Genomic DNA, 71,548 nt, shown 5'->3' with positions numbered 1-71,548 from the left:
CCTGTTTCAGTGGAAACTATTATGAACATTATCAGCCTGCATGTCGCTCAAGGGAAAGAGCCATAAGCAGTATGTATCTCTACATGTGAAAAAGAAAGGGGTCAGATTTCAACTCTTGACTCACTGGGCACAGGTCAAATTTCAAAGGACAGGAATAAATAGAGTATTTCTTCCATCCATCCCAGTGTCCAGGAGAAGCAACTGCAGGGTGAGGTCCCTAGAGCACAGCCCTTAGAGAGGAGACTCTGCTGGGAATGTAGATAAGCATCAACAGGACAGCTTTCTCCATAAGCTTTGAGTTCTTCTGTGCGCCACTTGACCCCTTAATTCTGGCCAGGATGAATAAGGTCCAGCACAGGGGCAGGCCATACACTGCACTCAGGAAGAGGAGGTTGACTTCTGGGTATGGTGGTCATCACCATGCAGGCCACCCCCTTAAAGCAGAACATTTATCTTTGGCTCTGGTGTGCTCTACCTTGGGCTTAGTAACTGCCTTGTCCCATGGAAGCACAGCTGTTCACACAGGGACAACTAACATCTGAAGATCAGGATTAAGATTTTGCAAAACCAAGAGAACTTGACTGCAAGTGAGTGAAGGGACCAGAGCACAGTGTGGGAGGACTTATAATATCTTACCCCCAACCACTAGAATTCATCAGCTCCAGCTCGTGCTATATTGCTACCCTCCCGCCTCCAGCAACCTACAGAAATCCAACTGTCAGTGATAATACAGGTGACTAGTACCTTGCCAGGCAGGACAAGGCAAAGCTTTCTGGCATACATAATCAGCCATATTAGTCTGAAGGCAAGAAGAAAGCAGAGTCAATATTCACCTCATAGACTAACCAAAGTATGTATTTATATAGCACAAGCTTCACAAAGGCTTCTGATATACAATGGCCCTGGGAATGTTATATAGACAGACAGACAGACAGACAGACAGACAGACAGACTTGGTCTATAAGGTGCAAATCTACCCTGCGTCCTAGCATGCCAGAGACAATGAAAGACCTTTTGACCACAGATGCAACTAGAACTTCCAGGCTGGGTGAGTAGGACGGGGGAGTGTCATGCCTCTTTACTTTAAATAGTAATATATTTCTTTGCTAATAGTTACATCCACATGAGGCACTTAGAAATAATTATCTCTCTACTTATAGGTAATTAAGGCCTCTCTTATCCTTGAGCTAAGTTGCATCACAACTTGTTCTACTTGCGTTAAGCTGAGCTGGAAATTACACACTTTTAACCGTAGTGTGGCAATGGAGAGATGACTCACTTTATATTAAACACAGGGCCCTTGTCTCAGGAAATAAGAAGCTTGTGGCGTATGGAATGCCACAATCAAAGCAAAATAAGGCTTGATCACAACTGTTGTACGGAAAGGCATCTACTGGCTTCTTTGCTGAAAACAGGTGGGAAATGGTTCCACTTCTGGGGCCAATTTCTGATGCTGTGCCACTGCTGCAACTCTGTTCTCCATAGAAGAAAACTGCCTCCTTTGTTTAAATACTGCACTGGCCTTAACTATTGCATGTAATATGTATTGGCCACTGGCTACAGTCCTCTTCTGCAGTGACAAGAGCCCTGCCCTTCCCCAAGGCTAAAGCCTCCTGCACTCTGCATCTCTGTCTAATGTGAAAACATTGCCCTACCCTTCATAGGTCTCTTGGCTGAAGCCTCCTCCTCTTTGCCTTCCTCCTCCCTCCTCCCACACCAGTGTTCATGATTCCCTCCCATCAATCCACCCAAAAGACTGCTGGAAAAGCCACTTCCTCCATGTTTAATCCCTGGACCTGGCTTCCCCAAAGGCCCTGCCCACCCCGCTCTTGACTGACTCGCCATTCAGGATGACATCAAGCTCCTACCAGCTCAACAGGAGATAGCTTTATAGTTCAGGCCACTGAGACAGAAGAAAGGGCCTAAGAACATGCAGGTGGTCTGAAGACAGCACAAGATCTCCTGACTTCTAGGCCAGAGCTCTGTCCACTGGGCCACACAGTCTTAACACCTTCTCTCTCTTCACTGTGCTTGAACCTCATAAATAAATGCTTTCTAGTGTCCTGGCCTCCTCCGTGACTCCAGCCACTGAGTTCTCACCCATGCCCTGCCAGGCCCTCACCCTCTCCTCTACTAACAACATTGCAGCCAGCAGGCCTGAATCCAGACCCCTGCACAAAAAGAGCTGCAAGGGACCTAGGTGATCTGCTAGGTCTCAGCCTCTTGCCATGTTCTACAAGCCCCGGGGCCATTGGCCAAACTTCCAGTGGCACCGTCCACCCATGGACACCTGTAAAAATCACACAACAAGCCTTAAAAAAAAATCATGAGATGGGCCTAGAAGTCTAAAATTGAAAGTCACAATAGAGGTCGGGTTCTTGTACTGGCCATGTGGTTCTTGAACCATAAGGGGGTGCCAGCCAGTTCAAGCCTTTCTCCAGAACTGTGAGAGGGAGCAACCTGCTGTTGTTTCAGTGTTTCAGTGAAAGCTGGGCATCTCCAGTAAATCACAGGACTCTGGCCCTGGGGGCTTTAAAGGAAAACACCACGAGCCATGAGATGGGCAATGAGGTCACAGGCCCAAGCCTGATCTTCTCTGTGTTCCTCTCTGCTCCCCCCTTGGGACTAGTTTTTAAGCTCCATAGAGGGCCTGGGAGGCAGATACAGGAAAATACTCTCCACGTTCAAGAGCCTTCCCTCCTTAATGGTAGCTTTCTATCCTTCCCTCCCTATTCCTCCCAACTCTCCTGCCTGCATGTTACCCACCTCTGGCCTCACAGCTCCACTGTTCAAGTGTGCCCTGCTTCTGGATTCTGCTTTCACAAGACATGGCCATACATTAAAGGTCTTCTGTGCTGCGGCTGGGTGGCTGACTACATGCTCCAAGCCCCTACCTTTCTCCCCTGGAAACGCAGATTGTGCTTAGCTGGTGTGCTGCGATGGGAACATTGATTTAAATAGTTGGGAGAGGACCTGAAAATATCATCAAAAATATTCATATTAAGGAGCTGAAACAGCAGCAACTTCAGGAAGAAACCTCCGTGGTACCTAGCACTGCACCCCCAACACACTTTGCCAAGACTTTGTGTCAGACAGCAGTAAGGGGGCCCCGACTACTCCCTCACCCCAGGATACTGTGTTCAATTTGGGGGGAGGGGGGATTGAGGCCCCCATGGCAGGGAGGGAGGGAGTTGGGCAGGGCTGGGGCTGGGGCTGCTGCCCAGCCAGGGTGTGTGTGGGGCTTGAGGCCTGGGGCCACAGTGTATGGCCTCAAGGCCCTGGTGGGGAGCAGGAGGTGCCATGGGCGACTCATCCAGGGGCGGGGGGCTGAGGTTGGTTCCTTACTGCTGCACGTGCTCCCAGAGGGGCAGGGGGGATACCCATGCCCCCCAAATTTATGTGCAGGGTGGGGACAGGCGCAGGCTGCCCACTATGGACTTGGGCTCCCTGCCCTGCTGAACTCTCCTAGGGCCTCTGCAGCCCAGTGGGTCTGACCTGGCATGGCAGAGCAGAGTGGGGCTGAGCGGGGAAGCTCCTTGCTGCTGCGAGCCCCACACTGCCCTGGTGAGATGTCTCCTGTCCATGCAGTAGCAGTGGTGTGGCACCACAGGGTTGTGCCCCTCACTACTGCCGTGCAGGCAGGATATGCCTTGCCAGAGCAGCGCGGATCTTGCAGCAGTGCGGAGCTTCCCCACACAGCCCAACTCTGCCCTTCCATGCCCTGTCCTGCCTGCTGGGCTGCAGAGGCTACAGGGGTGGGGAACAAGGTGGAAAGACTGAGCACACAGCAGGAAGCCTGTATCTGCCCCCACCCCACGCACAGATCTGGGGCCATGTGTCCCCCCTGACTCCCCAGGAGTGTGTGCAGCTGTGGGGAGCTGTCTCTACCCTCCACCCAAGCCACAGCAGTCAGGCAGCAGGGGGATACAAGGGGGGAACCGGGTTCCATGCTCCACTACGCTGCAGCAGCCGCCTGCTGTGGGTGGCAGCTTGGGCTTGGGTGCTGCTGTGGGGGAGCAGGGGGCTGCAGACCCAGGACCCTGGCAGCTGGGAGCCCCCTCTGGTAGGGCGGTGGGCTGGGGGTGGGGAAGTGAGGGGCACCAGCAGGGCTGGGCAGCTGCGAGTGGGAGTGAGGGGCACCAGCAGGGCCAGGGGAGCTGCGAGTGGGAGTGAGGGGCACCAGCAGGGCCAGGGGAGCTGCGAGTGGGAGTGAGGGGCACCAGCAGGGCCAGGGGGCTGTGGGTGGGAAGTGAGGGGCCTGTACCTGTGTTCTGTGAGCTAAGGGGGCAGGGGGAACTCTGATTTTCCATGATAAAAAACCCAAAATCAAATACCAAATTTATAAGTATTAACAATGTATTTTATTATAGTGATTGAGGCACTGGTAGGCTTCCAAATTGCTTTAAAATGGTAAATATATCAAGAAAACATTGTGTTCAACTGATATTTATATATATATAATGGCCTTTCATTTTAATCATGGATTTTGGGGTTTTAATCAGAATTTGCAATTTTATATCAGAGAATTTGCTATTTTTATCAGGGAAAACCAGGATCCCTGATGATCACTCATCAGACATATGGTACCAAGAGTAAAATGAGCTATAAAAATTCCCGGAGTGTGAGAACACAGCAGTTAAAACTGCAATGGGGTGAAATGCTCTGGAAATATGAAGGCTGACTAGGAAAGGTTTAGAAGACTTCCTTCTGAGTCTGTAGAAAGGCAAAAGAAAGACAGTCATAAGGCAGTTTTATTTTTTTACCATAGCTGGGTCTCGACATTTTAGTAGTTTTCAAGTTAACCCAGATGGAGATGGCCAATGCTAAATCTGCATTACAGAAAAGTGTGGAGAATGGCATTCCATATAAAAATGATCTATACAAGAGAGACTTGTAAACAGAGAACCCAAAAGAAAGTGAAAACCTAGAAACGTTTGCATATGATTTAACAGTGAAGAGCCACTCCTGCAATTATGATCCCAAGTCTTTGGAACTTGATTGAGATCTGGGACAAAAAATTCTCAGAGGGATTCCTGGACCACCTAGAATTCATCTTTGACAATGGAATTTGAATTTGCTGATCGTAAGAAGTCAGGTGGTCAAGAATGGAGCTTTTGTAGAGTGTTCTGACACTGCAGACATAGAAAATAATGAAATCGATAAGAAGAAAATAGACCTGAAGCAACAAGGCACAGCAAAAAAGCAAGTTAGACTCCACACAAACCAGCATATGAAGCTGTATGTGCCATGTCAGATCAAACAAGCCAAAGCAATGCCTAATGTTTGGATGAAGATGCAAAAATTGCAATAGGTTGCAGTAAGTCTGCAAGCCTCAGTTGGGAGTGCCCAGTATGGGCATAGTGGATGCCATCCTTGCTCTTAGCTCAGGGGACTGGCAACACTGCAACATGATGAACAGATGATCAGCCTGGAAGTGAATGGGACATTTATCCATTGTAGGTTGAAGGCAGGTGTATAAGCTAATGTGGTACCAGAAATAATATTAGCACTGAAAGAAAAGCAGGGTAAATAAAATATAGAGAGAGAACATAAGCTTTTATGAACTCAAATTCACTTCATCAGATGAAGTTATCTCAAATTCACAAAAGCTTGTGCTCTCCTTCTTACTTAGTTAGTCTACAGAGTGTACATCTACCCTGCCTTCTGCCTGACTTCAGACTAACACAACTACCATAACTGCCTCTCCCTGTAAGAAAAGCCACAGGCAGAAGGCAGCAAACAGATGAAACTCAGGGCCTTGTGTAAGCTACGCAAATGTTCATCACTTTCGTGATAGCTTGGAGTTTGGAACAGTCACACCTTAAGGCTAAAAACCTTCTCTGACTGTCTCCCACCTGCACAGCTGTGACTTGTCACTAGAGGCCTGGTAAGCAGGGCTGGTGATCCAGGACAGGCTCCTATCCCTGCTTTATGGGAAGGGGTGAGAGAGATGGGGGACACACACACGTAAGTGCCAATGTCACTTGCCTCTCCCCCTCCCCGCCCCAAGTTTGGTCTGCACACAGGCAGCATGCTGGTGGCTCGCTGTGACAAGGCTGTGCCTTCCCCTCATCTTCCTGCCCCGCAACCCCCCCTTGACATGGTGCTGTTGGAGGAAACCAGGAGGGCACTGCAGTGCAGTGCCCTCATGCCAGGCAGCGATGTAGCTATCAGCACCTTGCTGGGCCAGACAGCAGAGCCAGATTTCCACCCCCCATGCAGCACCCTCCACATCCTCAGTGCCACCTCATGCAGATTTCCTCTCTCTCTTGTACTAGGCCATGCTCTGCCCACCCCGCAGCAACTTCCTGGTACACTGTGTCATGGAACGGGGTCCTAGGAGCGGCCGTGATCTCTCCAGACGCCCCCTACCGCGCCAAGTCTGAGATAAAGCACCCTCATTCTCGCCCGCCACGTCTTTGATGTTAAGTATAAGGGAGGCTACCTTTTTGTCCCCTTGGACACAGTGCTCTGGTGTATCCTGGCCCCTGTTCTGTATTGACTGACGTGGTGCACCCCAGCCTTATGGGCTATGCGTGGCTCCTACCACCCCGTACCACGCCCCAAGCCTCACAGGTGTACCGGACATCGTATGGTCGATCCCTTGCCGCGCCCTTACAGGCGCCCCCTGGCTTGTCTTGCAATTGCCCGCACCCTCACGGGCTCTCTGGGCTTGTCTCGCACTGGCCCAAGCCCTCACGGGCTCTCTGGCCTCTTTCACAATGGCCTGCACCCTCAGGGATGCTCTCTGGCTCGCCTTAGGGCCTGCACCCCACAGGCATTGCCTGGCTTCTCTCACAGTTGCCCCACACCCTCATGGACGTTCCCTGGCCTCTCTTTTCTCGCAGTTGCCCATGCTCCCTGCAGATGCTCCCCGGCCTCTCTTGCGGTTGCCTGTGCTCTCACCGATGCGCGCTAGGGCCTTCTCTCACGACCATGCCCGCTCTGGGGCCTTCTCTCGATTGGGGCTCAGGTGGCTGTAGCCGTGCCTGGCCCCGAACCCCACTCCTTGGGTCTCAAAGCGAGTGCCCTCCGGGCTTCTCGCCTGCACCTGCCCTTGGGCTTCTCACAATTGGGGCTCAGGTGGCCATAGCCGTGCCTGGCCCCCAAATTCCCTCCTTGGGTCTACAAGTTCCTGCGGGGCTCAGGCAGCCTTGGCCTTACCTGGCCCCCAATCCTCTGTGCCCCTTCTCAGGGCTGGGGTCAGTGCACCCCTGAATGACACACTCTGTCTGGCACCGGGGTCTTCACACTACCATGGAGCCCCTATGAGGCCTCCTCCAACCCCTAATAGCCTCACCCGGTCCTCCGGCCTTATAAAACTACAAACAGAAAACTCAAGCCCCTGGGCTACAGTGTAAACTCTAAGCCATCTGGCTAACCATCATTCATCTCCCTACCAGGGCTTCCTCCACCCAGTATCCTTGAACAAAAGCTGTTCAGGCCATCAGGCTTCCCTACTCTGCTTACTCCAGCAGAGCTCCATCTTCCTTGGCTGCAAGTGGGGAACTGCCTCTGTGGCCTCAGCCTGGATTGTATTTATATAGGTCAGGTCCTGCCCCCTTCCAGTCATCTGACCAACTGTGGTTGCCCCGGCAACCAGCACCTGTACCTCTTTGTAGGAGCAGGGCACTGAAGTGCCCTGCGACACACTGGTTCCTGCTTTTCATGCCTCCCTCACTCCCTGTCATCCCTAATCTGCCTCAAACTATCACCATCTTCAGCTGTGCACAGAAACACTACATGGGGGACAGCCACCGCATCCTGGGATATTGGAGGAGTGGCCATACCTGTGAGGAGTGGCCATACCTTAATGGAACAGGAGCTATGTAGTGCAGATCAGAGATAATCCTGCCCTGGAGTGGCATAACTTCTGAGCCACATAACGAGCACTTTAAGCCAATTAAAGGTGTTAACATGCCACCAGTCCAGGAGTTGAGCGCTCCAGCAGCTGCCTAAAATTACAGTGTAACAAGGCCTTCAGTGTTCAAAAAGGTAAATTTATCCCCATTAAGGGAGTGAGTGGAATTTACAAGTAATGACTAAAACATACACAATTTGTAATGCATCAGGAGCAAAAGTATCCATTACTGGGTACACTCTGCCCTATCTTCTGCCTGACTTCAGACTCAGACTAACTCAGAGAGGTGGTTAGCTGTGTGAAATGTGTCAAGCTGATGCCCAAAGGGGATTAAATGTGATAGGGCATGTATAGATGCAAAGGAGGTTTACTTCACCCTCTTAGATGATATTAAGATGATCAGGGGGAAAGAATAGAAGGGTAAAATGAGAGCCTCTAGGCTGCTTTGGAAAGAGCCAGGAGTGCCGGGCTAGCACTAAAACAAAAATTCTGTGCAATACGAACAACATACCAGGGAGAAAAGTTAATGGCAAATTGCCCAAGGAGATCTTAGGATAGCTGATGCTATCACCATCTTGCCTGTCCCAAGAGACAAGGAAGATTCCTTGGAATGAGCTCTGCAGCTAATTCTGTGGCTAATCTACTACCCAAACCAGCATCTGGAGGATACTGTCATGCAAAATTGTCCGATGGCATGAGACGCAAGGCTTATTATGCCATTGAAGGCAACCAAAAGAATGGAGGTTTGAGTTGTGAGTCATTACAACAGTAATACAAAGTTAAGCAATCTACAGATGCCTCAGAGGAGGATAATAGAGCAATCCTCACATAGCACAGTGGCCCAAACTAGAGACCAGTGGCTAATGCTTTACATATGATAACAAAAACTGAATGCCAGTGGAGTCAGATAAGGAAGGAGATTTTCATTGTAAGATATAGATATAAAATATTCATGAATTTATGGAAGGTCTGACATGGCTGAAACTGAACATGAATCACTGAGCATCATTGACACAAAGAGCTGGAAACAGCCCCAAGAAACAGTGATTATTTTTTTTCACATGCAAGTGTACAATTTGTACATTGAATACAATCTGGGAGAGATGCAGTGGTTGCAGAGAGAGCACATGACAAAAGTTCAGTGGAACAACATCCAGAGCTGAAGTCCATATGTATCAATTTGATTAACAGACAGACAAACAAATAAAACAAGACAAGAAAACCAAACTGATCTCAGAGAAAATGTGGATTGTGATTGCTAGAACTAAAATTGAGACTGAGAGCCTGCAAAAAGCAAAGGAAACTATTAGTGCAGGATGGGTGGGACAGCATAAATTATTCCTAGTTTCCATTGTTAATTTAAGGGTAAGCTTCAGAAGTAGATGAGATGTTGTTTAACGACACTAGGCAATGTTTCCTAAATCCATTAGGGACTGAAAAATGCAAAAGAAGGGCCAGAGATAGTTTATATTGGTCTCAAATGGAAAGTGACATTGAGAGAACAGTGAAAGTCTGTCACATATGCTAAAATCATGAGCCACGTCAAACAAAAGAGCCACACTGGTGGCACAGAAAAAAAAAAGCTCCCCTCCACCCCCTGACCAAAGTAGGAATAGATTTGCTTAAACTGGCTAGAAAAAGCTATCTGCTTGTCCTGGACCATTATTCTCACTTCCCCAAGGTAGCATCACTTACAGACACCACAGCCAATAAGTGATCATGTGTATCAAACCCATTTTCACTTCATTTTGTGGACCTGACAAAATTCATTTCTGATACTGGGCCACAGTTTAGTGGTGATGATGTTAAACAGTCTGTAATGAGCTTTGAGCTTAGACATGTCAGGTCAGGTCCCCATTATCTCCATTCCAACAGCTTGGTGGAAAACAATGTCAAAATAAGAAAGCACCCATTGGATGAGGCTGCAAAATCAAATTTGTATAATCCATACTTAGCGCTATTAAATTACAGAATGGCACCAAGAAAACATGAGTCACCACCTGCTGACATTAAGTTTGATAGAATATGGAAAGCAAGAAAGCCTGCACTGTTAGAAACCGGTGTCAGAATCTTGGGGGATATGCAGAGGTATAGAGAGACAGATGTACCAAACAAAATTCGCTATGATTTGAGGATCCTAGGGACTGCCACCACTTCATTGAAAATGACACTGCATACCTACAGTAGAAAGCAGTGGCTACAGACAGCAATAGGTTCATACAGTGCTGCCCTGTGGTCATGTGAGGTCGTACACATGGCTGATCAGTTAGGGCACTTGCACACGTGACAACGTCGCCATGTAATTGTGACAAAAATCCCTCTTTGTGTAGCTTAATGGTGTCACATTTTACACGTGCACAAACTTTGGGTGTCTCAAATGATTTCTCATCATAACAAACTAAACCACATCCCGAGGTAGTTTAGTTTGACACATAACAAACTGCACCATTGCGGCCAAAAATCTGGCACGTGTACATAGTAATTCACTGAATTATGTATACTGAGCCCTTTGTCCACCACATGTCTCTATAGTTTTTGTATAGTGAGCCCCCTTGCCCACCAGGTGCTGCTACAATTTGCAGGTATTTTGGAGTGTAATTTGCAGGTATTTGTGTGTAAAGAATGTTTGAGCACACCAGGTGTAGCTGCAGAGCCTGACATGGACCAATCTTCTGCTGGCCTCTTTGTCTTAGTTCATTAAATAAATAATTTAAAAAATATATTTTGTGTTAGTCATCTCCAGTTGCACTGTACTGACAGCCAGGGTGTGTTGGGGGGTTAAAGACTGGGGTGGTTGAACTACGCCAGGCATCCAGGAGCACAATAGCATTCAGAAAAATTGCATTATCAATTTCTACAAGTCTACAAGCCCCACCTTTTTATATGAGATGCCCTCAGTGGTAAAACAATGTAGGCGCTCAGCAGAACACTTAAATGGCCAAACCCCAAATTCAGGGTCAGGTGACTATTGCAGGTGTCAGGTCCCCACACGCCATTTCTTAATAGGCTCCATTATCACCTCTACAGCTAGGCACCAGAACCCAAAAGTAAAATCAAACTCCCAGTGTTCCAGGTCTCACAGCACCCCTTTTTACATGAGATGCCCTCAGCAGCAAAACAATGTGGACATTCAGCAGAACACTTAAACAGCTGCACTCTGAATTCAGGGCTGGGTGGCTACTGTGGGTGTCAGGTCCCCATGCCCCATTTCTCAATAGATCCCATTAACACATCCAAAACTATGCCAGGCATCTTGGCATCTTTGCAGCAACAGGGGAGGTAATCCCTGGCTCTGTTGAGTGTGTTCTGCTCTGAGCATTTAACACCTCATAAGATTTTAATGAATGGGTCCCCAAAATTCACTGGGTGTTCTCCTTTGAGAAACACAGGGTAGCAGTTTTAGGTTTAACAGCCTAGAACCTTATACACACTGACCCAGAGGACATCCAGCCATCCAGCACAGCCATAAATTCCAGGCGAGCAAGGAGCTCAGGTCTGCCATCCCATTCTCCATCACCATGTGCCCCCTGCTATTTTTGTCTTGCTTTCCCATATACCCTTCTTCACTCCCATACACATTATCATGGTGGTGATGCTCCCACCACCCACTATGGTCATGCTTCAGTCACCCACTGTGGTCATGCTTTTGACCCTCCTCTCCCCACAACCCCACCACCCAATAGCCACACTGTTGGGAGTAGGAACCAGACGTAGAAGTGTAACCAGTGGCAAGTTTTCCATTGGGGGAGGGTTTGGGGATATGATAATAGGGGAAACCATGAAAATATTGGTTAAGGGACTGACAGGGCAGCAGTTATGCCCTGCCATAAGAGACTAAAAGACAAGCAGATGCTGCAGAGAGGGGAGTCTCTGCATGCTACGATACTTGCCAAGACAGGGTATGAAGCTCCAAACTCTAATTACTGGTGCTGGCTGTGGAAGGGTAAAGCACCAGACTGGACATTATGCCAACAGGCTCATCAAACAGCTGAGAGAGTTAAATGCCAGGTAGAGCAGGCATGTTTTTCCCCCAGAGAGGGTATGCCAGCAGGGTGAGTCTTTTGTGACTGCAAGGAGGCACAGTGTTCACCTGACCACACTGAGATGGTGATGAGTAGAAGAGTGAGGATTTGATTCACTTGGTACAACGCTGCAAGGGTCCCTCAGCACCCAAGGAGGTTTCTTAGTGTTGAGTGAAGGTACTTCAGGAGGATTATCTGAAGGAGGGAAGAAAACAGGGGATAGATAAAGGTCAACCCTGTGACAAAGGGATTCCCTTTGGGTATGGAGACAATTGAAGGGCCAGAGGCACCAGGGACATTGATAGGTGACTGACAGTGTGAGCTGATGCCTTGAGAGCCCAACCATCCATGAGCTAGGGCATGAACTACTTGCCTAGGACAAACCTGGAGTACTCTGGGAAATAGAAGGGAATAAGCAATATTGCGACTGATATTGTGATTAGTGAGCAATGATGTGATTGTAAAAGCCCTTTGGAAGGGTACACCCTATCATCGGGTATGCCTGACATTTCAGGCACCAAAGACCTCAGTCTAGTTAGAATATCTGATTAAGAATGTAAACAAGGTCCTTGATGAAGAAGGCACCTGGAACATCTGGAGTGGTAAGGGCAGGGTACAAGAACAGAGGAACTCTGCAAAGAGGTTAAATGGCCAGCTAAGTTGCAGTAAGATCCAGCTGATCTACCTCCCTAGTTTTACATCTTCCTTTTTGTTTTTTGAGGTTTTTTTACAACAAGGCATGGCAGGGAAGTCCAGAAAGGGGTCTAGGCAGATTGACTGCAACACACAAACATCAGAAGCAAGGTTTTAGAGCTATCATTTTATTATTGCTTTCCAGTTTTGGGATAGGGGAGTGGGTATTCAGAAGTGTTTCAGTCAGGTTCCACCATTTGTTGGCTTTGTTATTTATTTATATTTTAATTGAATTTTTATTTCTGTAAGGTTCTATGTTTTCAATCAATGTAAGCAGTGCTTTAGTGATCTGTCTGCACTTTGCCCAGGCAGGTACTACAGGGCCGGGGCAAAGTGGTGTATTTCCTTTGGCCTGGTCACCCCAAGAGCTTTCTGCGTATCTCTGGCTTCATGTCCCCCCAATACAATCCTGGGGCACTTTTACTTCAAACCAAAAAGCGGGATTCTGTGAAGCCACTCATGCACCTAAAAGCAGAGCCAATTTATGAATAACGGGTGCTCACTGTCCCATAACCAGCATATTCCTAAAATGCACAGAGAGCCTTCAGGGTCAGGCGGAGGCCCCCTCCTGAGCTTAACCCAGCCTGGCCCCAACATGATGCTTGTTAACCTCTCATTCTGGCACTAAAACTTGCAACAGTTGCAGAGCATGTCTGCTCTTCAAACTTTGCCCAGGCAGTACAGGGTTGGGGAGGTATGGGGAACTTTCCTTGGACAGGTCACCTCAAGACCTATAAATTGAGTGCACAGCTCTGTAGGGGGTACCCCTTATTGATCTTCTCCTGGCCTCTGTATCTTTACTTTCCCAACTCCAAGCAATCACTCTGCCACTGAGCAAAGAAACTGAAGGCCCCTGGAAGCCATCTTCTCTGCTGCAAGGCAAACTCAGGTGGTGTCAGAAGAGGTCATATACGCAATCATGTCCCAGTGCAGCATGGACCATAAGGAGCACTGGCTCTGAATGCAAGTCCAGTAACTCAAGGGAACCCACTGGAAATGCAGGTATAAGAGGCCAGGATGAACGGCTTCCTATCCTTCCAGCATAGTACATGGAAGTTGGAAGAAGGAGTGCAGGTTGCTGGAGTGAAGAGCGTGGAGATGACACCAGGATGCCAGTCTGTGTGCACATGGCTGGGCTGCCAGCTTCCATTGCAGCTCTGCTGCAAATAGTTCTATTAATAAAGAGCCAGCTTAGTTTTAGAGCATGAGGCCAGATTCTCTTCCACCTATTGGGCAGCTGAGTAGACCAAGGCACCTAAGAATATTCTATTCCACCCTGCTTGAGTCCATCAAAATCCATTAATGTATCTATTTCTGCAAAACAGTATCTTCTTACCCTTAAGAATGAGTCATAAAAAGCAGTGAGGAGGAGGATGACCCACCTACCTTTTGTATTAACAGTTATTCAGGGATTCAAACACTCCTCTTAATTCAAGTAGAATAGAATCTGGCGCATAGAGTCCTTTTGTGTTATTACACAGCTCATAGTACAAGAAACACAATGACAGCAGTCACCTTAGTGACACCCACAGCAAGAAGGAGAGTGCATCTAATAGGCAAACAAAGCAACGCCCAGAAACAGCTAACATGCAGTGTGGAGGGACAGAGCCTACCTCAAATGCTGGATTTCCTAATCAAAAAACCTTTCCATAAGCCTGAAAAAAAGAAATGAGTCTAGACAGAGTTGACCATGGAAGATAAAGATCCAAAATGAAAATAGAGCTTTTTCATTACCTCCTTGGAAGAAAAGGGTAAAGTAAATGAGTAAGATGCTGGTTTCAGGAATAATGCCTAAAAAACTACAACAGCTTATGAAGGTGTTTGAGAAATACTATGAACCCGGCTATAATGAGGCTATAGAAAGATAGCATCGCTTTTATCTGAAGCCAAGCAGCAGTATACATAATTTTGTTACAGAGCTGAGAACTCTGACAGCCACATGTAACTCTGGAGAGGTTAAAAGATTCCCTTTTTAAGGATGGAATCATTTGCGGGTCACACCATTCTGGCTTCAGCAAAGACTGAAGACAGAAACTAACCTAACCCTAGAGAAATGCCTCCAAAGAGCAAGGGCAACTGAAATGCACAGAGAAGGGAGCCAACAACAATAGCCATTAGTACAGATTTAATATTCATGCTAATGGAAACTAAGGAACAAGTCAGAGACAGACCAACCAAGAACTCAGGCATCCTGGTATTCTTCATATAGGGCTGTGCAAAGCAGCACCATTCTGTTTCGACTTCCATTTCAATGGGACAGTGTTTCATTTCAAATTTCATTTCATTTTGTTTTGAAAGCACTGTTCTGTTTCGTCAAAATTGTTTCTCTGTTTTGATGCTGTTTCAACCTTTAGCCCATAAGCTATAATGGGGAAACTGCCTATAACTTTGTCATTTCTAGCCCAATTCAGATTAAACTTGCAGGGATGGTAACCCCTTCTGAAGGCAGAAGATAGGTGCAGAGGTTTCTGGGAAACTGCATCTCAAAGTGCTGACAAGCAAAACTGTCACTTGCCAGCAACAGCAGCCTACTGGGTTTTTTCAGCAGGCAAATCGGGGGCCCCCAGAGAGAAGTACAGCAAAGCCCCACAGCCCTCCCAGGGGTTTGGGCCCATGATCTGCTTGCCGGATCACAGAAGGCTTCTCCTGCCACCTGGGACAGGCAGCAGCACCAATCTTCCTGATGCTGGGTGCAAGCTGCACCCAGTGCCAGTCACAGGCAGCAGAAGCAGCCTTCTCTCATCTCGCAGCAGATTGGGGGCCTGCACCCCCGGTAGGACTGTGGGGCTCTGCCAGACTCATCCAGGGGTACAGGCAGGCCCACAATCTGCCTGCCAGATCACAAGAGGCTGCTGCTACTGTCTGGGACTGGCACTGGGCACAGCCTGCACCCAGCGCTGTGAAGATTGGTGCCTCCCAGAAGTGATGGGGGCTTTGCCAGAATCCTCCTGGGGGAACAGCTCCTGGACCTGCACGGGATGATGGGAGGCATGCCCCATGTCCAGCTGCTTAGTTACCTGGTCATAAACATCATCTACCTAGGCTTCAGCAAGGCCTTTGATACTATTTCCCATGAAATTCTCTCAACCAAGTTGGAGGGTACTGGCCTAGACCAGGCTACAGTGAGATGGGTTAGCAACTGGCTCAGCCACCAGTCCCAGTGAGTTGTAATTGATGGGGTGGCCTCATCCTGGAGGGCCGTCTCCAGTGGTGTCCCTCAGGGATCAGTGCTTGGGTCCATGCTCTTTAACATATTTAACAAACAAAAAACCCTGAACTCACTAGCACCTGCCTGGTGGGGGGGGGGGGGGTGATCCCCACTGCTCTGCACCATGTGGGGGGCTTTTCCATGAGCCCCCAGAAGCCCCAAGGCTGTTGCAGCAGCTGGTGAGTCTTTTTTTTTTTCAAAGGGACAGAAGCACGGGTGGGTGGGGCAGCCGTTGGGGGGGGGGGGGGCTGGAAGAGTGGGTGGTGGTTGGGGGCTCATGGCAGCATGGGCCAGTGGGGGCAGCAGGGATTGCCTCCCTCCCACCTGACAGCACCCGGTGAGTAGGGTTGGGACAGTGGGTAGGGGTCAGGGGGTGCTCAGGTAGCTGGGGGAGCAGGCAGAGGATGGGGCCTGGTAGGGGTCTTTTCTGAATCAATTCAGAGAGCTTCAAATCAATTCAGACCTTTTAATTGGTCCCTTGATTCAATTCGGATTCAGAGATCCAGCCAATAAATCAGGCCCAATCTCTTCCAAATTGATTCAGCACCCAAAGCTTCATACAGCCCTACTTGTTAGCACCATGACCAAAAAAGACTTGGGGGCATGATTGACCACAAGATGAATATGAGCCTCCAATGTGATACCATAAACAAAACTCTGGCTTGCATCTACCGAAGCATCTTAAGCAAGACCCAGGATGTCATCCTCTAGCTGTACTTGGCCTTGGTGAGACTGCAGCTGGAGTACTGCACCCAATTCTGGGCTCCACAATTTAGGAAAGACATGGAGAAGCTTGAAAGAGTCCAGAGGAGAGCTATGCGTATGATCAGAGGGCAAGAGAGCAGGCCTTATGAAGAGAGGCTGAGCACCATGGGACTTTTCAGACTGGAGAAGCACAGGCTCTGGGGTGACTTGGTGGCAGCCTATAAGTACATTAGGGGTATGCATCAGGATCTGGGGGAACACCTGTTCACCAGAGCACCTGAGGGGATGACAAGGTTCAGTGGTCACAAACTCCTGCAAGACCGTTTTAGACATAAGGAAAAACTTCTTAATTGTCCAAGCATTTAGTGCCCTGGGCAACCATGTCTGGGAACTTAAAGGTGGAGACTTGCCTCCAGGCCCTGAGTTGGTCCTGGTAGAAATCTGGCAACTCTTTCACCAGAAAGAGTCAGGTGGAGGCTGGGTGCAGTCTTGCAACTACACCTGGTTGTGTGAATTGTGTGAGAACTTGGCTCTCCACTGGTACCTCAATGGCAGCTGCAATCAATCTGTGAGTGAGCATTCCTCCTTCTGGAGTCTACCTTAGAACCAAATGATCCCCTCCTGCTTCCTGGCACCAAGGGATGAGAGCATCTAAAAATTATAACCCCATGAGAATTCAAGGTGTTTATTTTTTCCATCTGCAAATCCAGTCTACTGGAGCCACTGTAGAGTTTTGCCATTGTTTCTTTGGTGTCTCATTGGAAATCCCCTGGGCAAATCATCTCAGAACCAGAGGGGCAGAATGTCCCAGTGGCTTGGGACCAGCCTATGATTTGGTAGGTCAGGGTTCAGTTTTCTGCTCTGCCACAACCTTTGAGCATGACCCTGGACAAGCTGCTTAGTTGCTCTGTGCCTCAGTTTCCCAACTATACAATAGGGAATAACAACACTGCCTGCCTCAAGGAGATGCATGAGAGTAAATACATTAAAAATGTGAGTTGCTCAGATACTATGATGAATAGGAGGTGGGGTGGGAGGGTGTCATACCTGAGATACAAACAAGCTAAATATTGTCTTATAAGGGGGATACAAATATCTTCATTAGAGGCTTCTGTAGCTCCCTTGGGCACATCCACACATACAAGCACATGCACTTGCAGCAGCTCAAATAGAAGTTGTGCAAATTTGAGCCAGGGCTTTTTACATCAACACACATGCCCAGACATGTACTTTGGTGTGGGACAAATTGTGCCACTTGAGGCAAAATAACCCTGCATGGCTCCTCCTGGATCTGCAGCCAGGAGGAGCTACAGCCCAGGGGCAGCACCTGTGCTGTCCCCAGCAGTATAAAAAGCTGCCCTGTCAGGTAGCTCAGGGCTACTCACTCTGAGGTGCTTCTGGGGCCTAGCCAATTGGTACCTGGGGACACTGCCCCTTGTGCCAGCTGGACTGCTAAGCCAGCCCTGAGAGTTCCTTGCACCCTTTACCCACTACAGCAGTTTGGCAGTGGGGGCTCCTGCCTCGCTGTGACCCCCTGTGCACCTGCCAGACCCAGATGGGGACTGCACAGCCAGTAGAGGCATTTGTCCCTCTGGGCCAGCTGCCAGTGGGCTGTGATTGCAAAGTTGGCCTTTGTGTGGCACTACTGCCATGTGTGCCCCCTGCCTAGACATCTGGCTAGCTATCGCCTGGAAGATGTTCTGGGTGTGGTGGCCTGCTTTGAACGGTCAAAGCATCCTCTCCTGGCCCCAAGTGGCCAGGAGGTCAGCCACCTCCAGCTGGGTCCAAGGTGCCAGCTCTGAGAAGGCTGGGTCCTCTCCCTAGCAGAAATTCTGGTGTCCCCTATTTCAAAACTGAAAATCCCTGGTAAAAAAATCCAAAAGTCACTCTGCAAAATACCCCAAAATCCAGGTTCTTCCACAATTAAAACAAAAGACCACTATATATATAGAGAGAGAGAGAGTGAGAGACAGAGAGGCAGCTATCAGTTGGGCAATGTTTTATTGATCTATCTACAGTGTTAAAGCAATTTGGAAGCCTACCAGTGTTTCTATCATCATAATAAAGTGAATTCTAAATACCTATATGTTTTGCTGCCCCCCACAGGGGCTACAGCCCCCCCAACAAGGGCCAAATGGCCCCTTCAGGGGATACCCCCCCTTGCAGGGCCCACATGCCCCTAGCCCCCCAGACTGCTGCCCCACCTGGCCCCATCCCCTGCCGGCTCCTGCAGCCCCCCGATGGCTGCCACAACCAGCCCCAGCTTGCACCCCGCAACCTGCTGATAGCTATCCCCCAGCCTCCGGCACTTTAAAGAAAAAAAAAGCCTCTACTCATGGCAGTAGCAGGGGCTCTGGCGCCTCCTGGTAGAACCCCCCCAGGCAGCACAGGGCAACAGAGGGCAGCAGGGCCCAGGCTGGGGCCACTGCAGCTGTCACCTGGCCCCACACTGTGCAGGGGGACCCCAGTGACCCTGATGGCAGCTGCTCCTGCCAGTGAGTGCAGGGGAGGGTTGTGGGTTTTTTTACTTGCTGGGATACTGGGGGAGAGGGGCTGTTATTGGGAGGGACTGGGGGGATGGGGCCAGGCAGGGCAGCCATGGGGGGAGCTCAGGGTGCAGGCAGGTGGGGCTGGGTGGGGCAGGAACCGGGGGAGGGGCTCGGAGGGATGGGGTCCAGGGATGGGGAGGCTGGGGGGTTGGGGAGGGCCAGTGGGGGTCCCCCCATGGTCCCCTCCCCCAGCCCCTTACTTACCTGCACTGGAGCCTGGGTCCAGCTCCCTGTGGCTGCCACGCTGACTGCCCTGCACAGGCGGGCAGGCAGTGTGCTTCAGCACTAGGGCAAGGGCCAACCATAGAGATGCTCTGGTAGAGTGTCTCTGTGGAGGATCCAGCCTCTGGTTGCCTCATGCTTTTTTTCTCTGTGGGTTTTTTTGACCCCTTCAGGGGTCTAATTTTGTCCCCGCACTGCAAATGTGCAGCACGGGGAACATTTTCTCATTCTTGCATGTGCCTCTTGCAGCATCTCGAAGGAGTTTGAGACGCTGCAAGAGGCACATGTGGGCTCATCTTGGGTCTGTAAAGCAGGTGAAGGGACAGTCTTCTGAGAAAGAAAGAAGCTGAGTAGGATAGAAGATGCAGTGTGTCAGTAGGTGTAGACTGGGGGTCCCTCCTACCAGAGGTACGTTTGTCTGGACCTTTCAAGTTCTTTTCTGTCTCCTTCCCTTAGGAGTAGGAAGAACAAACAAATTGTGGAGTTTCCTCCTCTTCCACTTAGCTCTGCTCTCAGCCAGGTCCTTGCCAAGATCAAAAGTTAATGAGGCACACTATTCTCGTCTTACAAAAGTCAGATGTAAGGAGCCCAGGTAAAATCTGGAGTTAATAAAGGTCCTTTCATGTGGATCCTCCGGCTGCAAATCCTTTGCAGGATGTGTAAATGAGCAACAAGCCATGGGGTAAAAGGGTCCAAACATGTGAGGGGAATCCTAGATGCTTTCATTAAGATACCTCTTCGCAGACAGTGTGGAAGGGAGATGAGGCAGGGCCTTCTCCAATTGTTTCCTTGTCCCTAATTCCACTTCAGGCCCAGTGCTGAAAAGGCAAGCATGACCGAGTGCTAGTACAGTGCTGCCTTCTACCTCCCAGGCTGTTCCCCTTGTTTAAGGCAAAATGGACGTACAGTTCAAGGACCAATTGTCCACTCCAGTAGAAAGGGACCGTCTCTGGGCTCTTCTGTGACGGAACACATCTTTGTATGGTGTCGAAGACAGCACTGGCCTTTACTGGTGTTGTACATCCTTGCCTAGTCTAAGGGCCTTGTTACACCTTATGCTGTGAACTGCACAAATGTTGATTGGTTTAGTGCTAGTTTGAGCTTGGAGCAGTCACACCCTTAGCCTAGAAACTTTCTCTGATTCCCCCACCTGCCCAGCTCTGACTTGCCACTAGAAGGCTGATGAGCTAGGACAGGCTTCTCTCCACTCTACAGGCAGGCCCGTGAGAGATCCTTGAATACTGGAGACCTTCAATTTGGGCAGCACATCTGTGGGGAGTGGCTATACTTTAATGGAACAGGAGTTGAGTAGTGTGGATCAGAGATAATCCTTGCCTAGAGTGGTATAACTTTGAGCCCATAAGTGTTTAAAACCACTTTAAGGTGTTCAGGTGCTGACAATTCAAGGGTTAAGAGCTTCAGGAGCTACCCAAAATTATCGAGTAACAAGGCCCTGAGGTGCCGTCTGCTAGCACTCCTACCACAGGCACATTTCAGACAAGGGCTGTTCCAAGGACAGCAATTCCATTTTGTGACAGTGTTAGAAATATTGTTAGAACTGCACAGTTTGCATCTCGTACCTGATAAGAAGAAACACTGCCAAGGACATTCCTCTCCCTTGGCCATTGCTAGCTTTTCTAATGCTAAATTACTCTCTACCCCCACACTCCCCCTGACTTTCACATGCAGATTACAGAAGCTGGAATTCAACTGACGGTGTCCTTGAAAGGGGGCAGGATTTCAACTCTTGGTGACCTAGAGAGCTTTCTGAGCGTGCGTAATTAGCTGATGCATATATGCCTATCCGCCCCACATACTTAAGTAGTTAATTATAATATACATGCGACGAATGAAGTGACGTAGTCACATATATGTTTGTATGAACCGGAACTGAGCTGTAAGAGTTCCTGTTTCTGCACACGTGCCCAGGAGGGAGAGCATATAGTATACCTGCTGCAGATTTCCTCAGTGGGCGGAGCAATTTGAGATTTTCTGTCTCTGCTCTGACCCTATTTGCAAATACACCTTTTGTGCTGCTAATAGTGTGTGCCTGAGAATTATTATTTGCGAGCCTCCAAAAGAAATGAACCGCTTTTTGCATCAACAGAAGGGTGCATCTGAAAGTCTGTTTTGATCAATAACCCCAGGCTTTCAATTCATCTCTCTCTTCCTCTGATTACAGAGGCCTGGCCATCAAAAACCATCTTGACAAAAATACTGTTGAAGCCACTACATCTCTGCAAAATAGCTCAGCCTCCACAAAACAGCAGATTTCAATCAAATTTGATTTAGTCCAAAACGTTCCAGCTGGATCCACTTCCCAGCTATTTCCCTCCTACTGCTAGGCTTTTAAGTTACTTTCCTCCACTTCTATTACCTGCATTTCTCTGAGCTGTGTCACTTTATGTTTTCAGCTCCACAGAGATTTTTTAAGGCTGGAAGGGACTGCTATACTCAATCTAGTGGGGCCTTCTGTTAGCACAGGCCACTTCCTTTCACCCAAGGATTTCTGCACTGAGACCATAACTGCTAGTACAGCAGGAATGTATCAATCAGAAAAGTGATGGGGTATCCAACACAACCCTAACTGAGTTGTTCCAATGGTTAAAAATGTTCACCTTCTCTCCTGTCTGAAGTTATCTAACTTCAGCTTCCAGACAGTGGATCTCATGCTACTATTTTTCTGCTAAATTAAATTTTCTTTCCATGCTTCTAATTTTTCTCGGCCCCTCTGGATTATGTCTCTACCCTCCCTGGCTTTTGTTATAACTCCCAAATTTGGTATTATCAGTACAGTTAATTACTAGGCAGATCACACCTTGTGTCTAGCAGAGCCCAACCTGCCTGCTATGAACTGAGCCTGCTAAATAAATCTTGGTAATGTTAATATGTTTTTGTTCATAGTAACAATTAGACTGGCAGTGAAAAGGGCTGTTTCCATTTGCATGGTAATGAAACGTTCTGCAAGAGGTGTTGAAGGCAATCAGGAGAGCTAATGAGACTTGATATGGAGACATCTAAGACTACATGCTGGTCATGACCCCTAGAAGAAAAAGACTTGTAAATTTTATTAGATGCCTTCCAGTACCCACTACAATGTTTGGATGGGAAGAAAGGTGAGAATTTAGCATGAGCCAGTGTAAAAGCAAGGAATGGATCAGATGCAAGAAAGCCAACCTAATCAAAACAGCTGTGTTGGGAAGAAATGAGCTGCATCACTGTGGATTGTCTAGGTTTAGCCAGAGAATAAGAAATCTATTTCTCAAAAAATGTATGATAATGGGGTTTTATTCTGTATTGGAACAAAGCCAGAGCTGTTGAATTTTTTTGCAAGAAATGAGAGACAAACTAACATAAAGGGTATTGGGGGTGATTATGACATTGATGTGGCATACAGGAAGCCCAGGTTCAAGTCCCTGCTCTGCATCAAGGAACACCTTTATAACTTTTGATGAAACTTCTCTTGAGTCTCATGAGATCTGCTGTCTCTTCATATCCTCTGTCTGCACCCCATTGTTGGACTCAGAGTGTTTCCTCCCTGGCTGAGAGTGGCTGGTTCTCAGTTCAGTTGGGGCCAGATACCACTGCCTTAATTGCAGAAGTAGATGCATTTTGTGTGTGAATAATGGCAATATAAATCCAGCTGGGGGAGCATTGGCCTTGCCATCTCCAAGGCAATAACACTGTTGATAACATTACAGATAACTCAGCTTCTCTGCCAGGTGAATGAGGTTTGTCAGCAGTGGTGTGAATCTCATTTTCTGGAGGATACAATTTTTCTTCACAGTGGTTTCCAGATTGTAATAGGGACCTGTTCTCTGTTTGATCCTTTGCTTCGCACTTGACAGCTTCGTCTTGTGGGCTGTGTGATAAATTGGCAGTAGCTCAGGTGTTGCAAAAGTCTGCAAGCTGATAACCTAAGCATGGATGCACTGAAGCAGAGCAAGAAGGAGCAGTTCAGAGAATATTCTTTCTCCATTTTTAGGCTACTTTCAAAGAATGGTCTCTGACACATTCTGAAGAATGCTTTGTTGTCTACAGCTCTTCCTTAAGCAGATCCTTATGATTTTTGCATCATGATCTACTGGGGTAGTTTGGGTATACCTTTTGGCTCAAGTGAGTAGTCAAAAGTCAGGCAAGTGCGAAGAGCCAAAGGTTAATAGCCAGGGTGCCAAGTCAGAGGGGCAGGAGCAAGAGGGAAGTCCAAGATACCAAGCTGGGGTCAGATGTCAAAAATCAGAAGCTACATCATCAAGCTAAGAATTTAGGGCCAGGGACTATAAACTGAGAAGCAAGTCCAGGTCAGGAGCTAAAGCCACAAAGCCAAGAGACAATATGGGCCAGAAACTGGAGTCAGGAAGCTAGGATATGAGGCAGGGCCAGGAGTCGAGGACCTGAAACCAAAAAGCAAGGAGCAAGCATTGCTTCTCTATGACAAAGTAATTAACTTTTTTGTATAAGGGCAATGCAGTGGATGTATCTTAGGATAGTCTAAGCAAAAATTTTGATACTGTGCCTCATGGGAAATTGTAGGCCCAACTGGAAGGCATAGGGAGGGATCAGTCCACAATCATGAGGTAGATAAGGGGTTGGTTCAAAAGAAGACTGTAGCAAGATATGCTGAGAGGTGAGTTATAAGATTGGAGTGTGGCTACCAGTGGTGTTCTTCTGGAATTGGTCTTTAGGCCTACCCTGTTTAACATATTTTTGCAGTAACTTTGGTACTTGATGTGTCCTCAAGAACTTTGTGTATGAAATCAAGCTGGAGGGCATTGCCAAAGTTGAAGAGAACTGTATTATTATTCAGGGGGATTTAGATCATCTGGATCGGTGATGGTGTAGTCAGAAATTACACACAAACTGGTATAAGTGATCGGAAACTGGTTCAAATCTGTAACATAACAGAAGTTCAGTCCACGTAAACTGCTTTCAAAATGGCTGAAACTGGTTTAAGAGAAACCTGGATGGATGTGGTATCAGATTTAACTCATTTAAGTTGCATCGTTTTATTGAACTTCTGTTTTCCAGATTCAAATTAACTCACAATCCCACAGAATTCCAGGATGCTTTGCACTTTCACCACAAACCCCTCTTCACAGGGCGGACAGGCTAGCCTTGGCCCAAATTATCTGCTCCAATAGAGCAGGGAGGCATTCTCCAACATCCCCCGGCACCTGGCCTGGGTCACTGCAGGCATGTGACTGCATTTCCAGAATCAAAAGTGAATGTCTGTTCACTTGCCTATTGGTTCAATCTATGCAGTTTAGATTAACCTGCGAAGAGTGAATCGATTCAGCCTTGGGCTTTTTGGCTGTCTGTACTTAGCTTAGGAAGGGAATGAAGTAACCATATAATGTGTGAAGTCATGTATTTAGGGATTAATAACAAGGAGTTCATCTATAAATTGGGGATACATAGACTGGAGACAACCAAGGAAGAGAGGGACTGGCACGTTTGCTTGGTAACAGGAACTGCTTGCAGATGTGGAAACAAAACAAAACAAAAAAATAACAACACGGTACTTTAAACTCAGTGTGTGCCTGCACCAAACCCAGCATATACCCAAAAGAGGCAGCACAATGTGTTAGTTGCACCTGGCTTTCCCAATGTCTGTATAGATCAGGCGCTTTAGTGGGGCTTTGTTGGTGCTTTTATCTAATAGCTTTACCTAAAAATGCCCAAAAGCCCTGCTGAAGTACCCAATCTATACAGATGCTGCAGAACCAGGTCAAAGTAATGCGCTGCTGCTTACAGTAAAGTGTGTTTTTATTACATTCATTGGATGGATATTAGGGAAGTGGAAAAGCTTTTTAGGCTGAAAAACAACACTAGCACAAGATCAATTGGCTACAAACTGGCTACTGATAAGTTTAGACTGGAAAGTAGAAGATTTCTAACTTTCAGAGGAGCAAAGCTTTAGAATGGTCTTCCAACCAATGTGGTGGGGCAAAGAACCTGAATCATATAAAGACTTAACTGGACAGGTTTATGGAAAGAAAGGTATGATGGGGCAAGGAGGTCTGTTTTAACAACTAGTGGATGTGCTGTAATGTCATATCATGTGTTTGCAGTACCTCAGTTTGGGTAATAAGGTAGCTGTAATAATTGTGGTGTGGAAAGTATCTGGTAATCCCATACCTCAGGGCACTTGCTGGTTGCTACTTGGGACCAGGAAGGAATTTTTCCCTCTCATGAATCCTACTGGCTTCAGGGAAGGAGGGGAAGGGACAGTTTGCCTTTCTCTAAAGCATTGGATGCTGGCCATAGCTAAGGCTGGGGATTTTGATTGAGATGCACTGATCCCTCTGCTGGTACTTAAAAATCCAGAAGTTCATGGCTAGAAGGTTTTGTTCTTCTACTCACGGTCATACTGATCTCCAAATCTGGAGACAGGAAGGAATTTTTCCCTTCTTTCAGGTTGGCATGGACCAAGGGGTTGTTTTGTTTTGTTTTGTTGTGTTTTGGGGGGGGGACGGGGGACAGGGAGGGGAGTTTGCCTTCCTCTGTAGTGTGGGGCCCAGTCTTTTTCCAGGATCTTCTGCCCATCCATTAGGCATCTAACTCCTTGCTGCTGCTGCAGCAGAACATTTGCAGTGTTCTGGTCTCCCCTGCACTTACCTATAGAAAGTTAGAGGGTGTTCTTGCTGTTTCAGGTATTGTACCTGGTAGCTGATTCTGTGGTTTCATAGGGTCATCACCAGGATTCCTTGGGTTAAGAGTTGCCTGTGAAAGCAGGGGACTGGACTTGATGACCCAGGAAGTCTCTGCCAGTCTGAGGACCCAGGAAAGGGAGCAGGAGGCAAGTCAAGGGGATGTGCACACAACAGGCACTGCTTTGGGACTCAGGCCATATTTAATTTTGCTACCAGTCCTAATTAATGTCCAGTGAGTGTGAAACGCTCAGTGCACTTGTCTTGACTGGTGCATTGGTGCTGACTCCATGCGGTACAAGCCAGTGCAGAATCAGAACAAAGGACAAGCCTTTGCCCTTTGGATCCAGATTTGGGTCCGGATTGTGTTCAGGATCATGTAGCACAATCCAGATCCAAGGCTGGGTTTACTGGGTGCCAGCCTGTCCTTCCCAGTGCTTTCATTACTGCTCTCTGTGCATCAGAACCATACCTTTACTCACACCAAATAGTGTATTATGCGACTGACAATTAATGGGGTTATGTATGGAGCAAAAAGTAAAGATGTCACAGTCTGGTCCTTTACAGCTGTTTCCCAGTTTGTATACCTGCTTACTGTCTTTCCTCCTAAGGAACGAGGGTTTGCACATCAGCTGCCTTCTTTCTTCCTGCTCAGCTCTCACTGAACTCACCACACCCTCCTGTACTTCTCATCTCCCCTCACTGCTGCTTATATCACTCTGCAGGTCTGGGCTCCTCTGTGATATTAATGGCTATGGCATTTATACTGCTTTCCTGATCACTAATTGAGATGTACAGGTCCACAGAGCATTCCCTGTGGGTCCCCATTTAATGCCGCCCTCACATTTCAGGTCTGCATCATGAATAGCCTCTCACAGCTTGACCTGTGACAGCCCATTTCTCCTTCCTGCTCCCTTCTGCACACACGCAAGCATTTTCCATTCAAGCAGTTCACGCCTACATGATCAGCACTAAACATGCTGCTCTGCATTAGGGTCGCAGATCCATTATGTGCTACCTTTTGTTCATTCACACTATAATTGTGCCAAGAAGTCCTAGCAGGTTTGTGTGACACTCCCCATGTTAAAAGCCCCACTTGCCACTGTAAGTTGCATTCTTTTCCTCTCTGCATTGGCATCTATTCCCTTGTTCATTGTGAGATCTTGTTTGGGTTTGGGTGTGGCTAATGATCTGGGTAATAATGTATTTTCTGAACTAGTAGAAGTACCTGAAAAGTGAGGCATGGCTAAAAATATTTTAATAACAGTAATCTGGCAGAGACCTACTATAATGTCATTCATTCCAAGGACTTTCCAAGTCTTCTGTTAATCATAGAATCATAGACTTCATAGAGTGCATAGACATTAGGGCTGGAAGGGACCTCATAAGATCATCGGGTCCAGCCCCCCACCCCAGGGGCAGGAAGCCAGCTGGGGTCAAAAGATTCCAGCAAGAGAAACATCCAAATGTTTCTTGAAAGAGTCCAGAGTAGGTGCCTGCACCACCTCCGGGGGGAGTTTGTTTGTCCCAGACATGGTTGCTCCAGTAAAGCCTGAGCCCCTGCTGAAAAACTTGCAGCTGGTCATGGTACCAGGGATGGAGGTGTCTTGGGTTCGCCGAAGGATGGTCCTGGTCAACATCATCTGTATCAGATACCTCCTGAATGATGCTGTTAATGAGGGAAAACTAAGCAGTGAGGGAAGGACCCCTAATCAGTTAGAAATCCCCATCTCTGAAAGAAACAGATGACACCATAAAGCTGCACTAGCCCAAGCTGACCAACTTATCAGGCTGGCTAGACGCCCAGCTTGGTATGTTAGTTTGACCACCTGATAGCCACAGACACAGGACTGAAATATAAACAAACTGGTTCTTATTAAACATTAACCATTACAATGTTATATACAGGTATTTGCAGAAAGATGGGGAAAGGAAGGGGAACAGATGAGGGAGGATGTTTACCAGAATCTTTGCCGGGATAGCTATTTTGCCTGCCAGCAGTGGCGCTGTTGCCAAGCAGCCGAAGTGGCAATTCAGGCCCCCCACATACTCACAGTTATTAGCTCTCTTGTTGCCCCAGAAGCTAGACAAGGCTACAACCAGGGCTGACAGGACAAAAAGAAACACAGATATAAACACCACAAACATCCAAACACCAAGACTAGCTGTTATACACACATACATTCAACCCACACAAGAACCACTCATTTACAAATCCAGAAGCAAAAGCTTAAAAGGAAAGAGAGTCTCCCTGCTCAACCTCAAGAGTATCCTCGCATGATTTAAAGAGCTTCTTTACTCAGGCTCTCCTCAGTCACATTTTAGCACAATTTCCACATAAGCAACACCAAGCACCTCACACCCAAAACCCACCACCACACGGAGCACTGGTCAGCTCCCTTTTTTACCTTGACCAGTCACCCCATTCATTCTGACCAGCCAGGTTTCTGTCACAGTTGTCAGTCATTCACATCTCACTTTCCTGCCAATAACTTCAGGAAAGAACATGTGCTTGCTTTAGGTCTAGCTTCTGGGCAGGTTTCACCAAAAATAACAAGTTCATAATGTAACAGGGACCGGATCCCGATACAGAGCAGCCCAAGAACAATGTTAATTACCAATTAAGGGCTCACAGACCGGCAGTGGAGCCAATCAGGAAACTTGTCAATTGCCAATTAAGGATTCACAGACTGGTGTTGGAGCCAACCGGGAGTTTGTTAATTGATACTTAAGGACTTCGGTTAAGAGAACAAGGCTGGAAGGACGGAGGCCCCTCCCCCCCACTGGAAGGGGAACCAGAGCATTGGCTGAGAGTAAGCCAGAGAGATGGGGAAGTTTTCCTGAGGGGAGGGACAGGCACAGGAGAGGGGTAGTTTTCCTCAAGGACAGCTGATGGAGATGTTTTCAGGATGTCGTGAGTGAAGCCAACACGGCTGTCTCCGGGACAGGTACACAATGTTAACTTAGAGACTTTGAATGAATAAGACAGGGACCAGATGTATATCATAGAATCATAGAAGTCAGGTCGGAAGGGACCTTGTAGATCTTCAAGTCCGACACCGTGCCTGGGCGGGAGAAAAAACTGGACTCAAATGAGTCCAGCCAGGTAGTCATCAAGCCTCTTCTTAAAGATCCCCAGGGTAGGAGCCAGCACCACTTCCCTAGGAAGTTGGTTCCAGCTCCTAGCCGCCCTAACTGTGACGTAGTTCTTGCAGATGTTTAATCTAAACCTACTCTCTAATAATTTGTGTCCGTTGTTCCTTGTCATGCCAGGGGGCGCTAGGGAAAACAGTGTCTCTCCTAAACCCTTCTGGTCCCCCCCAGTGAGTTTATAGACAGTCACCAGGTCCCCCCTCAGCCTTCTCTTGTGAAGGCTGAACAGGTTTAGGTCCCTCAGTTTTTCAATGTAGGGTCTGTCCTGCAGTCCCCGGATCATGCAGGTGGCCCTCCTCTGGACCCTTTCAATGTTATCCACATCCCTCCTGAAATGGGGCGCACAGAACTGGACGCAGTACTCCAGCTGTGGCCTGACCAACATCGCATAGAGGGGGAGGATCACCTCCCTGGCTCTACTTGAGACGCACCTGTGGATGCATGACAAGGTCCGGTTAGCCCTGCCAACCGTGACCTCGCATTGTCAGCCCATGTTCATCTTGGAGTCAATAATGACTCCAAGATCCCTTTCTGCCTCCGTGCTCTCAGGAAGGGAGTTTCCCATTTTATAAGTGTGCTGCTGGTTTCTACTGCCTAAGTGCAGCACCCTGCACTTGCCAGTATTGAAACGCATCTTGTTTATGTCAGCCCACTCCTGTAACCTATCCAGGTCTTGTTGCAGTCTTTCCCTCCCTGCTAGCGTGCTCACCTCACCCCAAATTTTGGTATCATTAGTGAATTTAAACAGGTTGCATTTCACCCCGTCGTCCAAATCACTGATGGAGAAATTGAATAGCGCAGGCCCCAGAACCAAGCCCTGGGGGACTCCGCTGCCCACTTCCCCCCAGGTCGAATATGACCCATTCACCACCACCCTCTGAGTACAACCCTTGAGCCAATCTGCAATCCAGCTGACTGTGTAGGCATCAATGCCACAGTCGCCTAGATTTTTAATGAGGATGGGGTGGGAGACGGTGTCAAAGGCCTTGCTGAAGTCTAGAAAGACTACGTCCATGGCAACACCTGCATCCATTGCCTTTGTGACCTGATCATAAAAGGCAATCAGGTTGGTCTGACATGAGCTGCCCCTAATGAAACCGTGCTGGTTGCCCTTGAGCATCATCCCTGAAGCCGGTCCATCACAGATGTGCTCCTTGAGGATCTTCTCAAAGAGTTTCCCAAGGATAGAGGTAAGACTGATGGGCCTATAGTTGCCCGGGTCCTCTCTCTTCCCTTTTTTGAAGATGGGGACCACGTTAGCTATCTTCCAGTCATCTGGCACCTGGCCCGAGCACCATGAGCGCTCGTAAAGCCGTGCCCCAGCTAGCTCCATCAACACCCTGGGGTGGAGAGCATCTGGACCTGCTGACTTGAACACGTCCAGCCCCTCCAGAAGCTCTCTAAGCTGGTCCTCCCCAACCTGAGGTCTGGAGGCATTCCCCTCGAGTCCATCTGGCATCACAGTGGGGAAGTCCCGGTCCCTGCACAAGAAAACAGACATGAAGAATTGGTTAAAGAGTTCCACTTTCTCCTCTGGCACAACCACCAGATTGCCCAGCGTACTTTGCAGGGGACCCACATTATCTGGTGCCTTCTTAATTCTCCCTATGTATTTGAAAAAGGACTTTTTATTATCCTTGATCTTGGACGCTAGTCCTAGCTCTATGTCTGCCTTAGCTTTCCTGACAGCCCTGCTACAGGCCTGAGCAGAGGAGGTATACTCCTCTTTGGAGATAGCACCCCCCTTCCACCGGGTGTACGCTGCCTTTTTGGCAAGCAGGAATTCCCGGATGCCCTTGGTGAGCTGGGGGGCTTTCGGGCACTCTTGCCCCCCTTGCTTGTTGCTGGGATGGCCTCCCCTTGGGCCCTGAGTATCGTTTCCTTACGGAACGACCTCTTGTCCTGGACACTGAGTTCCCCTGCCCTCAAGGACCCCAGCGCCTCACCCACTAGTCTCCTCAACTTGTTGAAGTTGGCCCTCCTAAAGACTAGGGCTACTGTCTTGCTGCAGGCCCTTGACACCCTGCGCTGGATGGTGAATTCCAGCAAGTGATGATCACTATCACCCAGGTGCTCAAGAACCTGGAGGCCCCTTACCAGGTCATCGCCTGTGGCCAGAACCATGTCCAACAGGGCGTTTCCTCTGGTGGGACTGTGCACCTCCTGTATTAAGTGGAGGTCCTGTATCTCAGCTAGGAACCTCCTGGAGCGGTTCATCCTGGCTGACATCCCAAGTAGCTGTATCTTACTATTAGAATCCTGCTCCTCCCAGATAGGGAAGAGAGGATTACAAACCACAGTACATGGCACTGGCACCACAAGCAGCCATTTATCCACAGTACAGGGCTGCAAGAGCTGCAGTTTGTGTCTCCTGGATATTAGGACGTGTGACCAAGCTTACATAAACACATTATACCAGTATTATACCAGCAAAAGCCTGAACCCATGTCAGCTGGAGGGGATAGCAGCAGTACGGGGAGCGGCATATTGTAGCACTTATTAAACCCAGAAGCTTTCCACCTGTGCATTTTTACATTTTTTACTCCCATCAAGTCATGGCAGGAGAGACTGAGCACAGGCATGGGAAGCAGGAGAAAACATGTTTCTTTGATCAGTCCAGGAATCCCACTCACAGAGTTTTGGTGCATTGGTTGGGAAACCCGAAGTTGGAATGGAGACAATGAGCATGGACACACAGCCACCAGTGGATTGGCAACAGGCCTGTACCCTCAGTCAGAATATTACAGGGGCAACAGGCCCAAATGGAAGAGCTAGTGAGGGTAAGGGCTCGAGAGGCAACAGCCAGGATCAAGATATTGTCATGACAGCAGGAGCTGAGTGAAAAGCTAGAGGCCCAACCCATAGCTATTCACACTGGGGTGGAGGGGACTAGACTGCCGAAAATGACAGCGTCAGATGACGTAGAGGCAGTTCTGGAAGGCTTTGAGAGAGCCATTACAGCAGTGGGATGGAACAGAAAGGAGTGGGTGATACAGTTAGGCCCATTATTGACCAAGCCAGCACAGGCAGCATACAGGGCCCTATCACAAGAAGAGGCAAGGTGTTATGGGAAAGGGAAAGAGGCTATACTATATAGGCTAGACATTTCCCCCAAAACCTACAGGCAGAAATTTAGGGCAGAGAAAAAGCTGGCAGAGTTGTGGCCCAGGGTATTAGCTCAGAATTTAAAAGGACATAGCAACCCGGTGGATACAGCCAGACAGTAAAACCACCAAAAAGATGGTAGACTTAGTAGTGCTGGAGTAGTTTGTGAGGGACTTGGAAGTAAACACCCAGAAATGGGCGAAACGGCGTCAGCCCTGGTCCCTAGCCGAGGCCTTAAGGGCGGTTGAAGATTATACCAACACTGAATTTGATTACAAGCCAGGAAAGAAGGAAAGGATAGGGAATATGGGACCCCAGTCCAGGCTAAGGACTGTAATAAAGGGTGGCAAAATGAAGGAGGAAGGATAAGTGCTAAAGAAATGAGAAGCTGGGACTCAAGAGAGGTGGTGTGTTTTAGGTGCGAAGAAAGGGGATACATAGCAAGGTACTGTAACAGAAGAGGAGAGAACAAAGGGACCCATGAGTTTCCTCACAAAGAGCAGATGGACTGGATGGGCTGCCAACCCCTCACCGGGAGGAGTTGAGGACTCCGGGGAGGAACAAGCGGTAAGGTCCCCAGAAGGAAGGACCAGGAACCCTAGCAGGGAGCAGCAGCGTACCCAGGCAGAGGGAAAGATACCAGCCACGGCCAGCCGCAGGACGACGAGCAAGGAGCGGCCGACGAGTGTCGAGGACGGGGAATCAAGCGACGTGGAATTTTGGGACTGCGAACCCGAGACAAGCAGGACTTGCAGGTCCTGGTTTGGGGCCCCGGTGCGGAAATGCGATGTCCCCAGGCAGAGCCGGGACCTGGAAGAGCACTAAGGAGGCACTATCGGGCGGAGGGTGACGCCAGCCGGCTCTGACCACAGGCTAGGATAGGAATAGCCCAAAAGGGGCCCGGGAAGGTCCGGGTTAGGGGCCCGGCCAGTAGGGCTGTGAGGACCTAGTTTCAGTTTTCAGGTTTGTTTTCTAGTTAAAAGGGACACCCCAGCTGAGGGGTATAGCCGGGGAGCTCGGGCTAAGGACCCCATAGTGAAGCCCCCGCTTTGACTATGACCCAGCCCCAGGTCACCCAGGGTACAAGGAACTCTAGGATCAGGGTCGGTCAGACCAATGAGGCAATCAGCCCATCCGTAGGAAGCCGGGTCACACATTAGGAAGGAGCATCAGAGGAGGCATAAGGCCGGGGTGCATGGGGTGGTGGAGCTCCGCAATGTGACCACCGAGAGGACCCCGAGCTGCAGAGTGACCAGGAACCACCCTAACTGAACATAAACAACAAAGTAGTGGCGGGCGAGATCTAGGGCGGGGAATGGACATCATAACATCTACTCCCAACCAATAACACCAGTGACGGTCCTTCGTCCACAGGCGACTACCCACGGGGAGGATCCCCCCCCTCTCCCTCCAGTCCGGCGGTCACAGTCTGTATACACAGAGCTTCGTACACCTATCAGAGGAAGAGGTTAAAGTTAAAAGTATTGAACCAAATAAAAGAAATTGCAGTGGATCTGGTTTAGTCTCTCTCTTGCCCTATGCTGTTGGGAACAGACTGATGGGGAAATCACAACAGGATGACTGCTTGGCTAACAGAGAGCTTTATTTTACATGGCCACAGGAGAAGAAGCAAGGGTGGCTAATTCTCTGCAGCTGCAGGATACAGACTCTGTTATATAGTTGTGAGAAAAAGACACACAGAAGCCTCCCCCGAATACATTCTTGGCAGTCTGACAATAAATCACCCTGGAGTCCCACTAGACTAAACGTTATTATGGCTTAACTTTATTTTTGCTTGCCCCAGTACTTTTCCTCATCAAGACGGGCCTCATTTGCAAGAGGTCGTCGTGAAAGCTATGGGGGAACTTAGGACCTAAAGTTATGTGAGGCAGGTCGAAGAAGTCTTGGCCGGGGCAAAGCTAATAGCATCAGAGACAGATGGGACTGAAGGAACCAGAACAGATTTGGAGGATATAATAGGAGAAGGCCATTTTAGAGAATACCAAGAGCAGAAGCTGCTGTTTCAAAACATCTATGAAGAAAACCTAGCCAGGAGGGAAGTCAAGGTACTTAGGCCCGAGTTGGCAGAGGTGCTGCCCCAGTTTGAGGTAAAAAAACGGGATCTTGCACCAGGTGGACAAAAGCAAGGGAGGAGAGGAGGTGGCACAGATCTTGATACCAAGGAAATATTGGTTGCAGTTGTTGGAAGTAGCACACGCGTTACCCATGGAGGACCATTTGGGCTGGGATAAAACAGAGGCACGATTGAAACAGTAGGTTTTTTGGACGGTATCTATAAGATAGTAGAGAGATATTGTAAGGAATGTGCAGTGTGTTAGAGGGTATCGAGTTATAACCTTGCAAGAGTCCCGTTATCATTGAAAGTCCCATTGATAACAATGCCCTAGTCAGAATGTCCTTTTAAGAGGATAGCCTAGGATATTGCAGGACCTTTCCGGAAGAGTGTGGCAGGATATCAGTATGTGCTAGTTATGGTAGATTATGCGACACGTTTCCCGAGGTGATACCATTAAAAAATGTTACAGCGCCTAAGGTAGCAGAGGAATTAATAAAGTGGGTATCTAGACTGGGGATTCCCCAAGGAATTCTAACAGATCAAGGAAAGACATTTATGGTCGGGAGTACTGAAGGAAGTATGCAAGATTCCAAAGATAAAAGAGCTCAGAACCTCAGTTTCTCATCCTCAGAGGGATGGATTAGTTGAGAGGTTTAATAGAACTTTGAAGGGTATGCATTCAGGGAGATTCACGAAAGTGGGAGTCTCTGTTGCCCCTGCTATTGTTTGTGATCAGAGAGGTCCCTCAGGCCTCTACAGGGTGCACCCTGTTTGCACTAGTCTACAAGACATAAGCCAAGGGGTCTGCTCAATATTATACGTGAGGGGAGGTCTGAGGGACACCCCAAAAGAATGAAACAGCTCCAGTTTGTGCGTGATTTTCAAGAACGATTAGAAAGGGTCCAAGCAGTGGCGCAAGAGAACCTGGGACTGAGCCAACAAAGACAAAAACTAAATTACGATACCCATGCTAGGGAGGGAGATTTACAAGTGGGAGATTGGGTTCTAGTGTTGTTACCAGACAACAGCCATAAATTACTGTCCTGGTGGCAAGGCCCATTCCAGGTGACTAGACAATTGGGGCCAGTGAATTATGAGGTCCAAAGGACCAAAGAAGTCAGGAGGAAACAGAACTACCACATTAACTTGTTAAAGAAATGGAATGGTAGAGACATGGTTGATGAAAGAGGACATAGAAGATTTGGATGAGGTGGGGGATCCGGGGATAGGGGAATCTGAACCAGAAGAACCCCAGGTAGGTGACAAACTGTCAATAGGCCAGTGGGAAGAACTAACATGATTGATATTGGAATTCTCTGATGTGTTCAAAGCCAAACCCAGTAGAGCAAAGGGGGTAGTACACGATATTAGGATACCAGAAGGGTGCATGGTAAGAGACCACTAGAGGAGGTTACCCCAGCATTTGTGGGACACAGTGAGACATGAGATCACACAGATGTTGGAGGCAGGGATTATAGAAGAGTCCAGGAGCCCATAGTGAAGCCCACTGGTGATAGTGCTAAAGACAGATGGCACCATATGAGTTTGTATAGATTTTAGAAAGGTAAATGAAGTAGTGACTTTCAATGCATTCCCTATGCCACAGATAGAAGAAATGATGAAAAAAAATTGGTCAGGCCAAGTATATATCAACCTTAGACCTGACAAAAGGTTATTGGCAAATACCCACAAATGATAGAGATAAAGAAAAAACTGCCTTTGGGACCCCGTGGGGTTTGTTTCAATTTAAATGAATGCCATTCGATCTTCACAGGTGGCAGCAAAGTTCCATTTCTTGATGGATATAACGTTGGTCCCCCATCAAAATTACGCCTTGGCATATATTGATGATATTATTATAGCATTTTTGCAGAACTGGGGGGCAACACTGCCAGCATTTACAGGCAGTCATGCAAGAACTCCAAAAGGCAAGGCTAACAGCAAACCCTAAGAAGTGTAGCTTGGGGCAGGAGGAGACCAAATACCTAGGTTTCCAAATAGGTCAGGGTTGAGTAAGACCCCTAGCAGATAAAGTAGAGGCCATAAAGGCCTATAGATTGCCAAGGACCTTAAGACAATTTTGGTCGTTCTTAGGGTTCGCAAATTATTATAGGAAGTTCAAACACTTTTCAGAGATAGTGGCTCTGCTTACAGACATGACAAAGGGGAGGCCTCAACTGTTAAATTGGCCAGAACCCTCAATAAGAGTTTCTGAGGAGACCAAACAATTATTCTGCAAGGCACCAGTCCTATACATACCCAGGTTTCAGGAACCATTTTTTTCACAGACAGATGCATTAGGGTGTGTTATGGGGGCAGTGCTGTTCCAGAAATGGCAGTGTGAGGAACAACAGATAGCATATGCAAGCAAAATATTCTCAAAACCAGAGACCAGATATTCAATGATAGAAAGAGAGTGCCTGGCTATCTGGTGAGGAATCAAACTGTTTAGGTATTATTTATTAAGACAGAAGTTTGTGCTGATTACAGATCATGCACCATTGAAGTGGTTACAAACTGCAAAGACTGATAACTCCTGGATAATGCGATGGGCCCTTGCATTACAGCCTTTCCATTTTACTGTAGAATATCTTGAGGGAAAGAAGAACATAGTAGCTGATTTCCTGTCCGGATCTACAGCTAATGAGAATGAATTACAGCAAAAACAAGAAGTGGACAGAGAAAACATGAAATGATGCCCCAGACAGGAAGATCAAAATGAGGAAGCTCCGACTAAAAGGGGAGGTGTGTAACAGGGAGCCAGTGGCCCTGTTATGGAGCAGCCCAAGAAACGTGTTAATTACCAATTAAGGACTCACAGACCGGCAGTGGAGCCGATCAGGAAACTTGTCTATTGCCAATTAAGGATTCACAGACCGGCGATGGAACCGACCGAGAGTTTGTTAATTGATACTTAAGGACTTTGGATAGGAGAACGAGGCAGGAAGGACAGAGACCCCTTCCCCGCCACTGGAAGGGGAACCAGAGCGTTGGCTGAGAAGAACCAGAGTGATGGGGCAGTTTTCCTGCACGGAGGTGCAGACACGAGAGGAGTAGTTTCCCTCAAGCACAGCAGATGGAAATTGTCACAGGGAGAAACAGGGGGGCAACCCCGAGGAACCAGGAGGGAACCCTGGGAGCAGGAATTGGCCGGGGAAGACAAAAGGGGAAAGAAAGAAACAGAAAACCTCTTTACCTGTAGCGGGAGCCACGGTGAAGCCAGAAATGGCGGCGGGACCTCAGTGGCTTGTTAGCCACGCCGTTATACAGCTGCGGCCAGCTGATAAGATGAACGGCAGGAACTGGCTGGGGGAAATAAAAGGAGCTGCTGGTGTGACAGCACGGGAGAGACCAGCAGAAGCACCAGATGGGAAGTCTCTCCCAGAGCCCCCACGGGGGGAGAAGCATGGGAAACTGCCTCCTGCAGCACAGGAGGAGATAGTGAAGCCCGCCACGGGGAGGACACCACCAGCAGCAACACAGGGTGTGAGGGAGCAGAGACGCTTCATTCAGACAGAGCCAGGACCAGGGGACCAGGAAGAGCAGGAGGAGCTTGAGACCAAGAGTTACCAACAAAGAACCAGAAGAGTTGGCAGAAGCCAAAACACCAGACCAGGTGGGACTGTAGAGGGCTCGGATGGGCTCAAGGAGGTGCCCCAGGTGGGGTCCAAAGGGCACGAGCAGCAGGAAGGGTGGCAGAAGACAGGCGCCAACAGTATAGAGCTGCCCCACCAGAAGGCGTGAGGAAGACGTGCCAAGAGGGACCACCGAGGGTCCAGCGAACCCACAGGCTGGGTAAAGAGCGGAGGGGAGGATGTTGTAGCCAGCAGGCTAACCTGGACCCAATTTAGGGCTTGCTAGGGCCCTTAGGGGCTTGGGCCTGTTGTTGTAGGACAGTCTGTGGGAGCATGCGAAAAAGGGGATGAAGGGCCTCCCTTAGTATCTTGCATTTCTCTGTTATTGGTATTTTTTGTTTCTTTTCTTTTTTCTTTTCTTTTTTTGTTTCTCACTTTTGGAGGGGTTGCTGGGTGAGGAGCCTGAGTATTGTTTAAACTCAAAAGGTGGTTTACAAGTACAGGAAGGGCTAGATGGCTGTGAGGCGCAGTGGGTAAAGTTGGCATTTGTCCCGGCTGCCATCTAGCCTGCTTGGGAAAAGGGCACGGAGCCTCAACTGTTAGGGGCTTGGCCAAAGGACATCAGGATTCGCCAAGGCGGGGTGTAAGGGCGAGGTAGAGCCTCACAGAAGATTGTCGTCCAGCGGTCCCAGAGGCGAGAGACCCCAATAGTCGAAACCCACCACTGGGATAAGATACAAAGTCGTGGCAGGCGAGATTGGGGCAAGACTATCCGGGTAAAAGACACCTACTCAGCAGGACCACAGGGACAGACCGGCGGACAACTCTGAGCATCCGGGGCCACGTGGCACGTGACTGGATGTTTGAAGCCAGGTGGGTACAGAGATGTTTTTTGGGATGTTGTGAGTGAAGCCAGCACAGCTATCTCTTGGACAGGTACACAATGTTACTTAGAGACTTTGAACAGGGACCATATGTATATACAATGTCCCAAGTAGCTGTATCTTACTATTAGAATCCTGCTCCTCCCAGACAGGGGAGAAGGAAGAGAGGATTACAAGCCACAGTACATGGCATTGGCACCACAAGCGGCCATTTATCCACAGTAGAGGGCAGGAAGAGCTGCAGTTTGTGTCTCCTAGATATTAGGAAGTGTGACCAAGCTTACATAAGTACATTATACCAGCATTATACCAGCAGAAGCCTGAACCCATGCCAGCTGCAGGGGATAGTGGCAGTACAGGGAGTGGTATATTGTAGCACTTATTAAAACTGGAAGCTTTCCACCTATGCATTTTTACATTTTTTACTCCCATCAAGTCATGGCAGGCAATAAAAGCACAGATACGAGAAGCAGGACCAAGCATGTCTCTTTGATCAATCCAGGAATCCTGCTCACACATAACATTCTGGTAAATTCCGTAGATCATGACTACCAGGTGTGCTCCATCACTTAAACCCAGCTGTGCATGTGTAACTAGAAGAAGAGAAAGAGGAAGAAGAGGAAGAGGCCATACTGAAAACCAGGGGTCTACAATGCCAGGCAGGAATGGGCAGATCCCACTGTGCTGACCTGGCGCATGAAGCTGCCCCCACTGCGTGTGCCCTACTGCCTTCTCCAGGAGGTCAAAGCTACCCTGCTGAACACTACCCTTGGCTACATCAACCAGGTCCTGTGTGAGAGCAGTCCCCATCCCCAGTACCCCAGAGAGGTCATTGTGGGGCCCCTCCCTTGGCAGATCCCACAGCACTCCCCACCCTACCATCTTAGCATGCAGGCTGTGGGATACCACACGAGTGTGCTTGCAACCTGCCGATCACTACCAGATCTACAATCTCATGGTCTGCACCCTCCACCACTGCATCCTCACATCTGACTCAGACACCCTCAGTAAGGACAAGGGTCCTTGGTGGATAGGGTGGCCATCATAGAGGACATTCCAGTTTTCTGCTACTCCGTCCTCTATTGATACAAAACCCAACACCTTTATGTCCTCTATTTTTCTCTTCAAGAGAAAAATAGAGGACATAAAGGTGTCCAGTTTCGTATTAATAGATGACAGAGGACAACCGGAATGTCCTCTATGATGGCCACCCTACTGGTGGATACATCTGACTCCACCCTAATTCCATGAGTCACTGGGGACTTCAGCTGGTGGTGCCTCCGCAGAGCCGTTGCCTTCATTGTGTATCTGGCACAATTCACAGATGCTCCCAACACCTGCCCCTTCCGTGAGCAGAGGGAGACCCTGGCACACACCTACCTGGAGTGTACCAGGCTGCATCTCCTTCATTGCCTCTTGTTGAAGTTCTGGCTGCACTATTCCTCTCAGCTGTTTATTTATGCACTCCCCTCCGTCCATGGTCCTACCAAGTCCCAGGACCTCCTAGTTAAACTTGTTCTGGTGCTGGCTAAGCTAGTAATATATCTCACCAGGTAGGAAGCACTGCCCAGGAGAACCCCTGGAAACCGTACAGCTGCTTCCCTGTCCCTGGTTTGATCCTGTCTCCAGGCAGAGTATCACCAGACAGTGTCCACTGGCTCCCTGGACTCATTCAAGGGCCAGTGGACAATGTCTGGTATGCTCTGCTTGGTGTCCCCCCTTGGCACACCAGTTATTAACCTTTAACTTTCACTCCCATCCCTATTACACTTTAGTTGTCCCAGTCAATTAGTTGCTGCCTTTCTAGTAGCTTTCCTGTTTAAGGGAAGCTAACAGTTTACTTGGTGGGCCCCACACTTCTTGTAAAGCAACAAACAGACCTGACTTTTTCTGGTACATGCCTGCTCTGTTGTCCTGGGCCTGTATTTTCTATGTTCCTAAGACAAACCTTGGAAGGACCCTAGCAGAGACTAGTCCCTAGGTCAGGAGTGGCCAAACTGTAGCATGGGTGCCTCAGTTGGCACAGGCAGCCTCTGCATGGCATGTGGCAAATCAGGTAGGAGACAGGCAGCAAAATGGCAGCTAGGGAAAGAAGCAAAAAGCAGAGCACCATAGTGGGCAGGGAGCAGACAGAGCAACAGAGCAGGCAAGGGAAGGTAATTAGGGGGAGGAGGTGAGGCTAATTTGTGGCACATCTACTGAAAAGGTTAGCCCCCAATAGCTCTAGAACATTATCCAGTGCATCCTGGGAAAGGGCATTGGAAAAAATATTAGGAGTAGCTAGGAACCATAGTTTCAGTATTGCCACCCACAAGCACTCAAAACCATTTTTTTTCTTCTTCTTTTTTTTTTAATTTCAAGCTCCTTGAAACTCATTAGCTTAAGAAGTAATAACATTGGATCTCTTTCTACTTCCTGAATTTTGACCATTACAGGGTCAAATTTTCTCTTTTCTCTGCAACCACAAGCACCAGAAACCTACCTTATTGTTTTATATGAAAGTTGAAATTCTTATGTTGATCATAGGATTCCAGGCCTCTAGGAGCCACAGATAGATTACAAATCCTTAGGTAAAATCAACATTGTAGTAAGCAGACCTCAAAAAATGTTGTGGGCAGGGGACAGATTTTTAAAGGCATTTAGGACATAAAAATGCAAACAGGCAACATCAGGTTTGGAAGAGGCATCTAAACCCCTAAGGGAAAATGTGGCCCTTGTTTTTATGGTAGGGGGTTGTGCCAGTCCAGGGCACAGGAGCCTAACCCTAGAGCGAACTTTGCTCCTTTAATGAGTTTCAAGATTTGCTGAAGCATGACCTGCATTTTAGCCCTTTGTCACCACACTTCAGTGCTCAGGTTGTATACAGCAGACCCTGCTGCAGGGGCCCAGAGGGGGAACTTTACACACTTGCAGCCAGACTGCAAACCTCCTGCCTGTGTCTGCAAATATTTGCTTTTACAAGAGTAACTATTTGCCCAGGGGGTGAATGTGGAAGTTTCATGCCCTGTGCCCCCACGCACATTCAGTGCCATGGCTAGCTTTGACCCTGACCTCTCAAGGGGTATGCCTCATGGCAGCACAGCATGCCAGTGACAGCCACTCAGGTCGGGCTGTGTTGCTGGGATCACGAGGAACTGGCACAGCTCTGCTGAAGTGATTTCCCCTGGCTGCAGCACTTCTGGGGCAGGTTTGTTTAGGCATGACACCTATAGCAACTAGCTGCAGTGTTGGGCCACTGATTTGCTATGCTCTAGGGAACTGTCAGCACCCAGGCCCCTGCCGAGAGCTCACTCCACTGCAGAGCTGAGCCTGAAGCATGAATTTGGGGGCAGCTGAAGATTCCAGCGGGACCTGGGGTGAGATTCCACCAGGGATGCAGATCATCCAACAACCAGTAAGTCCTTGAGATGGAGCCATGCAAGGGCACTGTTTCCCTGATTCCCTCATAATTAGCTGGCACCAGCTAGATCCAGGGCCTGGAGATATATATTAGTAGCTTTTCAGTTTAATCACAGAAAAACGTGGATTTGGGGTTACTTTTTTTTAACCTGAAAATTGGGAATTTTTTTAATCGGAGAAAACCAGGATTGGACGATGTGGATGAGGAGATGAAAAGCACCTTGTTCAGATTCACAGATGACACTCGGATGTGGGGAGAAGTGGGCACCCTAGAGGAGAGGGACAGGCTACAACTAGATTTGGACAGGTTACAGGGGTGGGTGGACGAGAACAGGATGGGTTTCAACACTGCCAAGTGCAAGGTGCTGCATCTGGGGAGGAAGAACCAGCACCATACCTACAGGCTGGGGAACTCCCTTCTCGTCGGTGCAGAGGCAGAAAAGGATCTTGGAGTCATTATTGACTCCCAAGATGAACATGGGCCAACAATGTGGGGATGCAGTCAGGAAGGCCAACCGTACCTTGTTATGAATCCACAGATGCATCATGAGCAGGTCCAAGAAGGTGATCCTCTCCGTCTACGCGGCACTGGTCAGGCCGCAGCTGGAGTACTGCGTCCAGTTCTGGGCACCGCACTTCAGGAGAGAAGTGGACAACATGGAGAGGGTCCAGAGGAGGGTCACTCGCATGCTCAGGTGGCAGCAGGGCAGGCCCTACGAGGAGATGTTACAGGACCTGAACCTGTTCAGCCACCACAAGAGAAGGCTGAGAGGGGATCTGGTGGCCTTCTATAAACTGGCCAAGGGGGACCAGCAGGCAATGGGACAGTCCCTATTTCCCCGAGCACTACTGGGAGTAACAAGGAATAATGGCCATAAGTTAACAAAGAGTAGATTTAGGCTAGACATCAGGAGGCACTACGTCACAGTCAGGGCGGCTAGGATCTGCAACCAACTTCCAAGGGAAGTGGTGCTCACTCCTACCCTGGGGGTCTTCAAAAGGAGACTGGATAATCATTTAGCCGGGGTCATTTGACCCCAGCATCCTTTCCTACCCATGGCAGGGGGTCGGACTTGATGATCTGCTTAGGTCCCTTCCAACCCTACCTGCTATGAAACTAGGATCCCTGGTGATCAGCACCCACCTCCAGGAGACTGGAAAGGCACCTCATGACTGGGCCAAGCATGGGGTGAATCCAGGGAGAGACTGAGGCAAGGCAAGGCTATTAGGGGAAGAACTGCTGTAAAGTGTGGGAACTGAGGGGAAGGGGAAACCTGGTTGCAGAGGTCATTTCTTTGAAATGGTTAGGTGCATGGGAGCTCATGGTGAGGCACCCCCCGAGCAGACGTTCCCGACCACCAGACCACGGCTTGGTACCGGGCTGCGAAGGGTTGGCTGCCAGGTCTTTGCACAAGCCCCCTGTGTGAACTCCCACCTGTCTGCCCGAGCGAGCAGCTTCTGCCCTGGCAGTCATGTGCTGGGCAGTGGGGTAGCCCTGAGAGGGAGGCAGCCGGCTCCATGTGCCCTGTCCTGCTCCTGTGCTGGTCCATGGTAAAAAAAGGTTGGGAACCACCACTCTAGAGCATCAGTAGGGTGCCCACGCATCCCTGATTGGGCAGGCCAGTCCCGAAATGTAAACATCAAGTCCTGGTCCCAAGCTGCATGGCTCTGGGACAGCATTTGTCCTGGATTCCCCTCAGAGTTAAACCATAGCAACTATCATGCCAGTATCATATGCAAAGATCTGGGTTTTCCATTCCTTTGAAGGAGAAAAATATGGGAAACAGCAGATTTCCCCTTGCAGACTAGCAGTGTCCCAGCCTGCAAGGAGCGGCTTGGGGCTGAGGGGAGTGGGATGCAGGGGGCACCACATGCATGTGTGCATGTGCACACATACACAAGAACAGCAATACAGCAAGGCAGCAGGAGGAAGCAGCTCCCCTAGCTGCCTGCAGGTAAGTCTTTGGGAGGGGAGAGGGCATGGCTAATGCTGGGTGGGGTGGGGCAGGAGAGTGAGGTGAGGAGAAAGTGAGGCAGGTTTGACAGCTAAGGCTGGTGCTGGAGGCACAGCCCAGCCAGGGCGGTACATGTGGCCCAGATGGCTGTGGGGTCTGGTCAGGGTGGGGGGCAGAGCCACAGGTGGCTTATCCAAGGTGCAATAGGAGGGCTGGCTCCCTGCTGCTGAGTGCATTCCTGGGCATGGGAGAGGCACATGCTCCCCCCACCCAGTTTTGTGCATGGAGCAGGGACAGATGCAGGCTGCCTGCTGCAGACTCAGGGCTCCCCACCCTGCTGCCCTCCCTCCTGGGCCTCTACGGCCCAGGGAGCAGGACCTGGCATGGAAGTGTGGAGAGGGCAGGAAAGCTTGGTGTCCTGCTTTTGCATTTTGAAAAGGTGGTCACCCTAAGCATCATGCAGAGCCCTCCTCCTCATGTATGGAGAGTGGCTAAGGACACCCCTGTGCTAGACCAGCACTAGTACAAGCACAGCAAATGGGGCTGGAGGAGGCCAACCTCCCAGTCTTTCGTTTGCTCAGGCTTCAATACCCCTGTGCTCAGAGGGGATGCTTGCTCTCCAATGGCTCAGCCTAGAGCTCTGCCCGTCTTTCCCCCACATGCCATGGGATCCAGCCAAAGGCATCTGGCCTTTGATTTATGGCCAGGCCCTGGCAGAGCCCAGACTGCCTGGCCTTCTGTCGGCTCCCACAAGAGCAGCGAGGAGTGTAGCTGGAGGCATGGGGAACCCCTTGGTGTTAGGAGCAGGCCCAGCCCACCAAGACACTCCAACACCAGACTGAATGTCATCACCTCCCTGACCATTTGTCCCTCTTGCCTTGTGTTTCTCTCTCCAAATCTTTTATGTGCTTCCTTGCTCTGCCTCTCATACTTCTGTGCCTCATTCAGAGGACCTGAGCTCCTTCTGAGCCAGCCGGTAGGAGTATGGGGTCTATGCTACGTCAACAATAAGGAAGAACCCCTGAGGTTCAGCCTGCACCCCCCACCCCTCCATGCCAGCAATTTCACTGTGCTGTGGCACCAGCTTGCCTTACCTACTTGAGTTAACTTCTGCCCATTGTATTGTTTTCTAGGTGCCCCAACAACCCATGACAATATTTCAGCAGATCCCTGGGATCATGTCTCCTCTTGCTCAGCCTATAAGGTCTGGACACGTCTGGGAAGGTACAATACTGTCAACCGTATAACACTAAATTTTTAACTGTAACCTCAACCATGTTGGCAAGTGCCTTTTGCTAAGCTAGGTGCACTGGAGGCAGATATGTGAGGGTGGAGCTGTTCTTCTGCAACTCAGGATTAAGGCTTGGGTTTTCCTATCCCACAAAACTTTTTGAAATGACTTTTCCTGTCCCAAATTTGGAATAAAAAAAACAAACAAACAACCCCTTGGCAAATATTTGCAAATTGATCCTCTGATCTCAGAGCGGGTCCAGACAGATGTTCCATTTCTATACATTCTAAATGTTAGTTCTCATGTCAGCCATTTCTTACAAAAAATTAAGCAAAAAGGCTATATGACCAAGTTGTTTTTCAGTTGACAAGTAACAGGTTCTAGTTTGTGATGTCAAAGCAGGAAGGTCAGACCTTTTTTTAAAGGGGTTTTTTTTGTTCATGTTTTTTCAAACAACCCTGTCACTGGTTTCCACGAAGTTGAAATTTTTCTGACAATAAGTGTTTTGTTGAGCAAAGAATTGCAACTAACTCTCAAACCAAGGGTCCTCCCAAGCCACTACAGTTAAGTTAAGGCACACCAGTCTCTGTAGCCAATTGCACACAAAGAAATATTGTGGCCAGCACCACATCTGGCCATCTTCAACTCCACAGCCCAAATGACCAGCTTTTCATTTGCAGCTGAGAGCAGCCATTGGCACAACTACAGAGCAGGGCCTGAACTCACCTCCAGAATCATAATGAAAAACCTAAACCACTCAGCCACCTCACCCCCAGCCACCTACATTCAGGTTCAAAGCCCTGCTTTCTACAAACCCAGTTAGCAACCTTGGGCAAGTCATTTAGGGCCTGCTTCTGTTCCATTGGTTGGGTGTCCAGATTGACTTAAGTGCCTAAGTGCAATTCTATTCCACTCTGTTCAAACTCCTGAAAAATCCTTAATGAACCTACTTTTGTAACACATCATCATCATCTTACTCTTAAGACTGAGTCACTAAAAAAGTAGTGAGGAGAAGGACAACCCACACACTTTTTGCATTAACTGTTTTTCAGGGACTCCAGTAGGGGGAAACAGAATCTCCTTTGGATACCCAAGTCCACTTACGTGCCTAATAGGTGGGAAAAATAGGTGGCCTCTATGGTACCCTGCTTCCTCTGTAGAAATGGAGGTTAACCGCACTTTCATACTATACAAGGGTGTGGTAGCGATAAGCATGTCAGTTTGTGAGGTGACTGGATAGCCAATGACAGACACTAGATAAATACTTCATCGAGGCCAAGTGATCAACGTGTGATGTTCTTGTGGAGGAGCTTGGGGATTTAGTTGAAGGTTTCAGGTTCTAAAAGGAGGGAATTAAAAACTGCTTATACATGTGCTAGAGGTGAAGTAGGGGGACATTTTAATCAGAATGGTTCCCAGACAAGTGCTCTCATTAAAACGCCTCACTGGCATGTGTATGAAGCCCCCACACTTCTAAAAGTGGCCACAGGATGCTTTACGTAAACTTTATTCAACAAGGTTTAGATAAAGCGTGCTGTGGCCATTTTAAAACATGAAGGGGCTTAATACACGAGACACTACAGCAATCTAATTAGAAATGCATTCTAATTAAATGCTAACAAGCATGTGCATAGGCAGCCAAATACATTGAGTTTAATCTGTTCTCTTAGCGGTTGAAAACAGAAGCAATGTTATTCCTTGTGATGTGATTCATCATTTTATCTCACTGTCACCCACATAAGGTAGCATCTTGCTTTAACTATTCCATAGGGTAGGGTAGGTGGAAAGATGACACTTCTCTAAGCATAAGTCCCATAAAGGAAGATTTCTCTCTGGAAAGTATAAAGACGTTGTGGGTAGGTCTACCTGAGTTGCTTTACAGTGCAGTAGACTAATTAATGCACAGTAAAGTGTCACTATTTATACTGTGCAGCAACCTCGCTGAAAATACAGGTAGTAGATTAACTGCATTAGCTACTGCAACTATGATGGCCAGGAGCAATTTGCCCAGGCAGTAGGGGGCCCACTATTGCTTGGCTAAGCCCCATGAGGGACTTAGCACAGGAGCAGGGGAGCAGACCCTCCTGAGCCCCATGTGGCTGCCATGTAGAATCCCTGCCAGACAGAGATGCCTCTCCCAGCCATGTGGAGATTGGCACCCTCCTGACGCCTCCAAGGCAAGGATTCCTCTCCCCATCATGTTGGGGAATTGGCTGCTAAGTAGTGCCCTTGTGGGGGACACGCTTCCTGGCTCCATGGGGATTGGGTCTGTTTCTGTGTGGCTGGGACAAAGCAGTTCACCAGCTTCCTGCCCCTGCCAGCCCTGGGCTGGCACCCAGGGGAGCCTGGAACTCCCCCTGGCTGCTGCAACAGAGCAGAGCTGCAGAGGGGAACAGGAACATCCTAGGTCTCGCCTGCTCCAGTTGGGAGCAAATTTGCCAGCCTTACCCGACATTTCTCATGCTAAGCCCCTGATTTGAGTTGCTTATTACAGCACCAAACTTTTTTCCAAGCTGAGCTTCTACATCCAACAGAATGTTTAAAAAAAAATAGTTGTGCCAAATCATTTCAGCTGTTCTCAAGAACCAGGCCAGGAGCACATACTTTGTTTTGTGAGGTTAAAAAAAATTCTGGTGACTTTTTCTCTGAGAAGCTCTAGCATCCCTCTGCTATGGAGACACAGGTGACAATGAGGGGTATGTGTGCATGAGGTAGAGTTGGCTCTGGTGTCAGATATGTGAGAAACCTTCTAATTTTTGCCAGGTTGGAAAGTTTGGCCTTTGAAAGATCTCAGCTTAGTCGGGACTGCTTAGAAGGTAGCAGCCAGAAATGCTGAAGATCTCACTCACACTGAGCATGCTCTACCTCCCTCGGAGGCCTTACACATTACAGAGTGGGTATGTCCCATCCCCACAGAGCCATTGATCATGTTCCAGCCCCAGAATAATGGGGGAGAGAGAGAGAGAGAGAGAGAGAGAGAGACTTTCCCTGTAACTGCTGCTCCCAGGTCCTCTAGGGATGGCAGAAACTGGCCCCAAGAACAAGGTGCCCACCTCTCCTGAGTCTTCATTGACCAGCCAGGTCAGCACTCAAGCACGATACAGGAGGAAGATGTCTAATTCAATGAGAGAAGTCAAGAACTGGACCAGAGAGAGAAAGAAAGAAGTAGATTCAGACAGATTCTGATGGCAGTTGGGGAGCAGGAAACTGAGCCTGGGAGCTGTGATGCAGCAGACTGTATCTAGAAACTGGGATGAGGCAGAGACTGGCTGAGTAAAGAGGCTATTATTGGGACCCTGGGAGAGAGGGAACCCATTACAGACAATGCAAAGAGGCTTAGGCAGATTGCTGTTGTGAGAACAGAAGGATGAGAGCGGTTGGGCAAAAAGTCTGGGACAGAGTGAGAGCCAAGTGGAGGGGACAGAAGTGGAAGAGGGAAGAAGGGTCCAATCATGTAGGGAAGAGGCAGAAGGACACATGACCATATAGCACACCTCTAGAGCCTGGGTAGAATGCAAGAGCCCCAAGTTACCCCATTCCACTGCTGCCAGCACCAAACTGAAAAACCTATGGACAAATGGTGTGACTCACTCCTCTTTAGCTCTCATCCTCACAGCCCACTCCTGCTATTAGTTACAGCTGCATCTCATGCAGCAGAGGTCTATAAGCTAATGACTCGCGTTTTGCAGATGACTCATGAGGGTGAACATACAGTGCCGCAGAGTGGAACATTTGTTTCTTCCTGTTTGTCTCTTTAAAAATCTAGGAAATAACATACCTATGCACAGACAAACACGCTAGGTGAACATTAAGATTACAAAGCATTCTCAAAGGTAGGAGATGTCAAAGTGGAGATCCACCATACAACATCAGTTAGGTGTTCTTGTGTGTATGATCTCATCATTAATTATATGATCTCAGACTTTTTCCTTCCATGAGGCTCCTGCTTCATTCAGTGCAGGATAGGAATGGTGCTCAGTTAATGAGCAGCCACCCAATATTCCAGCTGCTCCTTGTTGTGGGCTGGGTGGCTCTGGGCCCGTTTTCTGCGCACTTCTCAGAATCAACCCCACAGACAGAACTATTCATTTCCTCTTGTTGGGCTTTTCTGTGCTGCTTATGACTGCAGGACTTGGCTGCTTCACAAATGTTAACGGATTTATATTCACAGCACTCTCAGGAGGCAAAAAAGGTAATATTATCCTCATACCCAGAGAAATGAAGGCCAAGACATCCACCATGCATTCAAATACCCAGGTTGACATATGCCTGTGAGCAGTTTATATGAATGTAACCTAGTGTTTAGCTTTTATTATGAGCTGCAAAGTATTTCAAAAGCAGCCTCTCTAAGCAGATTCATTTGCATACAATCAGTAAGGGCACTGACAGATGTGTGGGCTCCCACTTGGACTCATGGTGATTTACATAAAGGGCCAAGAGTGAAAGCATCCCTGTCCCCCCCGACCCAACATCCTGCCTGCAGGAGCCCAAGAAACCTGCCTGTAGCCAAGGAGCTGCCCCCTCCCCCAGTCCTGCCACCCCCCTTCTTCCCTCCTCCCCCCCCCAGGTCTGGAGCTGTCTGCAGGAACGAACAGGACAGGGGGAAGGGGGTAGCAAGTTGCCAGCACCTTAGGAACACAAATATCCTAAGGTGCTCTAAAGTGGAGCGTCTTCATCTCATCCCTCATTTGATGTGGGCTAATTTTTTGTCCAATTGACCACTTCAAAACACTCTGTAGCCATGCATATGTGTCACAGCACAGATGTATTTTCAGGGGGCCAATCACATGACAACCATAACTTCTGTCTGCACCCTAAAGGATTTCAGGCCAGCAGCAAGCAGGGATATCTTCAATGAGAAGCCTTTCCCTTGGCTTTAAACATGCTTTCATGTTGAACTCAGTTGACCAACATCCTGTGCTCCGGTGGCTTCTCCTAGCTCTACCTGAGCTGGGCACCTAGGCTGGAGACCATTTGGTGCCCCAGAAAGTGATCCACAACAACTGGCAGCTTGGGTACAGAGATGAGCGATGAGAAACTCCAAAGAGAGGAATATGTCTTAAATCCTGCTTTAAAGATTTAAAAGGCACCTAATTCAGTGCTACACCAGCCTCAGCTGCCTCCCTTCCTTTTGGGATACACAGCCCCAAATTCTTTCCTGAAAGTAGCTGCAAGTTTTGGGCACCTATACACATGATGGACGTCTGTTCCAATGCATACCGATTAGCATACATCAGAGCAGACTCAATTAAGTCTGCTATGAGTCCGTGGGAGCATGCTAATTAGCACACTCCAGCAGTCTCTGTATAACGTGTATTCAGTACCCCCATGTTTCAAAATGGCAGTGGGATGCTTTAGCTAAAGCTCCTCCCCCCCACCCCACCATTTTGAAGCATGGAATGCTGAATACTAATTAAAGCACCTGCAGCACCATCTGAGCGGCTCTCAGAGCCATTCAAATTAAAGAACCCCCCCCCCCCGGATCATGTGTATAGCCCTTGTTTTCAATAGCTATCAAATTCTATCAGAATCTGAGTGATCATGCCTTCATTTCAAAACACTGAAGCAGGCAATAGCATCATTTGCACCAACCCATTTTATACAATAGGCCAACAGTTTGGGAACTCTACCAGGCTATGGGAGACCTGGGTATAATATTCTTCTTTAGCCTAGAAGAATTCCAGGCCACCTCTCAGGAAAGTGCCCCAGATACTATCCTGTACAGTAGGATGGAGCGAGAAGGCCTTATAACACAGTAATTTTGGGTGGCTCTCCTGGATTTCTTAACACTTGAAACTAGCACTAACACCAATCAACATTTGTAGGACTTAACAGTGTAACAAGTAACAAAATCCAGAGTGGAGTGCTCTTCTCCCTTATACAACTATGCTCCTATGGGTAAGCTCATGGTGCGAGGACTCATCTAAGCAAGAAGGAAAGGAGACATCGATGTTCCAGTCCTTGTTCCAAGGCTTAATTCCAAATTTATTAGAGGTGCACCATTACATCAGTCCTATATTAGATCAGCACTGATACAGGGAAAATTTACAGCATCAGAAATTGGCTTTTTTTTTTTCCTGATATGGCCAATAATATGGCTAATAAATGCCTCATGCATGCACACAGCTGCAGCATGCACACAGTCAGGAGCGCAGCCCAGCAGCAAGGAGAGCAGCATCTGGCTGGTAAGTCTGTTGTGGGGAAAGGGGCAGAGGGAGAGAAGGGATGTGGGGAGGGCAGACTGAGGCCCTCACAGTAAGAGAGGGAGTGGGGCTGGGGCTGGGGCAGGCACTGCTCTGCCAGGGCAGGGTGGGGCACAGGACGGAGCTATGAGTGGCTCATCCGGGAGGGACCTGGGCAGGGGGGCACCTCCCGCCGCTGCATGCACCCCAGGAGGGCATAGGGAGGAGTGTGCTCCCAAATCTGCATGTGGGGCTCTTCCCAGCAGGGGGGTTGGGCTGGGGCTACTCTCGGGGCAGGCAGTGGCACTGGAAGGAGACTACAAGGAGGGCTGCAGCCACCCCAAAATTTGCTATAACCTGCCGCCCAGTGCAGGTGCTGCCTGCCCCAAGCACCACCGTAGTCCAGCCCCCAGCCAGGAAGAGCTTGGTGCTGCCCCAGCCCCAGCCCACAGAGGCAGCCTGCCCTTGCCCCACATGCAGATCCGGGGGCACGTGCCCCCCATACCCTCCCAGGGTGCGTGCAGTGATGGGAGCTGCCAGCCCCCCATACTCCCTAGACAAGTTTCAGCTCCATCCCATGTCCTACCCCCTGCCCCTCCCCTGAGCAGTACCTGCCCCAGCCACAATCCCTCCCTCACCACGGGGGCCTGGGGGAGCAGGGGGGCTCGTGCAGAGCTCCCCATCCAGTGTGGGGCAGTAGAGGGCAGTGGGAACTGGCCTCCCCATCTGGCAGCACCCGGTGAGTACCAGGGCTTTTTTTTAAGGTACCGAGGGCTTGGGCAGACGGGGGCAGCCATGGGGGAGCTGGCAGGGGTCCCCCCATGGTCCCCTCCCCCAGTCCCCCTTCCCAGATCCCTAGTACTTACCACTTTGGAGTCAGATGCAGCTCCCTGCTGCAGCCACCGGGGACTGCCCAAATCAAAGCTCTCTGAATCTTCTCAGACAATTTGGAGAGCTTTGAATTGATTTGAACCTTTAAATTGGTTCCCTGATTCGATTCAGGTTCGAAGCTTCAGCCCGATTTGGTGGCCGAATCGAGTCACCAACCGAAGCTTCGCACAGCCCTACTGACCAGACTAAGCAATTCCTGACAGAAGAAAGTTATAGCCCTGTCTCTCATGCTCTGCTGTGTGATAATCGAGCTGTAGCTGCAAATTAGCAAATGATGTCATTTAAAGCAATTTAATCCTCTCCCTTTTCTAAAGGGCTTTGATCTCTCACCTTAATCTCTCTCTAATATGGAAGCTGTTAATATTTTTATGTTGACAGATTTAATAGAATTAATGATGATTCAAAATGCCCAGATGCACCAAGTCATAATGAACAACCTGACCATGTCAGCGCTGACATCTTTTGGACTCAGCCCAGCTCCACCCACTGCCCAGGTATGTTTGTCAAACTGGGGAGGGAACATTGACCTGAACCTGAATAAAGCAGGGGGAAGCTGACTGCTCTGCTCTAATTGCCCGAGTTCCCAGGGTAAAGGCAGAAGATGCATAAACCCTCACCCTGACAGTGAAAGACAAAGAGCATTATAAAAATTCCTTCCCTTCAGTCATCATCATACACCATTTCTCCACTGTCAAGGCCAGCCAGGGTAGGTCAGAGTGTGATGATCCCTGGCCAACAGCAGAAACCCACATACCAACAAAACTAAACTGGCACTAGTACTGCTTGTTTTGGTCCTGGGGGTAGATTTGCTGTCCTGGTGTAGAGCCCAGATTTGTAGGTATAGATTGCATCCACCTTGCCAGTACAGCTGGAAAAGTGCTCCATGGTCACCACAGCCTTGTTTATACACAAAACTGTGCTATGTTGTAGGAGCTCTGGTTGTGATAAGCTGTAGTTATGCTGAGCTGTAGTAAACTATGGTGGCGAAAAGCAGTATGGGAGAAAGGGGCATCCTGACCACTGGATGACCCAGTAAAAAAGAAAAAAATAATAATAAGAAAAGCACTAATGAGCAAAAAGACATTGAAGGGAGTACAAAAACAGCAGCTACCAATGTAAAAAGTTAGAAATTACTAATGAGAGTGCAGGTGCATGAACTGGCAAACAAAACAACTAAAGATGGAGAGGGAGAGAGGAGGCTCAAGATGGGGGTTATGCAAGCATAAATACAGGAGCTTGGAGGCCTGTCCCACATAGAGATCTAGGGGAGTGTGAATACCGTATGGTATCTCTACTAGTCAAGGACAAGCTTCACCAAATTGGCCTGACTGTTAATCAGACCAACTGGTGTGCTGCCTGCCAACACTAAACCTTCCTGAGCTTTTGCCACAAAATATGTATCCAAGTTGTGTTTTCTGCGTCATGTTTGGGATGCGCAAGACAGCTTGCCAGCCTTCCAGAATGTACAGATGCCAACAGTCTGTATATAAAAAATGGCAGCAACCAGATCCCACCCAAGAAAACACTGTGCACTTCAGAACAACACGTGTTAGTCACACTGGTGTGGTAAGGCAAATGCGGCACCACCCTCCAATGAACAGGCAGTTATTAGGGGTGTGCAAAGTAGGTCCTATTCAATTCAAATTCAGCCCAAATCAGGGACAGGGATTCGATTGGTTGATTCGGATCACTGTCCCCGATTCAATTCAGCCAAATCTGAAGATTCAATGCCCATTTGGAGAATCAGCAATTCGGACATAGATACAGCTTTAAAAGTTTGAGGTAGCAGACACAGCTCGGGGAGGCACAGCAGGGGGGCCCAGCACGCTCCCCAGAGGACCCAGGAATGGACTGGAAGTGCTTCTGATCCACTTCTGGGTCTGCTGCCAAGCATGCTGTGGAGCCCCCCACACTTGTGTGTGTGGGACGCTCTGTCCACCCCAGCATCACAGCTCTCATGAGTCCCTGTTACCTAGAGGTATGTAGAAAAACATTTAAAACTGTGTTTACGTCTGAATCTATGAATCTTTCCAAATCGATTTGCAGGGTTCCGATTCAATTCGGATAGATTAAAAAGAGTCCTTTGATTCGATTCGGAGATTCAGCCACCGAATCCAGCCAAATCTCCACCGAATCAAATCAGGAACCGAAGCTTCGCACAGCCCTAGCAGTTATAGCAGTGTAAAGTTTCTAATACAGGGACAGCTATTCCTGTACAAGAAGTAGCATTTTATAAATTTACCCTCATAAATTCGTGTCCACACTAAATAGCTTCTACTGCTTTAACTTACTAGAATAGTGAAAACAATGCAAATTTTGTATGCTTTTTTGTTTTTCTGTTTATAGGGTGGTTACTTATACCAGTGGTATAGCTGCAAGTTACATCCACTTACCCTGATTTTTGTTAGGGCTGCAGGCCCATGGAGTACCAGATCCTGTGGGGACTATTACATCCCCTACATATACTCTGCCGTCAGTAGAGCTGCATGCATTTGGCTCAGCCATGATGCAGGCCAGGATCTTTCACCTGGCAATAGCACCAAGTCCCAGGTCCTTTTTCCAATTGTTGTGGTGCTTTCAAGGTTGCCTGGCAGCTGTGTCACATTTTTTTCACAGGGCTGAATTGGGGCACTCACTGCACCACATTCATATTCTCTTCTATCTGCTGGACACTTTCCATCATTACAACCCAAGATAGCAGGTTCCCTGACACAATCTGTGCATTCACTGTTGCCTGGCAGAGGGCGGGGGTAATCAATAGAGACAGAAACCTCCTGCTCTGTCTGTGCGGGAGCACAGCACTTGTTACCAGACTTCAAACAGCAGGAGCCCAGAAACTCAATAGGAAATTCTATCTTAAGCCCATTGTGGAGAGGAAATTATTTTCTTCTCACTGCAGTAGATCCCTCCTACTGCAGCACATAAGAGCATGTGTTGGAAAATTCCTACACTCTTCTGCCTATGTCAAATGCACTTGTGGCTGTGGCATGCAATTACAGCACCATCCTTTCCAGCATCTGTACAGCATCCTCTTCATTTCTCAGCATGAGCTAAAGAGCCAGGCTGATGGGCAAAGACTATAAGAAGCAACCCTTCGCTCATCTCTCTGGGTTCTCAAAGCAACCGGGTCCCATTTACTGGTGTTATTCACCTTGAAGGAGACTGTGAATGTGATTAGGGACTGAAAATGACTGCCACCTTGCCCACCATCATCCAGGGGGGCGAGGAGCACTATGTAGCTGCTGCCTTTGCCCCTGCAGCTACGCTCAGCAGCATGCTCCCCCTCCCCACCCCCAAGTGTAGGAGAGGAAGGAGAGAAATTAGGTAATGCCGTTATCTGCCCCCTGGCTGAAGGTGCCCTGGTGGAAGCATGTGTTGTATGTCCACCACCATGCCAGCTCCACAAGAGCTGCTAGGCTGTTACATCCCAGCTGGGCAGCCTGGCTCTAGCGCTTATGCTGCAGACTCATGTTTTTAGCTCTGTGGGTCCCTGGCACACTCCCCATTGAGTCAGCCAAGAGAGCACCCATCACTTCTGCAGGCAGCTCTCTGTGCAGACTGGGATTTGCTTTGAAGTGAATCTACAGCACCAGTCTGTGCCAGTGTAGACATGGCCCTTCCACACCCAGCCTGGCTGCAGGCAGGGAATACAGCAAAGCTGTGCTCACTGAATTAAGAGCACGCAAGCAATTTATTAGCTATAATACCACAGCAAAAGAATGTAATTAAAATTTGTCTTCAAAACAAAATTATATTTACAGTAATACTTCATTTCCCCAGGGGAATTCAAGGCTGTTTCCTTTTTACCTGATGCAGCAGCTGGACTGTGTCCATGTTTCCCCTTCACTTCTATTGTCTGTATTTGTCTTTAGGGCCAGATTAACCCTTTAGTGTGCCCCAGGCAAGCAAACTATGTAAGCATCAGTGCCACAGTTGCCTAGTTTTTTAATGAGGATGGGGTGGGAGATGGTGTCAAAGGCCTTGCTGAAGTCCAGAAAGACTACATCCACAGCAACACCTGCATCCATTGCCTTTGTGACCTGATCATAAAAAGCAATCAGGTTGGTCTGACATGAGCTGCCCCTAATGAAACCGTGCTGGTTGCCCTTGAGCATCATCCCTGAAGCTGGCCCATCGCAGATGTGCTCCTTGATGATCTTCTCAAAGAGTTTCCCTAGGACTGAGGTAAGACTGACAGGCCTATAGTTGCCCAGGTCCTCCCTCCTCCCTTTTTTAAAGATGGGGACCACGTTGGCTATCTTCCAATCATCCAGCCCTTGGCCCAAGCACCACAAGCGCTCATAAAGCTGTGCCAAAGGCCCTGCAATAACCCCTGCTAGCTCCCTCAACAACCTGGGGTGGAGAGCATCTGGACCTGCTGATTTGAACACGTCCAGCCCCTCCAGAAGCTTTCTAACCCGGTCCTCCCCAACCTGAGGTCTGGAGGCTTTCCCCTCGAGTCCATCTTGCATCACGGTGGGGAAGTCCCCGGTCCCTGCCCAAGAAAACAGAGGCGAAGAATTTGTTAAAGGGGTCTGCTTTCTCCTCTGGCGCAACCACCAGATTGCCCAGAGGATTTTGCAGGGGCCCCACATTTCCCGGTGCTTTCTTCATCCTCCCTATATATTTGAAAAAGGACTTTTTATTATCTTTGATCTTGGATGCTAGTCCTAGCTCTATGTCTGCCTTAGCTTTCCTGACAGCCCCCATACAGGGCCGAGCAGAGGAGGTATACTCCTCTTTGGAGATAGCACCCCCCTTCCACCGGTTGTACATCGCCTTTTTGGCAATCAGGCATTCCCAGATGCCCTTGGTGAGCCAGGGGGGCTTTTGAGCACTCTTGCCCCCCTTGTTTCTTGTTGGGATGGTGACCCCATGGGCCCTGAGTATTGTCTCCTTGAGGAACGACCACTCATCTTGGGCACTGAGTTCCCCTGCTCTCGGGAACCCCAGCACCTCTCCCACTAATCTCCTCAACTCGTTGAAGTTGGCCCTCCTAAAGTCTAGGGCTACCATCTTGCTGCAGGCCCTTGACACCCTGCACTGGATGGTGAATTCCAGCAAGCGATGATCGCTATCACCCAGATGGTCAAGAACCTGGAGGCCCCTTACCAGGTCATCACCTGTGGCCAGGACCAGGTCCAACAGGGCATTTCCTCTGGTGGGACTGGGCACCTCCTGATCCTGTATATCGGCCAGGAACTTCCTGGAACAGTCCGACCTGGCTGACTGCTCCTCCCAGCAGATATCTGGGTAATTTAAAATCACCCATGACAACTACATCCCTTGGCTTAAGTGCCTCTGCAAGCTGGCCCGAAAATTCCCGGTCCAGCTCCTCCCCTTGGTTGGGGGGTCTGTATTAGACCCCCATCGTTAGATCCCTCTCCCCACAGCCCCCTTGTATCTTGACCCAGAGCACTTCTGTCACAGCCACGCAGTAGCTAGATCACTGAAGGAGGGCAAAAGGCAACCACAGGCCCCATCAGGGGGCATGCATCAGAGATCAAGTAACCAGATCCAAAGGGAAATCCAGAGGCAGAGTCCAAAACACACGTAGGGTCATGGTCCAGAACGGGATGGCAGATTACCAGATCCAAGGGAAAATTGCAAGCCAGGATCAAAGAACAGAGCCAAGCAGGGTCAGGAATGCCACTCAACACAGGAGCAGAGCAGCTTAAAAAGCAGACCTTAAGCAGAACAGCTAGCTGGCCTGGACTCTGTTGTCATAGCCAGAGATGAATGGAGAAACAGTTAGTCAAAAGGCCCAGACAGTAGCCAGCAGGAGTCCCTAACTATGTTAGGCCAACTAGACAATTAGCCCAGGCTGGACTGTTTGTTAGGGCCCATGAAAGACGCACAGGAATGAACACACGCCAGTGTCCTCTCCGCTGGCCAGGCTGGCTCTGATGAGCTAATGGGAGTGAAGAACTATGTTTTGTCACAACAGCAAGCAGATGGGATTCTGAGAAGTAGCACTGAGCTAGAAGGGTCCATTATATGAGAACAAAACCATAGCATTTTTGGTGAAATTACTTGTACTGGGGACAATACACCAATCTGGTATAGAACTTGGTATGACACCACTGAATGTCCCAGCTGAGGCCATTCCACTTACCCTGAAAGACCAGATTCAACAGAATGTGTGCATCATGCAACAGAATATATGCATTATGGGATAATGGTAGGCCCCTGCCTGATGGACATATCCAATGGCTGTGGTAAAAATAAAAAATGAAGCAATGAAAACCTACCTAGATGCAGATAAGCTGGATATAAGACCTTCCCTGGGCAGAGTGAGTTTAACAGGCTGATTCAGTTACTGATAATATTTGTTGCATTGAGATTTCGCAGCTTGAGTGAGATGGAGTTCCCAGGCATCAAGTCAGGCCTGTAAGCCTTTTCCAATTTGTTAACATAGTGTAACACCAGAACTGGGCAGTGTCTAGTAATGGTCTCACCTGTGTTATGGAAAAAGGTAACACCCCCACCCTGGCAGCCCGTTCCACTCCTGTGCTCCAACACTGTACCCTATGCCTATGTACACTTCAACATTGCATTAGACCAATGGTTCTCAACCTTTTTAGGCTTGAGTTACCCTTCAGAAAAATGCCAGATCTTGATTTTCATTCCCTTTTTGACTACAGAAAAATAATAGGATAATTCTTCCATAGCAAAGAATTCAGAAAGACACAACCAGTCAGAATGTTTTTAATGTTATGGATTCCTATTTGAAATTTCTTGTTATATCTTGTGAATCATGTCTGCACATCTAGCACTGCTAGCATTGTGTGGCACTATGGCACACTTGAAAGGATCAAGGCACCACAGGCAGCTGTGATACCCTGGTTGAGAATCACTGCATTAGACTTTAGCTGCTGCATTATCCTGGGAGCTAGTCTATGGGTACTTTCCACCACAACTCTTAATCCCTTTGGTGTAACTGCCTTTCAATGTATAAATCACCACCCACTGGGCATGAGCCCAGTCTTTGTCCCTAGATGTTTAATCTTGTACGTTGCTGCATTAAGGCTCATGTTGTTCAAGTGAGTTCAGTTTACTAAGCAGTCTGGACAGCTCTAGAATCATGCTGCCTTTATCTCGTTCTGTTTGCCAGTTTTGTATCACTGGCAACCTTCACAATCTTATAGAGCAGTCATCTTGGACAAAACTCATTTGCATCCCTAGGGAAGTGTGCGGAGAAACTGTGCCCCAGCCCTCAAACTGCTTGCTCTGTAATGGGCTTGTCTGGGCCTATGTGGTATGAATGGCACCTTTGATAGACCTCAATAGTAGGCTTCTACTGTGTCTGGTTTTAGCCAGGTATAAGAGGCCTCATGTATAAATACTAGAGTCACTTAGTTGTTAAAACTATGCAGTGAAATCCCTATCTCCACTCCCTGCCCCTGCAACACGGTGCCTATGACAGGAGTCCATTCCCAGGCCTATGTAACATCGGTCTGACCCTCTGTCTCTGGGCTACCCACCCACCTTTCTCTCCTGCCATGCCTTGATGGAAAAATAATTACATTATTCAAGCAGGAGGCTGCCGATTTACTACCCTGACACTAGGGGTTGCTATCCACCTCTCCAGGCCTCCCCTACACAGTGGCCTACACATCGCAGATGGTATATAGATGTTGACCTGAACCCTATGGCACTGGGTCTGCTCACCCCCTGTTGCTGCGCTCCCTGGCACTGGGGTCTGCTCATTCCCTGTTGCTATTCCCCCATCTCTGCACCCTCCAATCACTGCACCACCTGGCACTAGGGTCTGCTCACGCCCGCATCACTGCACCCCCTGGTGCTGGGTTCTGCACAATAGTGTGCCTCAATGAGGCCTCCTCCTCCCCAGTGGCCTCAGTCTGGGCCACTGGATAAAACAACGTAAATGAACGCCTGGGCTATAACATAATACGAGTCCTACAAACCACACTCTGGCTCTTTAAGACCCCAAACTGCTCCTCAAGTATTGCATACCTCCCAGCTCTGGGTACCTTGTAGACTCCTGGAGACTCATTAGCCTTAGCAACAGTCTGGCCAGCAGCCACAGCATTCCTGGCCAGTTTTGCCATGCAGGAGCTCTCTTTCCCAGGCAGCTTGCCAGAGACACCTCCTGCCAGCCTCAGCCCTGGGGTTTATATGTGCCCAGAGGCCTATCCCCTCCCTGCCAGCTGACCGGCCTGGGTAGCTGGGCTATTGATTCCTACCTTCCTGGTGCTTGGTGCTCCTATAGACTCAGGTCTTAAAGGGACAGCCCTGACTCCTGGTAACAGGGCTAAGGTTCCTCTTACAGTGCTTAAGTCAAGATCCCATGAAGCTGTCAGGAAAGTGGCTCTGCACACAGGACCCAGCCCCATTCTTCCTCTCATCTGTTCATGCTGCTTTGGAGGGGGTGGTCTGTCCCATCTAGAACTATGTTAAGCCAAAATCCTGCTTGCACTTTGAAGTGCTCAAAAGTCAAGAAATGCGCAAAGAAGGCCTGACTCCTTCCATATGCACTGCCCAGGCCATGAGGTGGGTGGAGTGTGGAACTTCTGGACTCTGCTTCAGATACTGCACATCCCTTTACTGAATGAAGCAGGAGATCAGAACTCATCATCTTGCATCCCGAGTGCTCACTCACTGCAGTGCTTTGAATGGGCCACAACCCATTACCCCTCTACCAGCCTGGAGTTGGCCTCCTCTGCCTCCTGATACATTATAGAGGAACCTGACCTGCTGGCAGTATAGGTAGCATCTGAAGAAGGGGCCACTCAGACCCTTGGTCTCTGAAGCAACAGGACAGTGATCCCTGAAGGCCTACAGAGCTCAGTGCCTCACCTAAGAACCCACCCTAACTCCCAAGAGCCTAGTGAACTCTCATTGCAGCTACTAAGGTATGTGTCTGTAGTGACCAGCACAGCACAGTAGGGATAGGACTCTCTAGTGAATGCAAAGGAGACTTCTTTCTGAGACAGACAGACTTAGAGACCCAGGGATTTCTCCTGGTTCTCTAGCCCTCACAGGCTCCAGCGTCCCCAAACAGTGTATCCACATGATTTGGAAGGAGTTGATGAGTTCACTACAGCTTTTATGCCATCTCAGGAGGCTGAATCCCCAGTTACACGAGGCTCTGAGGGGCTGGCAAGACCAGCTGAGTACAGACTGGAGAGGGAAGAGAAGGCTCAGAAGTGAATTCATGAGAGATGCTAAGAGTGAGGCAAAGCTTTGGGCAGTGCTCAAGCCCCAACGCCCAGGGAGAGTCACCAAGGTGTTGAGGATACTGCACAGCTCTGTCTTTTCCTCTGTCTCTGCAGATGAACCTGCTCCCTTTGCAGATCGAGGAGGATGAAACAGACCTGGTATTCCACCACCACTATCCTCCCTACACCAGCATCAGTCCCATTCCACCATGGCAGCTCCCAGCCCAGCCCCCGGCCCGGCCACAGAAGCATCCTTCTGTACGGCACCTCAGCCTGGACCAACACCCTGCCTCAGTGGGAAGAAATCGCAATGAGTGAGTAAAACAGACATAGCCATCATGGGGAGTTAGCAGTAGATGTCGAGGAATGAGCTGCTACCAGATGCACTGAGCCAGGGAGACAGGTTGTTAGCTGTAGAAAGAAGAGGTGCTGCTGCCATGGTGTAACACGTTGGAGTGCCAGGGTGACCGTGATGCCTCCTGGTGGCTCAGCAACCATGCCCTGCTCTGCCCCTAGGGCATCCTCCCCATCTCGCCTGCCATGCCTTGATGAAAATAAGATAGAGAGGCTCCCCATTGACGTTTGCTGGGCCTCAGTCCCACTGGTCCCAGGCCCCTGGCTGGGCCTCTAGTCTCAAGTCCCTGGCTAGGTCCCATAAGCAACTGTCCCTGGCTGGTCACCCAGAGCCTTATGGGCTAATTGCACAGCTCCAAAACCTCTCCTTTACCACACCCCATGCCTTGCAGGTGTTACCAGTACAGTGTCCCTCTTTTGGGGTTTTGCCCTCCTTGTCCTCTGCCCCTGTAATCTAGCTAGGTCTGCTAGCCTAGGCACACTGGGATGGAACTGGCTTCAAGGTACTAGCTTCACTTGTCCTTTCCAGTTGCTGGGCCCCTGGCCCTTCTGTGGCTGCACCCTCACTGGGCACTAATGAGGCCTCCTCCCCTTATAGCCTCATCCCAATCCAACGGGGAAAGTCATAATCTAACATAAGCCCCTGGGCTATAAGATAAGCAAAAAAAAGAGTAGAAGCAGCCCTGTGCCCCTTTAAGAGGGCAACCCTTTCATGCTAGGGCCAGCACCCCCCGCAGCATGGGGCCTTGAGAGCAACTCAGGCAGCAAAGCATCTGGTCAGTGCCCCTGGATGCTTCTCCTGGCCAGAAGCTCCTAACCATGCAGCAGCTAGGGCTAGTCTGATTTACCCCCTCAAGGCCCAGGTTTATATGCACCCCAGGCCCTGCCTACATCTGGTCAGGTGACTGCCCAGGCTGGCTGCTAATTACTTCATTATCCCAGCTGCCCTGGCAATTGGCAGCTGCTGCCCCCTGCCCAGTCTACAGAGCTCCCTTGCTGGACTGCTTCTCCTACTAACATAACAGAGAACCTGGGGCTCTCTTACACATGGACAGTGGAAGGGCTTGGAAGTGGGCTGATAGGTTTATGAAATTAGCAGAGGAGGAGGGAATGCCTTGGTCCTAGGAGCATCAGGACAGGAGGGGACAGTGGCAACACTTCACTACTCTATGTGCCTGCAGGTATGCCCCAGGCAAACTCTTTCCATTTCCTGGGCTCCAGCAGGAACCTTCTCCCCCAACTGGAGGACACTGTTGTCTGGCTTGTTACTAAGCATAAGGGAGGAACCTTCTCCCCCCAGACTGCCATTCACTTCCTGCCCTCTGTTTATTCCTGCAGGTTAGCGGTCCCTCCGCCTCCGCCACCCAGTGCCACTGGGACAGTGGGAGCCGATATCCCGCCTGCCTCAGGTAGGACCTTGGCCTGACTGCAGCACAGCTCCTCCCCTGGGCAGGGAGCATTCTCTGCCCTCAGACATGTGCAGGCCCCCTCTCCGAGGCAGGTACTTGTGGCTGCCTCACTCCCTTATGGGTATCTGCCAGAACACCATGGATGCTCAGTATGCCTGACACCTCAGGTTTGTGCCTAGCCTTGAGCCCTGGGTACCTGGGTTGTTCCCAGTCACTGTCCTTTTCCACCTTCTCTGACATGCTAACCTGAGCTTTAAACATCCTGTAACTGACTCAAATCATGGGGCCAGCTCAGATGTAAACAGCATTCACCTTGCCATCTAGCTTAGAAAGCCCAAGCCCCAGTCAGAGATCTGAACAACAGCCACACAAGAGCCCGAGGGGTAGTGTTATTAAATAGGTTAGCTCCAGACTGTACCGTAACCCTGCAGCCTTCCCTACTTGAGTCAGTTTGGATCCTTTATCTATGCCTCATAATTCTGGCCTGAATCCCATCATCCTTCTGGTCAGTGGGCAGCTCAGTGCACAGCACTGGGGCCACTGTGGCTTTGCAGCTCCAGACATCTAGAATAGCCGTGCTTCTGAGAAGTAAGGTCACAGACTACCCCTTTTCACCATGCAGCTATCCTAACTTATTTCTGTTCACAGAGTATTATGACTTCACTGAGGGGAAGTTGTGAGACTCCGAGTCATCCACCACCCATCACCTGCACTTCTAGTTTTGCCTATCCCTTTGGACTTCTACCAGATGCAACTGATAGTGCATCTGAGGCCTGGTGGAGGTCCTGAGATTGGCCCTGGTGGACTGCTGTTACCTTCACTAACTGAATTAAGTCTTGTGACCCATGGTTTCCTGTCATTAATATTGTCCTGATGGAGAGGACCAGACAGTCTGTCTGGAATTTATGTCAGCTAAACAATTTATAAAAGGGACGATACTTCATCATCCAGTCACTTCCAAGGTGCGGCCATTTCTTTACACAACAACAGCTCTGATCCCAGGCCTGATACCATTAGCTGCAAGTACGTGGGAAAATGTCCTTCCCCTTATGGAACAGGCTTCCTTGTCTGCCCTGGTGATGGGTCAATCAGATCTCTACTGCCTAGCTGTGGTGGTGGAGGACAGCAGGGTGTTTTCCAGCCCCAAGGGACAATGCAGGTGTCCTGGACTGGATCTCACAGTAAAAATCAGAGGTGATATCCAGGTGTCAGCTATCTTTGGGTGCCGTTTGCCTGTACATCCATGGCCTTGCTGGCATGGCTCTGGGGTAGGAAAGAATGAGCTGGGTGGGCTAGATTTGAGTGTCCCCATGTCCTCTGCAGGCCTCTCCATCTATTGCATGCAGGTGAACTAGACAATAACATCAGCCACAGAGGAAAGGACTAGGGTAATATCTGGCCATGAGAAGGTCAACAGAAGGCAACACAAGGCCCAATGTGGTATCCTGAGGCTTGAAATGTGGAAACAATTCTTTAATATATCCAGAAACCTTTCTACTGCACATAGCTGTAGATATGTAAGAGTTTGCAAGGGCAGAAGTAATACATCTAGTGGCTGGCCTGATTTTGTTCTGCCATTCAGAAGCTCCTGGTGACCTCACCCAGGGTCTCATGGCATACCACACTCCTGGACATTCTGCATATCCAGGAGGACTTACCTTATGTCATATCTTCCCCTCTTATAAGCGCCTAACTAGACTAATAGCATTACTGCAATAACCATCACAAACTCAAACAAATATGCCTCAACCAGCCTTTTGGCTGTTTCAGCACTCTTCCATCTCTGCTGTATTGCAGCCCCTCTTTGCCTCTATTCTTGTCTACAACTGAACATTCAGTCTCCTGGTCACATTCTGGGTCGACTTGTAAGTTTGTTTCAGCTGGTGTCTCTGATACCAGTGAAACAGTAACAGGTCTCATTGTTAGGTATCTTTGATTCCTTAAAGATTTGCCCTTCATCCGTGATGACCAAGTATGAGTGATTGATTCCTCTTTGATTACTGTAGCTTTAACTGGCTAGTGTCCATTTTGCCAGATTCATACCAGAACTTTGTTTTTCTTTAGCTCTGTAAGTGGCTTTGCTCTTGTACTGTAATTATGCTTCTGTTGTACTTTCCCAGTCTTTTCTGTACTATCACAGATTCCTCTGTCACCCTTAATATCTGGCTCAAGTTATAGAGAAGTTCCACAGGTGACTTTCCAGATTGCAGTTACATAGCTCTGAAGTTGAGTAGTGCCAGGTAGGAATTTTTTCCTTCATTTGCTTTTTTAAGCATGTTCTTCACAAGACATACTCCATATTCTACCAGTCCAGTCATTGCCTGGAAGGTATTTGAGACTGGAAGTCTCATAAAGAAAATCATGAAGTTCAGCAAACCTTTGAAATTTCCTATTCTTGAGCTATCGTCAGCTTCTAGTAATTATAGTTCTTGGAAGTCCATGGTGTGCAAATATAAAATGTAATATGTTTGATGACTGTTGTCACTGTGGTATCTTCAAGCAGACATCACTACTAGGAAATTAACATAGTAATCTATTATAATCAGATGGTCACGTCTTCCCAGACTGAAGGATTTGATTCCCACTTTGTCCCATGGAATCGTTGCTCAGACTGTATCGTTCCTTCTTCTTGCTTGGCATCCCTGTACTTTTGACACATTCCACACCCCCAAACCAAGTCTTCAGTATCACTCTTCATCCAAGATCAAAGACAACATCTCTGCCTCTGCTTTTTGAATTTGTCATTCCTAGATGTTCTTCATGCATATGTCCCAAAATTCTCTCTCATCACTCCAGGATTCAAAACCTGTATACCCTTCATGAGTACTCTCGAGATCACTGAGAGTTCATTTTTATATTGGGACTATGCAAAAAATCGGACAGGGCAATTTTTTCCTCCTTTACTTATTGGTTGCATCACTCTTTGCAATGTTTCATCTTTATCCATTTCCATCACCAGTTCATCCCAAGTGCCTGAAGATACATTGCATGATGCTTTAATTATGTTCACAAGTATGGTTACAGTTTATTCCAGATCATCAGCTTATGGGCTGTTTGACAGAGGGAGTGCTCTTTAAAGTGTGTCTGCCATCATCAAGTCGTGTCCAGGCTGGGACTTGTGTAATTGCAGAGGCATGATAGATACAAGTAGTCAATTGATCTTTGGTGGTATATCTTCAAGTCCTTTTTTGGAATTTCAGTCAATGGCTTGATCACTTTTTCAATCACTGATCTGTTTCTACAATGATCATATAGCAAATCATGGAATTTTATACATTCATAAGCCAAGCTAAAGAACTCTTTTCCAATTTCTGCCTATAATTTTTTTTTTTTTTTTTTTTTTGACTGTGGATACCTAGATACATATGAGATTGGCAACCAATCAGTTCCATGATGCTGTACTAGTACTACTCCCAATCTATCTTTTGAGGCATCTGTGGAGAGTTGTGTCTCTTTTAATGGGTCAAAAAATTGTAGCACTGTTGCTGATGTCAATATGTGTTTCAAATCATCACATTTACTTTCCTACTCTGGCATCTAGACCCATTGCATGCCCTTGCTGAGAAGAGACTTCAGTAAGTTGTGAGAGCTATGTAATTAGCCACAGGCTTGCTGCCATAATTTAACATTGATAGCAATCTCTGAACTCCCTTTTTTATTGTCAAGTTTAGGCATGTTCAGCATGACCTAGATTTGTAAGTTGTTGGGTAAGATTCCTTTTGAGGTCAGTTGCTTGGTATTTCTTTCTATTGTCTTATACTGACATTTGTCCTTAGTCAATTTAAGGTTGTTAGCTCTTGCAATATCCAATAATTGTCTCAGTCATTCTTGTTGTTCACTGGCATTACTGCCCCAAATTATTGTCATCAATGTAGACCTTCACATCTACCAAGCCCTCTAGCACAGGGTTGTGAACCCAAGAAAATTGTTTTACTGATGAACTGCCATTTTTTTCCTTTTTGAATGATATGTTTTACATAATGTAAATGCAACCTTTCTGCCAGGCCCCTGATGGCAGCAACAAAGTCCTGGGTTCAAATGTAAGGGTTTAAAGCCAACCATAGTAAAACATTTGGTTGTCAGGGATAAGTTTGCAGATTGTAAGTAAAAAAAAAAAAAAAAAAGTCTTGGGTTAGCTCCCCTGCTTGACTACAGCAAAGATTTTATACCATGCTTCTCCCACCCTAGGGGTCTCCCACTCACCCACACACCTTGATACCTCTTGCTACCTCCCCACAACATGCTGCCCCGACCCTGAATGCACCAGAGATGATGCCTCACCCCCACCCCTGCAGCTCCATCCCAGCTATACCACTCCCTCCTCTACCTGCAATACAGTGATGGGATGCAACAGCAGCAGTACATGGCTGGCGAGGTGGGGAGGGGGACTATGAAGGCTTCTGTGGGACTTAATCCTTAACAGAGCTCACTGTAGAGTGCTGCACTCTGTCAAGGAAAAATCTTAAGTTTGGTGCTGCCATCACAGGGAGTTAAAACTACAGACAGGCCCCCAGAATGTGCCCTCTGGGTGACCTGGAGGCTCGTCAATCACAGAGCATGAGGTAATCTGATCTAAGGCACATGCTTAGTTCACTGACTGCATGATGTAATTTGACTAGAAATTTCTCTGTGAAGAGCGTTCTGATTGGCCACTAAATTCTTATAAAAGGTTTGTGAGCCGCCACCCAGGTGTGGCGAGGTAGTGTGTGTGTGTTTTGGAGGAGAGGCTGTGTTCGATCCTGTGAGCAGAGGGTGCCTTTGCAGGGACTGTCTCACAGGGAGAGAACGATCCTGTGAGCAGAGGCTGCGGACGGCAGGGACTGTGAGGCGCAAGCAGAGGCTGCGGACAGCGGGTGGTGCGACTTGTCTTTTCGATCTCGGTTACGGGACTGTTTGGCTTCGATTTTGACTTCGGCTTACTTCGTTCTGGCTTCTCATCTCCAACCTCGGTTTACGGACTGTCTTTTGGACTGGTGTCATGACCCCGTTCCTCGATTCACTACGTTACAGTTTTTGTTGTTTGTTATCCCGTTCATGACCAGCCCTGGGACTAGCTAGCGGGCAGCTGCACCTATCCCTCAGAGGGTAGAAAGCAAGGGCTCGCTAGTGAACCCCGTGGGCCAACAAACCCCTTTGTTGTTCGCTATACTGTGACTGAAGAAATATCTGAGCCTCCGCTTCCCAAGCATGAGTAAATAAATCATCTTTGTTTAAACTTACCATACAGCTCACACTCCACCGCTGCTAATCCCACCTGTTCATATTCCAATTGCCACCCCAGCCCACTGTGACCTTGGGGCCCGATTCACTCGGTGTTTGGTTACCCCAACACATTCCTGCTCAAATACCAGGTGGTGCTGCTGTATCCTGTTTGTCCTTCAACCTCCAGTCTTGTTCAGACCATTGCTTAGTTTTTACAGATAGCTCATTTTTACAAACTTTACAGCCTTCCCCCCCAAACTGTCCTTAAAATTTATGGACAACTGGCACCCCTGCTTTAGCATCTCATTCATTGTGCAGTGAAATATTTCTGGAGCTAAGCATATTCTAAAAGGCAATTTTAAAAGACTGAATCTGCATATAAGGGAACCCAGGAGTATGACCTGTAGCAGAGCTGTAGCTGGAGAGTTGCTGGAGATGGGCAGAGCAAGAGGGACAGGAGGTACCTAATGATGTGCTTGCTGCGCATAATTTCAGCACACACAACACTCCTCCAGGCCTAGCAACACAATATAGGGCACTGTGTTAGGCCCCAAAAAAAGCTGTGCTGCCACACATTAGGGTACACAGAGGGGTTAGTGGCACCCTCCCCATCTATGCAGTTCCTCTCAAGTCTATAAAATGCATGGTTGCTCCAATGAATTTGCTTTGTAAAGCAAGAGCCCCACTACCACTAATCATGGGGCTGTAATTATCCAGGCTGTGGGATTCCTGTCTGAGCCCACCAATCTCTCATAGATCATTCTAAAAGGGAGGAGCTGATGCTGTTGGCAGCGTACATCCCTAGGAGAAGGGGTGCAGTAACAAGAGGCAGGGAAAGGCAAGGGACTTGTGCAGAACCCAAGAGGCCCAGCCACCGATACCTTCTTGCATTAGCCGGGAAGTGACTGGACCAATGCAGCAGCTCATGCCATTGTGGTGGGCCAGTAAGGGGTGCTCCTGCACTGAGCCACCCACCTCACTGTGCCTGACCACCTTTCAGGCTCTGAGTGCCTCCCTGGGGGCACCTCACATCCGGCCAACCCCCTTCCTGGAGCACACCCAGAAGCCTGGGGGTAATACCACCACCACTGAGGGTCTGGACTGATTTTGGCCCTGTGCCCCTTGGGAAACAAAGGCTTAGTAGTCCTTGAGGGGTACTCAACCCACTGCAAGAATTTGGGGCGTTCCTTCAGTCTGAAGCACAGATGGCAGTCTCCCTAAGTCAGCTAAACCAAGGGGACCTCAAGGCATAATCTAGACCCCCTCCCAATAAGTCTCCCATGCTAAGTACAGAGGAGGACTGTGGCAGGACGCGACCTAGGGGTGCCATGAACTCCCCTAGCACCCTGCTACCATGCCAAATCAGTCTTTAATGCACACTCACTATCTCGCCCGCTATGTCTGTGATGTGAGTATGTTAAAGGGAGGCTGCCTTTCTAACCCTCCTTGGCACGGTGCCTTGATGCATCTTGGCTCTGTCAAGTTGCCTGGGGCACTCCAACCTCTGGGCCTGCACATGAATCCCACAGTCACCTGTGCCCTCGCAGCCTGCACCAGGGCCTGCCTCCCCACGGCCCTCGCAGCCCGCACCGGGGCCTTGCCGCGCGATTCCCGCAAATCGAGGCTCAGGTGGCCGTAGCCGTGCCTGGCCTCCAGACCCCTTTCCCGGGTCTCGCCCACTGGGCTCCTCACAATCGAGGCTCAGGTGGCTGTAGCCACCCCTGGCCTCCAGACCCCCTTTCCGGGTCTTGTGCCCCACTGGGGCTTCTCGCCTGCGCCCACACTGGGCTCCTCCCGATACAGCCCACACTGGGGCCAGGACACCCCAAAATGCAGTGCCCTCTCCAGCACCTGGGACCCCCACACTACTGGGGAGCTTCTCTGAGGCCTCCTCTAACCCCTACAGCCTCACCCGGTCCTCTGGTCTTATACAACAACCAAAACAGAAAACTCACACCCCTGTGTTCCAACATAAATTCCAAGCCAAACTGGCTAACCTTCCTTCATGTCCCTACTAGGGTTTCCTCCACCCAATATCCTCACACCGCAACTGCTCAGGCCATCCGGCTTCCCTGCTCTGCTTACTCCAGCAGAGCTCCCACTTCCTCAGCTGCCAGAAGGGAACTAGGTCTGGTCTCAGCCTGACTGTTTATATAGGCCAGGACCCTGCTGTCTTCCGGTCAGCTGACCAGACCGGTTGTCTCAGCAACCCACACCTGTGCTGCCCTGGTGACTGGCAGCTGAACCCATATTACTGCTTGTCAGTAGTAGGCACCTTAGTGCCCTGCTAAAAGGACATTATTGGTTACAAGGAGTAGGTTTGGAATAGGGTACCGGGTAGAGCAATATCAGAGAAATACCTTAGAGCAAACAGTGGCATGGTAGCCTTTGATCACACATCTGAGTTACTGCAAGCTGTATATCTGGTTAGAACTCAAGTAGCTTACTCACAAGTATCATCCAGAGCCAGGTGAAGATTTTCTCTGAAGGCAAGCAGATCATTGAACATGAGTTTCAAGACAGAGAACACAAGTTTCAAATGGTCCAGCTTCTCTGACCATCCTCATCACAACTGCTCCACCCACCTCCTAGACAGCCCTTAACTTATATAGACCATATGACCTCATTTACCTGATCCAATGAAGGCCAGCAGCTGTTGGCTGCCAGCCAACCAATTTGAAATGCATCACTGGTTGCTCGATACACTGGCAGGGTCTCTAGCCCCTCCCAGATGACATTGCTTAGAACAATAGGGAGTTTAAGCCCCCACCCAGGTGTATGAGGCCAGTCACGTAGGCAGAGGGAGCACGTTTTCCCCTCCCTCAGGAATGTATCCAGCTCAGTTTACAACTCAGGGTCACCTGAAACCAATGGGGTCAGGCGTGTCAGCCCTCTGCAGTGACCATGGTAACCAAATTGTCAGATTGGTCATCCACCTGATAGCAGAGTTTGGGGTGAGACAGACACGGCGTTCTGCCACAGTCATACACAGCTCATTGGTTCCCTAAGATCACAGCTTGAAATGGATGGGGAAAGAAA

General features: G+C 48.8%; 1 protein-coding gene across 3 annotated transcripts; it reads left to right on the top strand.

Moving 5' to 3' along the window:
• The first annotated feature begins 41,898 nt into the window (after nt 1–41,898).
• Nucleotides 41,899–68,493, top strand: PRR29 (proline rich 29). 3 transcript variants are annotated; one of them, XM_090044261.1, is made up of 6 exons: nt 41,899–42,098; nt 45,192–45,282; nt 52,741–52,856; nt 61,659–61,858; nt 63,237–63,307; nt 63,956–68,493. In XM_090044261.1, the coding sequence occupies exons 1-6, from the start codon at nt 42,021–42,023 to the stop codon at nt 63,985–63,987; spliced, it is 588 nt and encodes a 195-aa protein (XP_089900387.1). In that variant the 5' UTR covers nt 41,899–42,020; the 3' UTR covers nt 63,988–68,493. The 3 variants fall into 3 exon arrangements, with proteins under 3 accessions (XP_089900387.1, XP_089900389.1, XP_089900388.1); XM_090044263.1 differs by lacking the exon at nt 41,899–42,098 and adding an exon at nt 51,416–51,474 and having other exon boundaries at nt 45,196–45,282; XM_090044262.1 differs by lacking the exons at nt 41,899–42,098; nt 45,192–45,282 and adding an exon at nt 48,347–51,474.
• The last annotated feature ends 3,055 nt before the right edge of the window (nt 68,494–71,548 follow it).

The sequence above is a fragment of the Crocodylus siamensis genome, chromosome 4 (genome assembly GCF_052110815.1).
Source record: "Crocodylus siamensis isolate JL-2025a chromosome 4, ASM5211081v1, whole genome shotgun sequence".
Classification (NCBI taxonomy): domain Eukaryota; kingdom Metazoa; phylum Chordata; order Crocodylia; family Crocodylidae; genus Crocodylus; species Crocodylus siamensis.
Note: the sequence above shows the minus strand (reverse complement) of the source record. Positions and strands in the feature narration are given on the sequence as shown.

What these genes read in the sequence shown, in the direction of transcription:
- PRR29 (XM_090044261.1), top strand. Translation starts at nt 42,021, where the DNA reads ATGAATTTGGGGGCAGCTGAAGATTCCAGCGGGACCTGGGGTGAGATT. An exon ending in TGCAGATCATCCAACAACCA is followed by an intron (nt 42,099 to 45,191) that starts GTAAGTCCTTGA and finishes ATTGTTTTCTAG; the next exon opens with GTGCCCCAACAACCCATGAC. An exon ending in CGATATCCCGCCTGCCTCAG is followed by an intron (nt 63,308 to 63,955) that starts GTAGGACCTTGG and finishes TTCTGTTCACAG; the next exon opens with AGTATTATGACTTCACTGAG.